Below are 72089 nucleotides of genomic sequence, written 5' to 3'. Positions count from 1 at the left end.
AGTGCATTTCCCATATATAGTTGCTAGTCAACAATAGAGCAAATATACCTTTCTTGATTCTTCTTTACACAATTCATTAAGGGAGACATTAATATCTATTTATAGATATACCTGTTATTTTATTTTTATTATTTAAAAATTTTTATTTTATTTTATTATTTAAGGTATTACAAATGGTAGTACATGTCTCTTTTTTCCCCCATTGACCTCGCCCCAGCCTCCCCTACCCTCAGGCATTTGCCCTCATCCACCCGCCCCCAGTGTTTTAAGTCTGTTGGTTGTGCTTATATGCATGCATATATTCCTTCAATTGATCTCTTAACCTTCCAACCCTCCCCTACCTTCCAGCGGTAGTTTGACAGTCTGTTTGATGCTTCTTTGACTCTGTCTATTTTTGCTCAACAGTTTGGAATGTTCTTTATTATCCATGAATGAGTGATATCATATGGTATTTATCTTTCACTGACTGGCTTACTTTGCTTAGCATAATGCTCTTCAGATCCATCCATACTGTTGTAAATGGTAAGAATTTCTTCTTTATAGCAGCATAGTATTCCACTGTGTAGATATACCAGTTTTCCAATCCATTTATCTGCTGATGGGCATTTAGGCTATTTCCAAATCTTAGCTATTGTAAATTGCACTGCTATGAACATAGGTGTGCATATATCGTTTCTGATTGGTGTTATTGTTTTCTTGGGGTATATTCTTAGAAGTGGTATTACTGGGTCAAATGGGAGTTCCATTTTTAATTTTTTCAGGAGATGCCATACTGTTTTCCACAGTGGTTGCACCCGTCTGCATTACCACCAGCAGTGAAGAAGAGTTCCTTTTTCTCCGCATCTTCTCAGCACTTGTCATTTCTTGATTTGTTGATGATAGCCATTCTGATACATGTGAGATGGTACCCTTCCTGGAGAATCAGGGTCCTGGTAAGCTTGGGGGACAGGGTTGCACAGTATCCCTGTGTCACTCCTGCATTACAAAAAACAGACTTCCATATGCACTTGCCCAGAATTGAAGTCAGGTGACACTGCTGCCCTGCATGGGCTTGGGGTTTGGTCGCCCCATGGCACTGCAGGGAACAGATTCCTAGTATCTGTGCTCACAAGCTCAAATTCCTATAGCTGAGCTGTGGCCCCTGCAAGTGGTGGGTCTAGCAGTTCCTATGGCACTGCCGGGAGACTGTAGAGATGGGAATGGGCTCTGTGACTCATAGAAATCTGCAGCCTGGAAGTCTGGATTCTTATTGTCTGTGGGTCTGCAGCTGTGGTCGCAGGTCTCTGTCCCCAGTGGCTGCAGGGTTCTGGTTTGCATCTGAGAGCAGACTGGGTGGTGCTGAGGCCAACATCCTAGTTTCAAGCAGCTTTGTTTGTCTCTATGCTCACCCTGGCCACCCCTGGAATGTCTGCAGTAGCAGCAGGGCTCCACTTTGTAAGGCAGCCTGGTTTGGCATCCCCTTGAAGACCTGCAGCATCTAGCTATCCCTAGCTTATACACATACACACCACACATGTCCACATACTCCTCTATCACTCCCCCACTCTCTCACATTCTCTCCCTCCCTACTTTTCTGCTGGTCCCCATCTTCAGAATTCCCTATACCTATTATTTTAACCACCACTGCCCAACTCGATGACTTTCCTTACTCTCTTCTTTCCCCTATCCATAAGCTTTGAATGGAAACTGGAAGCAGTACCTCAATATAAGAGTTAATGACACTTTCTTGAGAGAAGTAGTTCTCAACTGGCAGATATTTAATCCAATACCTTCCCCCCATCCTGAGGCACATTTGCCAGTGTCTGGAGACATTTTTGTTACAACTTGGAGTGGGAGTGCTTCTGGCATCTACTAGGTAAAAGCCAGGGATGCTGCTGAACATCCTATGATGCAACAGACTTTCTCCCCACAAAAGAGAATCACCTGGCTCAAAATGTAAGTAGTGTTGAGGTTGAAAAACTTAACTTGGGGATAATCATAAATTGCCTTACAGTGCTTGTTGTATGAGCTTATATAGAACAATACCAGTTCTGTAACTAGGATGCTACCTTATAAATTCCCAACAGCTTTAATGTACTCAGGTTGGCTCCTGTGAACAAAACAAATTGTCTCAAATATTGTTTCCCAAAGGTTTATAGGATTCTCACACAAGGGTATAATAATTTATTCCAAGTAACAGGAAATAAAAAACTGAAAAGTAAGCCACTCCTTTTAAGAGAAAAGAGAGAGAGAGATGATCTGAAAAAAGTTGATTCACACATTGGATTATTTCTGACCTCATATTTAGTAACATATACCTTGACAAAGATAGTCAAACACTGTCCCCAGATATTTGTGTGGAACTCTTTAATGTCAGCCAGAGATACAATGAGGGTGTCTGAGGATTAATATTCTCCCCCAATATTGTAAATAAGAAAATGCACATACCTACAGGTAGACTAATAGATAACATTAAAATTGGAGTCATTGGATGTAAGCCACTCTGTCTTAAACACCTTTAATGTCCTATACTTTATATAGGTATGTTGTTTTAAGTGGCTGCGTTTAGACTTCTAAGTGCTGTGCAATCAGTTACTGATTCATCTTCAGACTATTCCTGATGTAGTAATAGTGCATGGTAGAAGGTTTTGGCTAGAAATAGACTCATAGTATGAGATATTAGGAAGCTGATGAAAATATTGATTACTAGAGGCCCGGTACAAAAAAATTTGTGAGTGGGATGTGTGTCTCTCAGCCCAGCCTGCACCCTTTCCAATCTTGGACCCCTCGAGGGATGTCCAACTGCCCGTTTAGGCCTGATCCCTCTAACAATCCAGGACTACTGGCTCCCAACCACTCCCCTGCCAGCCTGATCAATGCCCAATTGCTTTCCTTCCAGCCTGATTGCCCGTAACTGCCCTCCCCTGCCAGCCTTGTCCCCACCCAACTGCCCACCCCTGCAGGCCCAGTCATTCCCAACTGCTCTCTCCTGCTGGTCTAGTCCTTCCCAACTGCCCTCCCTGCAGGCCTTGTCCCCTCAACTGCCCTCCCCTATAGTCCTCATTGCTCCCAACTGCCATCCCCTGCATGCCACCCCCCACCCAACTGCCCTCCCCTGCAGGCCTGGTACCCCCCAACTACCCTTACCTACAGGCCTGGGTCCCCCAACTGTCCTCCCCTGCAGGTTTGGCCGCCCTCAACTGCCCTCCTCTGCTGGCCATCTTGTGGTGGCCACCTTTGACCACAAGGGGTTGCCATCTTGTGTGTTGCAGTGATGGTCAATTTGCATATTACCTCTTTATTACATAGGATAGGCGGTGGTATCTCTTGTTTTGATTTAAATTTTCAGAATTCAATGAAGTGAAGTGGAAAGGGCTCTTTAAAAAAAATTTTTTTTTTCAGTTTTTATTTTTTAATTACAGTTGGCATATAATATTATATTAGTTTCAGGTGTACACTCCAGTAATTAGACATTGTATAACTTACTAAGTGATCATCCTAGTAAATCCCATACACATCTGACACCATACATAGTTATTAGAATACTAGAGGCTTGATGCAGGAAATTCCTGCACGGGTGCAGTCCCTAGGCCTGGCTGGCGACCAATGTGTGAGCATCTGGCATGGGAAGGAAGGTCCTAGCTGACCTCTGGGCCCTGGGCAGCATCTAAGATGCCAGGTCCCCTAATGCCTCTCCCCCCCCCCCCCGCCTGAGTCACGGGGCCCAATTTCCTATGCAGAGATGCAGTGGGTGCAGCCAGATGCTGTGGGCTGGGCACAGTGTGGGTCTCTGGGACATCCAATAGTGCCTCACAGAAACCGGGCAGTGCGCTCTCTCCTGGCTGGCCTCACAGACCAGCTCCTGAATCCTATGCGGAGCCCGACGGGTCCTTGCAGTTCTAGAAGCTGCAGCCTGGCTCACCTGGAAGATGTCATACGGGTGCAGGGCAGGCTCCTCGCAGGTGCCTGGCACCTAGTGTGGGGACTTTCCTGGAGCACAAGCCCTGGTGTCCCGGAGGAGGGTAGCAAGGGGAATGAGAGCACACTTGGCAGAACACCCCACATTCTTATGCACTGGTGAGAGGTCACAGTGCATTGCCAATGCCTGGTGGTCAGCACACGTAATAGTGAGCAGTCGAACTCCTGGTCAAACGGCCAGCTGAGGGTTCAATTTGCATATTATGCTTTTATTATATAGGATTATTGACTATATTCCCTATGCTGTCTTTCACTTCCCTGTGACTATATTGTAACAACCAATTTAAACTTTTGATATGTTCATCTTTTTCACCCATTTCCCCAAGCTCCATTCCCCTGTCCATGTGGCAACCATCAAAATGTTCTCTGTATCTATGAGTCTGTTTCTTTTCTTGTACACTTATTTTTTTTTTCTTAAATTCAATTGTTGATTAGTAGGTAATTATTGCCATTTTATTGTTTATATTTTAAATTTTTCTCTTCTTCTTAAAGAAGACCCTTTAATATTTCTTATAATACTGGTTTGGTGATAATGAACTTTAGCTTTTTCTTGTCTGGGAAGTTAAAGCTTATATGTCCTTTGCTTCTAAATGATAGCTTTGCTGGGTAGAGTAATCTTGATTGTAGCTCCTTTCTTTTCATCACTGAATATTTCATACCAATCCCTCCTGGCCTGCAAAGTTTCTGTTGAGAAGTTAGCTGACAGTAATATGGGAGCTCCTTTTTAGGTAACTGACTGCTTTTATCTTATTGCTTTAAGACTCTGTCTTTGTATTTAACCTTTCGCATTTTAGTTATGATGTGTCTTGGTGTAGGCCTCATTGGGTTAATTTTGTTTGGGTCTCTCTGCACTTCCTGCACTTTTAGGTCTATTTTCTTTACTATTTAAGGGGAGTTTTCCATAATTATTTTTTTTCTAATAGGTTTTTAATTTCTTGTTCTCTCTCTTCTCCTTTTGGCAGCCCCATGGTGAAAATGTTGGTATTCTTGAAGTTGTCCTAGAGGAACCTTACACTATCTTCAGATTTTTGGATTCTTTTTGCTTTTTGCTGTTCTGATTGGGTGTTTTTTGCTTCTTTATATTCCAAATAGCTGATTTGAGTATTGGCTTCATCTAATCTAGTATTGATTACCTGTACATTATTCTTTGTTAGTGTAGACTTCATTTCTGACTGATTCCTTTTTATGGTTTCTATGTTCTTTTTTTCATGCTGTTGAAGTTCTCACTAAGTTCCTTGAACATCCTTAAAACTATTATTTTTGAACTCTATATTTGGTAGGTTTCTTGCCCCCATTTCATTTAGTGCTTTTTTTCCTGGAGATTTCTCCAATTCTTTTATTTAGCACCTGTTTTTTTGTCTCTTCATTTTGTTGCTTCCCTTTGTGTATTAGGTAGAGTTGCTACATTTCCCAGACTTGGTAGAGTGGCCTTGTGTAATAGGTGTCCTGTAGGATCCAGTGGCACAGCCTCATTAACTCCCTGAGATAGGTGTTCTAAGTGGGCCACCTTGTCTGGGAAGTGTGCACTGTTCAGCTGTAGTTGAGCCTTGGTTGCTTTTGTAGTCACTGGGAGAGATTTACCCTCAGGCCAGTCAGCCGCAAGAACTGGCTTCAACTATAATGGAGGAGCTGCTCTGCAGGAATCAACCCTACAGAGCAGAATTTGCTTTAGTGGGGCTTTGGTGCTTACTGAGTCCATCCCTTGAGTGTGTCACTCATGAAGAAAGTAGGGTTATAATTTAGCATTGCCTAAAGCTGTTTATGGATGCACTGGTTCTGGGGTCTCCTGGGAAGTGCAAGGCCAGCTACTGCTTTTGCCCTGCCTGGGACCACCCAGCACAAGCTACAAAGTAATCTTCAGATGGCTGCTGTTTGTGCTGGGCTTGGAGGTGCCAAGAGAGTCCAAGCTGTAAACAAAGACTGGCTAACACTGGGTGGTCTTGGGGCCAGAAAGAAGAAACCAGATACTTCTTGTTTGATAGATTTTATGAAAGTTTGAAGCATGAGGCAAGAGAGGTCATTTATATAGAAAGCCACTGGAAACAGTTTGGGTTGGCCCACCAGTCGGGTGGGGCAGGGTCTTAGGGAATTCTCAGGGTGGGGAAAACAGTGTCAGCCAGGTTGATGGAGACTCAGATATGGTACTCACCTGCCAGCTCTGTATGGTACTGGGCTTCTCAGAAAAGGAACAATAGCTCCTGTCAGTACTTTGTCTGGCAGAAAGCTGCCTCCTCACCTCTTTCCCTGATGCCAGATAATTCAGTTCCTCCCTATAAGTCCCTGGTGCTTTGTGAGATGCTGCCCAGCACTGGAGCTCAGATGGTATGAGTCCAAGTAAATTAGTGTGTGGGACCTTTAGAGGAATGCCTGGGACTACAGAAGCCCTCCATCTCACTCAGCCACAATTTCTGCTTGTTTTTACAGCCATAAGTTATGGTGACTTCTTTTCCTGGCTTTGGGACCCTGGGTGAGGAGGCCTGGTGTGGGGCTGGGACCCCTCACTGCTCAGGGGGATTTATGCAGCCAAAATCTCTCTTGTGACTTTAAACCCCCACATGTGGGTAAGAGTATAGTCAATTCCTCTTCTCCTCCCCTCTTACCAGTCTTGATATGGCTTCTTTTTAAAAATCCCTAGTTATAGGACTTCCATTCAATTATATTTCAGGTGGTTATGAATGATGGCTGTTCTGTAGTTTACTTGTAATTTTGATGTGGTAGTGGGAGGATTTGAGTGCCACATTCACTTACACTGCCATCTTGACTAGAAGTCTTAGAAAGATAGATCTGGATCTCAGTTGTGGCTCTGCTATTTTCTTGTGGATTGAGTAGAGTTACTTAGTTTCTATGCCTCAGTTTCCCCACCAGTAAAACAGCATACTGAGAATTTTACCTAAGAAACTTGAGAGATGAGATTATACATGTAAAATGACAAGCATACACTGTCTTGCACATGTTACCCCTCAAGGTGTTTTAGTCTTCTCCCATATAACTTTCACAAAATTAATAAATGAAGATAATGAAACTTAATATACAAAACAGTATGGAATTATTTTTTATATTTATTTGGTGATGTTTTTGGCCATCTGAAATCACACTAGCTGCTAGTAAAGATTTTTTATTATATTCTGGTGATATTCAGGGTTAAGTAGAATTTACAGAAAAAATGTAAGCAGGAGATTGATCAGATAACAAAATCACTCATTTGACTTCATCTATAATAATAAAAGCACAATCTGCTAATTAGACTGGACATCCTTCTGAACGTCCTTTTGGATGACTTTCTAGATGAAGCCAGGGCTGTGAGGACCCAGGCAGCCACCATAGTTGCAAGGGTTGAGGCAAGCTGCTGCAGTTGTGAGAGCTGAGCTACTTGCACAAATTTCGTGCATCAGGTCTCTAGTGCTATGTAATAAAGAGGGAATATGCTAATTGACCCTCATGTGTCACAAAGGTGACAGTGTCCACAGACAATAAGGAAGGAATATACTAATTGACAGCCCCACCCTCAAAGATGGTGGCACCCACAGCCAATAATGAGGGAATATGCTAATTGACTGCCATGCCTTCAAAGACGTTGGTGCCCACAACGCCTGCTTCTGGAGTCCCCCAGTTCCCTCAGCCCCACCAGTTGCCCAGGGCCAGCATGAGGTTCAGGCAAGCCTCAAATGGTGGCTGCCCAGCTACCCAGGGCCGCCTGAGGCTCAGGTAACCAGGACTGGCCAAGACTTGCACTGCCCGCAGTGGCAGCAGCAGAGGTGTGATGGGGAATAGTCTTTCCCTGATTAGTGGGTCACCTCTCGCCCCTGAGGGCTCCCAGACTGTGAGAGGGGGTAGGCCAGGCTAAGGGACCCCCCTCCAGTGCATGAATTTTCATTCACCAGTCCTCTAGTCTTATATTACCTAAAGAGGTAATATGCAAATTGACCATCACTCCAATACACAAGATGGCCACCCTCATATGGTCAAAGATGGTTGCCCCCATGTGGACACAAGATAGCCATCACAAGATGGCAAGGGGTGGAGGGCAGTTATGAGTGATCAGGTCAGCAGGGAAGGGCAGTTGGGGGTGACTAGGCCTGCAGGGGAGGGCAGCTGGGGGTGACCAGATCAGAAGAAGAGGTGAGTTAGGAGCAACCAGGCCAGCAGGGGAGGGCAGTTGGGGTGATCGGGCCAGCAGGGGAGGGCAGTTGCAGGCAACCAAGCATGCAGGGGAGGGCAGTTAGGGGTGGCTAGGCCTTCAAGGAGGGCAGTTGGGGGTGACCAAGCCTGCAGGGGAGGATGGTTAAGGGTGACCAGGCCAGTAAGGAAGACAGTTAGGGGTGACCAAACTGTCAGGGGAAGGCAATTAGGGGCAATCAGGCTGTCAGGGAAGCAGTTAGTCATCAATCAGGCTGACAGGGGAGTGGTTAGGCTGTGATCAGGCTGGCAGGCAGAATAGGTTAGGGGCAATCAGACAGGCAGGCAGGCGAACAGTTGGGAGCCAGCAGTCCTGGATTGTAAGAGGAATGTCCAACTTCCCATTTAGGGCCTATCCCACTAGGATTGAGCTTAAATGGGCAGTCAAACATCCCTCTAGGAGTCCCATATTGGAGAGGGTGAAGGCTGGGTTGAGGGACACTCCCCCTACTGCATGAATTTTGTGCACTGGTCTCTATTTGTTATATAAAAAGTAATTTTTTCATAAAGATCTATAGAGCATCTTTCTGATTATAACTAGTAAATTACAGTAAATGTGTGCTGCAAACATATAGGAAATCTTTTTTTTTTTTTCTTCTTTTTTTTTCTGGGACTGGGTCAGGGTTTTTAAACCATACTGTGAAAATACTGGTCCATAGTTATTAGGTACCAAAGATTGCCAATATTCTCTGATATACTTCTGGGGGTAATGCGAGTTGGTACAAATTTGGATGGTAACTTAGTAATATATTGAGTGGCAGGATTATTATGATCTCTGACTGCATAATAATCTGGCCACTCAGTGTATACTCTCTATAATAAAAGGTTAATTTGCAAATTGTCCCCTCAACCAGGAGTTCGACCAGCAGGCAGGCTGGCCAACCGCCTATGTCCCCTCCCCCTGGCCAGGATGTCCGGACCCCACCCATGCACGAAATTCATGCATGGGGGTGTGTGTCCCTCAGCCACGCCTGTACCCTCTCCAATCTAGGACCCCTTTCACAATCCAGGACTGCTGGCTCCCAAATGCTCGCCTGCCTGCCTTCCTGATTGCCCCTAACCTCTTCTGCCTGCCAGCCTGATCACTGCCTAACCACTTCCCTGACAACCTGATTGATGACTAACTGCTCCCCTGCCAATTTGTTTGTTTCTAATTGTTCTCCTCTGCAGCCTGGTCACCCATAATTGCCCTCCCCTGCAGGCCTGGTCACCCCTAACTGCCCTCCCCTGCAGGACTGGTCCCCCCAACTCCTCTCCCTTGCAGGCCTGGGTCCCCCCTGACTGTCTTTCCCTACAGGCCCAGTCACTTACAACTTCCCTCCTCTGCAGGACTGGTCACCCCTAAGTGCCCTCCCCTGCAGGCTTGATTGCCCACAGCTGCCCTTTCTTACAGGCCTGGTCCCTCCCAATTGCCCTCCCCTGCTGGCCATCTTTGGGGGAAGCCATCTTTGGGGGGAAGCCATCTTTGACCACATGGGGGCAGCCATCTTTGACCACATGGGGGCAGCCATCTTGTGTGTTGGAGTGATGGTCAATTTGCATATTACTCTTTTATTAGATAGGATAGGGGCCTGGTGCATGGGTGGGGCCAGCTGGTTTGCCCTGAAGGGTGTCCCAGATTAGGGTAGGGGTTCCCTTAGGGTGTGTATCAGCCTAAGTGAGGGGCCTTTGGTGGTTTGCAGGCCTGCTATGCCCCCTCAGCAACTCAAGTGGAGGACCTGGTATCTGGGATTTATTTATCTCCTATAATTGAAACTTTGTAGCCTTGAGTGTAGCAGAGTGATGGTTAATTTGCATATTGCCCTTTTATTAGATAGGCTACTGAGTGGCCAGATTATTATGCTTTCGGAGAGCATAATAATCTGGCAACTCAGTTTATATATATACTGATAGACACATTTACATATATAAAGTGAATGTCCCAACAACAGTGGTTGCATTTGGGTGGAGGTATTATGAAAGACTTTTATTTTTACTTTATAATTTCATTTTCTGATTTTTAAAAAACAAAATAAATTACTTTTTAATCAGTATGTAAAATAAATACTATATGCTATACAGTTGGAGAATTTACAGAACGTGCAATTTTACTTCAGCTCTGAGGGATGAGCCTGTTGGTCTTTCAGGAAAGAAGAGAGCCAAATTAGTGGGCTAACCAGCCTTGGAGAAAAATCTAGAGCAACAGCCTCTGTAAGAGTCTAATTAACAAGTAAGCTGTGTCTAACTAATTTAAATAATAGGCGTGTGTACCTGCAATTTACCTAATCAGTGTATGGTTTATACATTGAGATTGCCAAGCTGTATTTTTTTTCTCTCCAATTGGCTGACAGAGCACGTATGAGCAGTAGACATGATGCAGAGGGGTGTGGCAAGAGAGAAGGGAAGAAGAAATTCTGAAAGCCATAGGGCAAGAGTTCAGACAATATCCTATCTATTTGTGTGTGTGCTTATATTTTTTCTTATTATTCTACAACTAAAATTTTGTTGGTTGATTACTACTATATTGTAATACTTTAAACATTAAAAAATAATAAATAAATAAAATAAAATAAATTTACTTAAACAGTCACAAAAATGTTCATTCAGTGTGTTATCAGTTTTTCTCAACTATGCTAAAATTTTGTTTACATCTTTGCTTCCTTGGGCTATATTCCATAAGGAATACTAGGTCAAAGGGTATGAAAATTCTTTAACTTTTTGATACATGTTGCCAAATTGCCCTCCAGAAATTTATACCGATTTGCAGCTCTATTAACTATGCAATTGATTCACCTTATCTACTTTGAGATATTCTTAAGTAGAATAGGATACAAAATAAAACTTGAAGTGATTTTTAGACTGTTGTACCTCAAAGGAAGGGTGGGGATAAAAGGGAGCGATCAGTCAAAGGACTTATGTGCATACATATGATCCTAAACAGTGGTCAAGGACAATAGGAGGAGTGGGGGCATGAGTGAGGGGGGTGGGGGATTGGAATGAGGATTGAAGACAAATTGTGATACCTTAATCAATAAAGAAATTAAAAAAAATTGAAGTAATTTTAAAGGCACTTTGGAAAATTCTCAAGTAATTCTGTTCTTGATGATAACTCTGAAAGGTCCCTCTTTCCTATAGTGTGGAATCTAGATTCAAGCATATCTATTCTTCAGTTCAGCAAGCAACAGATATTTATTGAGCCTGCTATGCTCCAGGCCTTCTTCACGACACTGAGCATACACTGGCATACAAGACAAGGTCCCTTGTCCATGAATCTTGTAGACTGGTAACCCCATTGCAGTGAGCCAACCATTTCTTCTACACCCTGTTTCCAACACAAAATATTTTGCTCTAATCAGAACTGTATCATTATTTTCTGCTCATTCTTGCCTGATCACAGTTATCTTGTCCCATAAGTCCTAATTGTTTCAGACTTATCCTATGTCCTCTGTGACACTTTCCCTAGCTATTCTAATTATCTGAGCACTTAAATCTATATTCACAATTTAGCACTTGATTATTCATTTTCTTACACAACTTTCTAATACCCCCCTTGGAAAGTTTCCCATAGCACTTAGTGTGTTTATGTGCCAAGTAGCCCTCCCCCCACTTTTTTTTTTTTTTTTACAAGAACCTTGCTTTAATACAGTAGAATGAGATTCTAAATAAGGTTTCTTTGTCTTGGACCAACCCTGCCCAAGAAGATCTTATTACAGAGGTCCCAAAGGTTTTCATGTCAGTCTAGTTGCAAGTATAAGGCAGAACCTGAAGTCAATGTTTGAGTGGGGCTACAGCAAAGAGCATAGGATTGGGAATCAGTTTCCTCAAAATGATATAATTGTCACCTATTTCACAGTGTTGTTAAGAGGATCAAATGAGAAGTTATATGTGTGTAGTATAAAATGTTATATGTACAAGTGTTATAGTTTGCTATTTTTTTTTCTTAAAGGGGAAGAGGAGAAGTGCTCCAAAACCAATTTTTTGAGGAACCTCTATACTTTCCCCCCACAAATAGTGGACAAATGTTCCCTGTTTCTCCACATGCTTTTCAACACCTGTTAGAATGTCTATTATCCTTTTGATAATAGACATTCTAACAGGTGTGAGGTGGTGTTTCATTATGGTGTATAGAAATACAATATATTTTTGTATATTGATTTTGTATTCTGCAACTCAATGAACTTGTTCATTAGTTCTAACAATTTTGGGGTGAGGAGTGCTTATGGTTTTGTATATATAATGTGATGTTATGCAAATAGTGTCAGTTTTACTCCTGAGGTATTTTTAACACATTAAGTGCCATGTCAGTCACTGGTGAAATTGGATATCATGGCTAAAGGGAAAGGAACACAAAGTAGGCTTGGTTCTTAACGTGTTAACATTCAGAAAATGGGGATGCACACCATGGTTAAAGGCAGTAATTAGAAAAAAATCAATGTGTATCCACCGTAGTTCAGTAAACTGGACATCTTAGAATAGGTAATAGGACTTAATACCTATATCAGAAAATGTTGCTATTTTCTAGCTCCACAGATTTTTTTTTCATGACAAAGTTATGAAACAGCAGTGTGAGTGTTTTTCTCTTAGTTACTTAGGAAAATGAGACTAACATGCATTGCCCCTATCTCACAGGGTACACCTCATTGGAATGAGCAATTCAAATTGGTATCTATGATTTAATGGAAAAGTATTATGTAAGAGGTTGTTTTAATTTTCCCTTCATTTAAAAATAATATTTCCCAGTAAGTCTTAATTACATAGCTCTCATTATTTCTAGACACAAAAGATCTAAACAAATGAATCAGTCCGTAAATGCACACTGAGGCATTAGCTAGTGTTATGTAATTACAAGACGGGTGTATCACCACCTCTCTTAAACCTGAAAACAATAGTATCCTCAAAACACAGGGTAATGGGAAACATAAAATCTTAAATACCAGTGATTGGTTGCAGCACTCCACCGATGTTAGAAACTATAAGAATACTGATAATAGAGCTGGACTTAGTTTTATTTATAAGCCCTCCTGACCATGGGTGTTGGTAGAGATCTTGGTACTGGTTTCTGATTTCTGATTCTAGGAAATCCATATAACTTATCCCAATTGATTTGTACACTGAATCAGCCCTTCTCTTTGCAGTAGTATCTCAAAGTGATTTCTGCATTGGAGAAGCGAGATATCTGGCAGATGTTAAGGTGTTATTTCAGGCTGGTGATGAGTACTAATTATCCTTGGTTTATATTTCAAGAAGAGACTGGCTGAGAGGGAGGGATAGATGGAGGGGGGATTGTCAAGAAAGGGAAAACAGTTTGATAAGAAAGACTGGGTTATGCATGATATGGGTGAAAGGAAGGAGAAATAGAAGTAAACAACAAAAAGGAGGAATGCTGAAAAAAGGGAATGAACTTATAGAGTAATTAACAAAGGCAAAGGTGGGAAGGAGAAGCTCCATAATATGACTACCAGGAAAAGCTCAGGTTCTAATAGAATTGTGTTTGAGTAACAACCCCTGCATTTTCTAGCCTGATGACCTTGGACAAATCATTTCACTTCTCTGTGTCTATTTATTCATCTGTAAAAAATGGAGATAATAATAGTATACCTATTGGGGGGAGTTGTTGTGAGGATTGAAAATAACATTTATAAAGTACATGTCATATGGCAGCTACTCAAACAAAGGGTAGCTGATATTATTACTGTTGTGGTGGTTATTGTTATTGTTAGAGGAAGTAACAGTATTGCTGAGAGTGACCGTATTGTTTGACAGTAATGAAACACAAACATATCAGATAGCCCTCCTTCTAGAAGTCAGTTTTAGCAACAGAAGCTAAAACATCGTTGTACATGGTGAAGAACGAAAGAAATCATTATTTTATTCACATATTAGACATTCAAAACATGTAATGCATGACTATTTAGTCAGCGGCACTGACCTCTTTCCCCTTAGATTGAAAAAGAAAAGAAAAAGAAAACAGCCAACAAAACAATAGTTTTCTGGTGCAAGTGAATTAAAATTATTAAGTTATACCTATTTTTTTCTGTAAGATTGGTAAAAAATATATTTATTGGTGTGCTTCAGAATTTTAGTTTATGTGCACCATGAGATGAAAAAGGTTGAAAATTGCTGCTTTATACACATGATTGTTTTTTTCATAGCAATTCTTTTTCCAGTTCTCTAGAATATGTAGTAATGGCAACTCCCAGTTTGATCTTAATTAATTAGAATAATATATTGAAAATTTCTACACATGAACATAGACAATATTAACATAGTCTTTAATTTATTTTATCTTTTCAAAGGACTATAGTAGTTGGATTTCAGTTAGGTCCCATAATGAAAAGATTTTTTAATGCTTGTTTTTATTTAAAAAGATAACAAGAACAATTATTCAATTGATCATATGAAGTAAATAATTTCCTTAGGTGAGAAAGCAAAAAATTTGGCACTGAATTACTGAAGAGATAGAGCACATAGTTCTGATACAAAATGCAAACTGGCAGTAAGCATGCCTTACAACAATGATTTTGAAAGGAGAAATACAAATGGATGAAGGGTGAAGACTAAATATTTCTCTCCTTTAATGCACCATTACAATAGTATCAGACAACTTCACATTAAAATTAACTGTTTATTCAAATTAAAATGTTTATTCACTGTTGCTAACAATTTAAAGAGTACCCATATTGGCTCCATAATCAAAGTTTTAAGGTAATAGAATTAGTATTGATGTATTAAAGAAAGCCCTTAATCTGTCTTGGGAGAGAAAATTTTTACTAGTAATTTGTTTATTTTTAAAAAAAATCCACATTAGCTTCATTACCTAGAGTGGTTCTGATATCTTTTATATAAAAGATTGGTTTGGTTAAAAATACTCCAAAAAAAAAAAAGAAGGGGGAAGCTGCATTACATGGTGGTTAGTTAGTAAAGTATATAAGTGTTAAGTGGGCTCCAACTCCCATGTGTTTGTTACATACCAGAGAAAAATATGTGTCTATCTTTATTTCTTAGCTATAAGTACTACAATTAAGCCCTCTGAGCACCCAGTACTGAATGTCTTCAGTATGAATCAGTTGAGTCTAAATCTCTCAGTGGTGAATGACTCTTGCAAATTAACTATGTGAGACACAGCTAGGAAGGAAGCATAAATGCTGTCTGACATGTGACTTCTTCAAGGAGGAAATACAGATTAGCTTAGTCAATATTACTGAGGAAGAGATTAAACAGAGTTTCATCTATTGGATGGGAGGGTTGAATGATGCTAATTATTTTATGTCATCATTAATGCTGATGGACATACCAAGACCCATGCAGCAAAAATGCTGCAGACAAAGCATTTGTAAACATCTTGTTTTCATGTTTGTATAGTAAAGTGATTTGAGAACATAAACTTTAGTAAGATTATCTGGGTTCAAATATCAGATCTGTCACTTACTAGTGGTATAACTTTGAGCAAGTAACTTCTCAGAACCTTTCTCTTCATTTGTAAAATGGGGATTATAAAAGATCCTACCTCAAATGGGGTTCTATGAGAATAAAATGAAATTATAAATGTATAGCACTTAACACAGTGCCTAACTCGATAAACAACTATATCTTATCTTTTCTTTTCCCATGAAGTATCTCCTTCCCTTTCATTTTCCTTCTTTTTGTTTTCCCCCACAGCACATTCCATTCACCATGGTCTTTAAAAATCTATGTAGGAATGTAGCAAGTAGGAATGTAAATTGGAATCACTTTGGAAACCTGTTTGGCAACATCTACCATGATCCAGAAAGTCCACTCTAGATCTACTCCTAAAAGAAATATATACATAAACTTTGCTGTAACACATCCATATATATATGGAAGAGAGAGAGAGAGAGAGAGAGAGAGAGAGAGAGAGAGAGAGAGAGAGAGAGAGAGAGAGAGAGACATGCTAATTAACCAGGATGCCATAATGGGTCGACCGAACAGGAGGAGGTTGCTCATGCAGCATTGGGGGTGGGGCTGCAGGGGACTGTATGCCTGCATTGAAGAGAGCCTGGTCAGCAGCCACTGAGGCTGCTTCTAGGGCCAGAGAGGGAGGCAGGACCAGACCCACAGCTGTGGGGCCCAGGGAGTCAGGCAGGGCCAGACCAGCGATTCCAGGGTGGCGGCACAGCTGGACTTGCCCCCAGGTGGGTCCAGCCAGGCAGCTTGATAGCAGACAGCAGGGCCCGCTTGCCTATCACCACAGTGTAGAGCAGGCAGGCACCACAGAGAGCAGAGAACCATGGGGAGCAGGCCTAAGCCATCAGTAGTACATCCCCTGAGGGCTCCCGGACGAATTTTGTGCATCAGGCCTCTAGTATAACATAAAAATAGATGAACTACAGATCTATGTTATAATATGAGTTGATCTCCAAAACAGCTCAGACATAAAGTGTACATGCCATAATATTTCATATAAAAAAGTTAAGAAAAGGTAAAAATAAATTATTATGTTAAAATTAAAGATAGTGGCTAGCCTTCCGGAGCATAAAGAGGGATTGTCTGAAGTCTTGATACTGTTGTTTCTTAAACTTGGTGGTAGATGCATGTATCATATTTATGAAACATTTTTAAGTGGTACATCTATGATTTGTATACTCAATACTTTAAAAAAGCTATATGGTATGCTACAGTAAAAAATAATCATGGAATTTAACAGATTCACTTTTCCTATTTAGAAAGTACCAGTATGAAGTTATGCATCAGTAGCTATAGTTTTCTTTCAAGGTTTTCTGGAATATATCCTCCTTTAGTATTCTCTAGGAAAATAGTGCATGTTTCCTCAGCCCATCCACTAGCCAATGTAGCTAGAAAATCATTTCTTCCTTGGCTGCCAGAAAGGAAATCATCATATTGTCTTTCCTAAGTAAGTCTTGTTGCCTAGAATTAAAGACAAATTTAAAGAAATAATTTATCAGTGTTTTGACTATGGGTTGAGTCTGATATTTTAATAAAGTGGTTAATGTCTGAAATTATAAACTTTAAAGGGCTATTTAGTATACACATGTTTACTATGATAGGATTTTAAAAAATACATACATACATTTCTTTGTAGATAGACTAACGGGGTTCTTTCTTTTAGACTCTCAGCTGTTAAAGTTTAATAGGATTCTTTCAGGATAGGACTAGAAAAAAAATTTGTGCAAAATTTCCACATCCAAATAGCTAGAAAAAAATCTTTAGGTAATGAGCCTGCTTTAATTTTAGTGACTAAAATAAAAATAGAAGGAAATTTTATGGACAATGACATAAATTTAATCTCAGAAAATAAGAGTGTGGACTATAACTATTGGATCTATTTTTATTTTAACATTTTTTTCCTGAACAAAATCAGAATTATGAATAAACATTTAAATTGCTGTCATTTTTTATACTGAGCAGATTCATGGCTGTGGTAAATATGTTCTGGAAGGAAGAGATGACCCATAGTTAAAAGTCCAGCATTGCACAACTTAGAGCATTTAGATCATTAATTACAATTTTGAAGTGTTTTTTCCCACAACTAGAGTATACTTTGTGACATCCCCAAGTTAACAATTACTTTGCTATTGCCTATCAGGTCATGACTTAGGTCTGGATTTCAAAGTACACGAATGGCCACATTTTCTCTCTGCAAATATTTCTTAGTACGCCAATAATTAACAGAGTCTCCCCATGTTCTTCTATACCATGCTCATCCATGCCCTTGTGACTGAGTTTACATAGTTTCCTCTGTCCTGTGCCCAATCACTTTCCATACTTTTCAAGTCCCAAATAAATTAAAAAAAAAACAGCAAACACAATTGTTTCTCAGTTAATGAGCCACATTAACCCAAAGAAGAGAAAAACATACTTTGGTGTGTTATGATCTCTTGGAGATGCATTCTAGATCAGTTGCCCTTTCTCTTTTTTGAGTACAAATTAATCCAATGGCTCTTCTGAGTAAAAATTTTTAATAAGTATTTACTGAGTGCCTGCTCTGTGTCAGGTTTTGTGCCAGGTGTTGGGAATACAGGAATGATAAAGAATAGTTGTGCAGCCCTGAGAGAAGTTGAAGTCCAGAGGACTATAAGCAAATAGTCTTACATAATGTACAATATGTGTTGGGTAGCATAGGATTATAGAGGAGAGGCATCTAAACCCAGTCTGCAGTAATAGAGGTACAACCACTATGGAAAGACCTGAAGGAGGTGACACCTAAGCGGAGTCTTAAAGGATGAGTAGTTGTTAGCCAACTGAGGATGGCAGGAATTTCCAGAAGAAGAAATAGCATGAGCAAAGGCACAGAAATAAACATGTATGTGCATGCATAGGAAAGGACACAGGAGCTCAAGAGTTTGAGGCAAAGAATGACACAAGATGACACTAAAAAGTTATAAAGGAGCCATGTCATGAAAAGCCATGCCTGGCAATGGGAATAATATCCCCTAAAACAAATAAGTAGACAACAGCACATTCTCTAAAATAACATCTACCTTAAATGTTGTGCCTTTGATGCTCTAAATTCTCATAGTTGCTAGAAATTTTTCTACTGTCTAATAGGCAGGGAAAATAGTTGGTGGTTTCCTGTGCATGCCAAAACCATTGCCTTGATAACCCCATACTTTATATACCCTTAAGATTCCTATTCTCTTCCTATTCCCATGCAAACAGATTTTGATACAGGACTTTGATAGTTTGGTAAATGCTATTAGATTTGCTTTTCAGGTTACCCTTTTATAAAGAGGTTTATAAGTCTCTTCCTCTCCTCTTTTCTATGTTCAAGATAGGCTATAATTCCCTCATCTTAGCCTTTAGGTCATATCAGTAGTATTTCATACTAATAGTCATACACACACACACACACACACACACACACACACACACACACACACTCAACAACCTGTCTATGTTCAAGATAAATTTAGGTGAAATATCTTGATTCTTTCTCCTTCCCACCTTCCCACTTCCCTCGTAGACTTTCCTCTGCCTTACCTGCCCAGATTCCCCAGGGCATATTTCTATTGCAGACAGTGGAGAACAAAGGCGTTCCACATAGGAAGTCTGGCTCTCTGCTAGTATCTCTGTGTGGCCGATTTGTACTGTTTCAGAGAACTGACATGATCTTTTCCCTGTGCAGATGTCATTTAAATTTTATGAGTTTTCTTATTAAAAGGTGTACACTGGTAAACAGCATAAAATAATTATTTCCTCCCCAACCAAATTATGATGCTTCCTCACAGTTTACTTTCTAGGCCTTACTTTTCTTACAAAGTGGAGTCCTTTGTTAGGGTTAGAATTTCCCATAAACCTGCTCAATAATTTGTTTTTGTTTGACGTCTTTGAAGTACTATACAAAGCAATTCCTGTAAAGGGCAATGCCTCCTGAAGGCTGAGAAAGGTGCCTGAGACATAGGCTCAAATTTGCTCTTTTCAGGCAGAGCCAGCTGAGTAATAGTATCTAAATTGGCTGCTTTTCAAGGGTCCTAACTCAGGAACTTTTCTTCTGGAAGCAGCGTTTGCCTCAGGGGATCAAGTGCTTTCTAGTGAGGGCAAAACTTTGGGAAATCTCAGGGCCCTGAACAGTATGGTCTATTCATAAAAATATTGGGGAACAGAATGGGCCCCAAAGACTGGAGGAGATCAGCACTTGGTCCCAGGACAGAGACTAGAGTAAACCAGGAGGCAAGGGGGAAGCTGGAAACCTGGGAAAGCAGGCGAGATTGCGAAGGCACCTGCTGGGCTCTGAGTCAAAAGCTGTCAGTCCTCTCTCAGTCTGCTCTGCTCTCTCACAGCCCAGCCCTTTTCCTGGGGCTGGGCAGGGAATTGCTACATGCCAGCTTACCTGGGGGAAAACCCACGTTGGTCCCTTCCAGTAACTGACACGACAGATTGCTCCGGACGGGGGAGGAGAGAGCTTCCCTTCATAAATGGTTCCACCCCTGTACAAGGTAGCTCACTCTGACAGGTAACAACGGGGGAGTGTGCACCTGCCACCAGTCCAGCTCAGCAGGACTGTGAGACGAGACGGAGCTCAAGCAGAGGGAGTGAGTGAACAATGGACAACTTGAAGTGCCCCAGTTTCTTCAAGTGCAGAGGGAAAGAGGTAGGAGTCTGGGAGCTGCAGAGTTGTGGAGGGCCTGGGAAAGAAAATTTTAAGGGGAGGCAAGTCTCAATTTTTGCTGTTCTGTGCTTATTACTTCCCACATTTTTGTTCAACTGCCGTCCAGCGTGCCTGAGATGTCTTCAGAGAGTAGAGGGAAAATAAAACAGATCTTACTCCAGTAGATAGAAGACAGGGGCACCTCATCCTGTGCCTTGAATGTGTCCAGAACACCCTGTTTTCTGTTTCTCTCCAGACTGTGTCCATATGCTGGAGAAAAATGAGAAAACACACTGTTCTTATCTGAGTTGAGGAACCCTCCATAGCCCAGAGCAGCTAACAGGTTGGGAGATAACTCCTCTCCTGTGAAGTGGAGAGAGAGCTGCTCCACCTGGTGGGATAGGAGAAATTATCTCTGAATATTATCCTGTGGCTTTCAGAAAAGTGCTGATTTTACTCTCCAAGACAGGGGTTAAGTTAAACTTCCCCTAGCCCTGTGGTCGGCAAACTGTGGTTTGGTGGCTCTTTGGCCCCTTAAGTGTGGCTCTTCCACAAAATACCATGGCCTGGGCGAGTCTATTTTGAAGAAGCGGTGTTAGAATAACTTTAAGTTTAAAAAATTAGGCTCTCAAAAGAAATTTCAATTGTTGTACTGTTAATATTTGGCTCTGTTGACTAATGAGTTTGCCGACCACTGCCCTAGCCAAACATCCAAAACTATCGGCCTATGGGAAAAGGTGTTTCTCTCTCTCTCTCTCTCTCTCTCTCTCTCTCTCTCTCTCTCTCTCTCTCTCTCTCTCTCCTCTCTATCTTTTTCTTTTTTTAGTGGAAGCTATAGCTTATCTTTCTCAAAAATCTTCTACAATCTCAAGAATGTTGATTTTACCTAGCTCATCTTTAAGACTTTTCCATTTGCAAACTTATTTGTCCACCTTTATTTACCCTTCATACTGGGTGCCATATGTAACCTTTCCACCAAAATTTGGATGATCTCACCTGAAGCAGTAGTACAAATATCTGCCTACAGAGCTTTTTTCACTTCAAGAGGTAAATGTAAAGTAAAAGCAGTAATTAGCAGAAATTTCTCTAATCTTGGATAGCATTCCCCTTAGCTCAGACTCTACAGTTTTCAGTCTCTTTCTCTTCTCTCTCTCTCTCTCTCTCTCTCTCTCTCTCTCTCTCTCTCTCTCTCTCTCTCTCTCTCTCCCTCTCTCTCTTTCTCTCCTCGATTATACTTCTGTGGAATTTTTAATAGTATAAAGACAAACTGTTGATATTTTCCCTTGCCAGAAAGTGACAGCATCATCTGAGAATTTCCATATTGATGAAAATGATGAGAATCAGGAACGTGGCAACTGGTCCAAAAAATCAGATTATCTTCTATCCATGGTTGGATATGCAGTTGGATTGGGAAATGTGTGGAGATTCCCATATTTGACCTACAACAATGGCGGAGGTATTTCCCCTTGCCCCACTTCATTCGCATCCACCTTTAAGTTGGGGTGCTGTAAGGCCCCTAAGGATATTTTAAAAACTGAGGAAAGGTATATAATGTGTTGGGTTAGTGGAAGAATAGGAAATAATCATACTGCATTTATTACTAGACTATAAATTGCTGGCTTATTAGAAAGGTAGCTACACAAAATCCTCACATATAAACATGATAAAAGTTGTATATTTACAAATTCTGTGTTTTGGATTTGAGATTTTGTGTAATCTCCAACTATGAATTACTATTCTTAATTTATAAATTCCTGTGATAATCTGTTCAGACATTAGTATTAGCAAAATACAGTGATTTCTAGTTCTAATAAGAAGTTTAAGGAAATTGTGTGCATTCTGGGAAATTAGATGTGGGAGCAGTTGATTAAAAAATAATTAAAGATTTAGTATTTTAAGCTACAATATTCAGTTACAGGTATCCCTAATTGAATTGATTATATAGAAGATCCCTTTAAATTGGAATAGAATTCAGTTCAAGAATAGGTATTTAATTTCTGCAAAATAATACTGTTTATACCTCAGAAATCATTAAGAGGACTCAATTAGAACAAGAGAGAAATATTTCTCAGATAACACACAAAGGGATACAAAATGAGTTGCATAATTCTCTAATAATGTTGAAATAACTTGTCACTTATGACATATTTTATTCACTAGTAATTACAGGTTCTTTTAGAAGTATAGAGGTGACATGCCCTTATATTTCATAACTGAATACCAGTGAAACTGTGCCACTGTAATTATTTTTCTTGGTACAATAGGATATCATGTGGTGCTATTTCAATTTTATATTCTTTGTTAATTGGTTATATTAAAAGATTCACACTGACCTTCAGAGACTTAAGAAAGTTCTGTATATTAAAAACTTTAAGTGTGGTGTGCAAAAAATTCCCCTAGATAGAGCCTATGTCATTTAGTCATGGGTTTTGTATGTTTGAGATGGAAAATGGGTCAGAAATCACAATCTTTTTGGTGTCTGTGTCCTAAGGCCCAGTGTAGTGAAGAGAAACATTCAAGCTCCTTTCTAGCCTCTTGTATTCAGTTTTAGAATATGAATTTCCCTGTGATTTGACATCATATATGGACCAAGTAGTTGCAATTAATTTTTAGGAACTATATGAAAGTAGGTTTAATAGAGTATTTTTAAATGTAGCCAAAATAAAATAGTATCATTTAATGTATACCATTATCTCATCATTTCCTCTAAGAATTAATACATTATATGGGCTCTCAGTTTTTAAAGATCACATCATTGGGATAATAGATGATCTAGACTCTCTGAATTGCTCTGTTCTCTTTTTGCCAAAGGGTAGAAGATGAACATAAAATTCAAATTTGTCAAATGTTAATAAAGCCAATTTAAAAAATATGGTCAGTTGAATTAAAAATATGCTAAAATCTGGAATCATTTTTATCTATAAATTGTTTTGAATAGTTTATGAAAGAGAAGTATTATACTACCTTAGGGTCTAGGCCAGCAGTGTCACCAATGTGTCATTAATGTACTGTATTAATTTACCTATATGGATATTAATAATGAAAAATATAATGGGTGAAAAGCCATATATAACACTGAGGAAAATAATCCCTTTTCTCCTTCTAAAAAAACTATTTACACTGAGCTAGTAAGGCTTTGATTACTGCTGTGTTTAAACAGGGACACTTTTGTTTTACGTTTTCTTCATAAATATCATTGGCAGGATTTAAACTAATAGTCATAATAATGCCGGTATGTTTATTGCAACATATGTAAAAACATATTTGTCCATATGTTCTAGTGACTAGTGACTTATAAATAACAAGTAGTTTATTGTCTCATTATTTTTAGTAAAATATATTTTGAAGGTTGCAAAAATGTAATTCCCAGATATGATGTTACAGTATCATAATATAATATATGAGAAAAAAATGTAACATGGTAAATAAAATGTACATGATCCAAAAGCCTATTTTTATCCACCGATTCTCACATTTTCTTATTAAATTTTATTCAGATTTCTAGAATACTTGATCAATGAGTTTAGTGTTATGTCCCTGTTCTACCCACAATGTGGTAAAACTTCTAATGAACAATATTATGTCCCAAAAGTAGGCAGAAACAAAGTAAAATAATAAAAGGTGTTTAAAAAAATCAAAAGGGGCCTGGATAATCTAAATGTAAGATAATTAGTCCTCATAAAATTGAAAGTTAACTCTAAATGCATCTCAAAAGTTCAGGCTCTTCTAACAAAACAATGAATTTATTAAATTGAATGAATTATAACTGAAGAATAATGACCTCAACTTCAATGACTTCTACTCTGAATCACATTTAATATTTGCACCCTATGTCTTAAAAATAGATAATTTATTTTTAAAGGAGAAAGTATGGAAACTAACTTGGAACATATGCTATGTGCCTGCCATTTTGCCAAGTGTTTTCTTATAGTCTCTGTAATTAAACCCTTACCATATACTGATGAGTTGTTAGGTAAATTGCCTTAGGCCAGTGGTTGGCAAACTGTGGCTCTCGAGCCACATGTAGCTCTTTGGCCCCTTGAATTTTTTTTTCTATTAATACAAAGTGACTTTATTAATCACTTCAAAATGACTATAATTGTAATGTAGAAATACATATAGGATTTTGAACAATAAAATATCAATATTAAATGTTATTTATGTTATATTTGCAAAATATGCGTGCAAGTAGATGATTGAGAGGTGGCATGTAAGTATTAAAATAGGAGAAAGAGTTAAGAATATTAGTTTTTTTCCAAAATGTGTCTTTAAAGTAATTCTATTTGTTTTTTTTTTTAAATAAACTTTTATTGTTCATATTATTACAAAAGTTCCACATTTTTCCCCCTCCACCAGGTTCCTACCCCACCCTCTGCCCTTTCCCCACCCCCCATTGTCCTCATCCTTAGGTGCACAGTTTATGTTCAGTCTCTTCCCGCACCCCCCACACCGCTTTTCCCTGAGAATCATCAGTCCACCTCCCTTCCATACCTCTGATTCTATTATATTCAACAGTTAATATTGTTCATCAGGTTTTTTAATTCCCTTGTTTTTTTTTTTTGTTTTGTTTGTTTGTTTGGATTTTTTTTGGTTGTTATTATTTTTTAAATTGGCTTCCAAAGGGGAGTTTAAGGTCAAAGGACTTTCGGGTGTGCCCAGATCCTATTCATCAAAATCTGGGTAAGCTCCTTATTTTTTGGTACAAGATATAGCATATGGAGACGCGGGTGAGTCAAGGTCCTATTTGTTCCTCATTCCAAGCACATGGATTAAGAAATCAGTACTGATAAGAGGATTCTGCCAGTGCCCTCAAGCTCAGCTGACAAGAATTAAAAGAATCTTCATGTGCCTTCTCAGGAGGCTCTCTACATCTCACCCTTTTTTACTAATTAAAATAAAATTTAAACATCAATAGTAGGGCTCTAAAATTAAAAACAATTGCAAACAATGCCAATGCAAAAACTAAACCACATATATATTATTTTCAAAACTTGAATGTCAAGAGCAAAACTCTGGCTATTAAATAATAACAACAATGCCAATGCAAAACAACAAAATGAGAAATCAGAATTATGGACATATTAATATTTTTAGCTACGAAATGAGTCTGTTTTGTTGCTGGTGTAGATTTACTCAGAGGCCTTGGACTTGCTGCACAAGACTTTGCAGAAGACTGGAAGCTAACAGATGCTAGCATGAGCAGGAACATGATTAAAGAAGTAGCTCCCACTTCAGTCTTTAATTTCTTCAGATGACTCGATGTTGGCACCTCAGTCCCTTGCGTAGCCTTCAGTTTTCTTCTCCCACTTTGCTGTTGTCCTTTGGTTGTCCTTTGGGTGTGTCCTTTGGGACACAGGAGCCTCTCTGAGTCCATTGTGATGACGGACATAACACTCTGGTACCAGAATTGGCTGCATTGATCCTTCTTTCCTTTCATTTTGAACCCAGGGTTCGACCCCACAACACTCCGGGCCTGGCTGCTCTGGGCCTGGATGCTGCTGCTCCGGGCCTGGCCCCTTGAATTTTTAGCAAAGGCCAGCTTACTAGTACTCTAATTAAGTTAATAACAATGTACCTACCTAAATAGTTTAAGTTTAGAAAATTTGGCTCTCAAAAGAAATTTCAATCATTGTACTGTTGATAATTGGCTCTGTTGACTAAGGAGTTTGCTGACCAAATGCCCCAGGCCAAATAACTAGTGGAACCAGGATATACACCTGGTTCGGTCTGGCTCTAAACCATATGATCATTCAGCACCTCAGATTGCTTCTTATGTGCTATTGTTTTTAATAAATACAACTACTTCATTACATTATACAGCCAGTCCTCAAATAATGTCGTTTCACTCACTCAATGTAGGCTTGTTATAACATTGATGAGTTGCTCTAGGAATTTACCTCCTGGTTCTACTAATTCATTTTATTAAAATTGGTTTTTTAAATGTCATTTCACTTAAGTCAGAACCTATCGAGGATGTTAAGTGAGAACTTACTATACTAGCATCCTCATTCATAGATGAGGAATGCAAGGTTTAGAGAATCAAGGATTTTTCACCCAGAATGTAGTACATTCGGGGCCTAAGCCCAGAAATCTGACTCCACTATATCATATTGCTTCCAAAATGTTATGCTAGTTATTAAGTGCCATCAAAATTTTGGGATATAATAGTGGTTTCTCTTTTGCATTTTCTAGGTGCCTTCTTGATACCTTATGCAATTATGCTAGCATTGGCTGGTTTACCATTGTTCTTCCTAGAGTGTTCACTGGGACAATTTGCTAGCTTAGGTCCAGTTTCAGTTTGGAATATTCTTCCATTGTTTCAAGGTTGGTATTAAAATGTGTTTCCTATTATACTTGTTGGTCTATTCATGCATATTGCTGTCCTCACTATGAGAAGTAAAACTGTTTAAAATTTGAACAGTTAAAGACAAAGACCCATACATTTTTTTCCTGCATATTTGCCACTGTAGAATTTAAAAATCAAATGTTAATTTTTATTTCTGTTTGTTTCAGGCTGCACATATGAATGGTAAGGAAGGATTAGAGAGGGTTGCAAGGGTGTCATTCTTTTCGTAATTTTAACATTTTTAATTCTCTTGGCACATGGTCCTACTGTGCATTCATTTTGTGGCTCTGGCATTTTTCTACTTTAGGTGGTTCTTTGCTTTCTTGCTTTTGCATATCTTTTACAATGCCTCACTCAGAAAAGGTGAAAGACAGGTCACAATTTTTTTGTGTGTGCTTTTAATAGAATAAAACACTGGTAAAGTTTTTAAAAAATACTTTTTTCTTGTTTTCAGAGAGGAAGGGAGAGGGAGAGAGAGATAGAAACCTCAGTGAGAGAGAATCATTGATTGGCTGACTCCTGCATGCCCCCTACTGGGGGGGATCAAACTCTCAACCCAGGCATGTGCCCTTGGCTGGAATCAAACCTGGGACCCTTCTGTCCACAAGCTGACATTTTATCCACTGAGCCAAACCAGCTAGGGCTGGTGAAGGTTTATTTTTTTTAATGCCTTGATTGTTATTTTGATATGTGCTAGCAGCTGAAAACTATTTATAAAAGCCTCAATGCTACATCAAAAATAAATTTATAGTTATGTGAACAGTATATATTGCTGGAATAATAATAATAAAAAAAACAACTCCAGAAGTTTAAATTCAGATTGTTCCTGAGTCATTGAATTTTCTTTACATGTACTGTAGAAATTAACTCATAGGCTTTATCTTTTACTTGTCAAAATGTTGGTTTATGGATGAAGATGTAAGTATTGGCCAGTGAGTCAATAGAATTTGAGCTTCGAATAGTTCTTCTTTTCTTTCTTTTTTATTTTTAAGAATAGTACCCTCTCTTACTAGACTTTACAGACTTCATAAAAATAGTGGACATAGATTTTTTCCTTCTGTGAATTTAATGGATTAGTACAGTCTTCTGCCCTTGATCTTAGAACGTTTTTCTAACCAAATAAAAAACTGTCTCAGAAAGCCAATCATCAAAATAATTTGATATTTGAGAAGAAAACTATTCAGAAAATAGCACTGCCTCCCTACCCACCAAAAAAGAAAAAGTTATTTGAGATAGTCTTCTCATTTTGAAATAGATTTTGTGGAAATTGAGATGCAGTTTTTTATGAACTAGCAAAAGAAACTTCATTTGTTGTTGTTTTTATTTTATTTTAATTGTTCTCTTTTTCAGGTGTGGGAATTACAATGGTCCTGATATCCATTTTTGTGACCATCTATTACAATGTCATAATTGCCTATAGTCTTTACTACATGTTTGCTTCTTTTCAAAGTGAATTACCATGGAAAAATTGTTCTTATTGGGCAGATCAATACTGTAGCAGATCACCTATCGGTAAAATTCATTTGTTCATTTAAAAAAAATATTGTTAACTCTGCTTTATTCTTTTATATTTTCTAAGAAGCTTAAAGGGTTAAATTACTTTCTAACCAATTTAGGAGAAGTTTTAAGTGAGCCATAGGTTACTGATTAAAAACGGAATAAAAATGTATAACCTTTAAATTGTATATATGTATATTAATATTACATAATACATTATATGTATAACTGTGCATAAAATTATTTACCTGAATGCAATGTTAATATCTGAGGATAGTCAGTAAGTCTAGATGGCTACTAGAAGAGTTCTTTCAGGCCTTAGCCATGGGCAGGAGAGAAAAAAGGTAATGGGAAAGTGATGAAGAGAGAAAAGCACTATCCATGGTCATTGTAGTATGTTTCAAGAGACAGTCAGTATTGCCCATGTCATATTGCTAATCTTTGGAATAAAGTAGCATTAATATTGTAGACTATTACCACTGAGATTGCCTTTGTATATCAGAGGATAAAATGGTAAAGACAATACTAGTACTTCTTAAGAACTTAAAGGTGTACTTTTCTATATAGGTTAAATAAATCCACAGACTAAAAGTCCCTTAGAGCACTAAATCCAAACTGAAATTATTGTTAACTTTATAGCTTTTATGACTATAAAGATAATCTTAGTTTAAAAGGGCAAATATTTTCATACTTACTCCTAGCTTAGTAGTAGAGAAGATTTAAGATGCAGAATGTGCATGTCTTATTCCATTTGGATGATTTTTAAACTATGTTCACCAAGTAACAACTTAGACTGTATTTAAATATTTTACCTTAAAACTTGTTTTCTAGGAAAACACTATTTTAAAACTAAGTACGTGTTTCTGTGTACATTCTATTTTTTTAATAATTTTTAGTAACTCACTGCAATGTGAGTACACAACTAGGAACATTCATCCATGTGAATAAAAGCTGGGTAGACTTCAACAATTTTACCTGCATTAACGGAACTGAAGTTTATCAGCCAGGGCAGCTTCCCAGTGAACAATATTGGAAGTAAGTACCGTAGATGATCCACTTCTTACACATATGTTACTAAAATTTTTTATAAATAACAATGAAATATTAATCAGCTCTTTTCTTAACTCATGTAAGTAGAAAAAAAGGGAAGCAGAACAAATTTTACTCCATTTGATTCATATATTTACCTATCCAGTGTGAGCAGTAGTAACCAGCAAATTTAGCTCATAGTTTACAAATTATCGTTTATAAATTACGTAAATGGGCAACATATTGTCAGTAATGATTTATTTAGCACTATTAACTATAAATTAGGGTGTTGTTTTGAAGAAAAATTATTCATATTTTAGACTATAATTAGCAAGTTTTTTTTATTTTTTTAAATTTAATAAATCTTTATTGTTTGGATTATTACAATTGTTTCTACCCCCACCCCATAGTTCCTTTCCACCCAGTCCCCACCCTACCCTCTGCCCTTTCTCCCCCCCTCTCCCCCCCCCCCCCGTCCTCATCCCTAGTAATTAGCAAGTTTTAATGATAAACAGTTGTGTGATAAGTAATTTGTGGATAAAATTTCTATTTTAGGCTGCAATTCTTTATTATCCATTTTGCTTATAATGGTCACTATATGATAGAAAAATATATTTTGAGTTATATTTACTTTTATTAATTTGAAATGTTCTCTTTTTATTTCCTTTACTGTACACCTACCCTTTACCCTGACCTAACTTTTTTGACTATTGCTGTTATGCATTTTTCCTCATCTATATGGTAATACTCTTTTGTGACCTTTTTAAAATTTGGATCTTAAAATGTTCCCAAAGACTAAGCTAAGAATTAAAATCCTAGATCCATGTATGTTCCTACTGGAAATCATAGAATTTGATAGATAGCCTTTTAAAAAATTATAAATAGTGGAACCATTTAGATTTGCTGATAAATATACAGTACAATGAATAAGATAACATTTAATGCAATTTTTAAATTATATATTTATTATTTTAACTTGAGACAAATATTATAATAAATAAAATGATACAATCTAATGTAAGGTTAATTTTTTTTTGCATAAAAGGAGTTTTGTAATATTAGGGCAAAATCATAGCTAAAGGAATCAGTAAATCTTTAATTCTGGGGTTTGGAACTTTGGATTGGTTGCACTTACTAATAAGCCTAAGTCAAAGCCTGGATTTTCGTTGAACTATTTTTGTCCCTGCAATGTCAATAAAAGGTTCACATGATATTGATGTGTTAATAAAATACTCATGAAGCTTCCCACTGGATAAAATATATAACAAAAGTTAATGTATAAAGACAAGTGATTCTGTGTTTATAAAAGGGCTCATGTGTTTTCAGCAAAGTGGCACTCCGACGCTCAAGTGGAATGGATGAGACTGGAGAAATTGTGTGGTATTTAGCACTTTGTCTTCTTCTGGCTTGGCTCATAGTTGGTGCAGCACTATTTAAAGGAATCAAGTCTTCTGGAAAGGTAATTTGGAAAATGTATTAGTAATGGAGCTGTTTTCCAATATCATCCTAGTTCATTGATGAGCATTATCAAATGCATGTCTTTTTTATAATGTGTGAAAAGCTTTCAAAGTAGGCAGCCTAGTTCTAAAAAATGCATAAGATCACTACTATTATTAAAAATAAAACAAACCAAGCACAAACTAATACTAGTGTTGTGTAGTTACTCAAAACTTGGACCCTTCTAGCTGATATAGTATTTTGAAAATTGCAAGTATATTTTTAAATTTTCTGTTCTATTATATAAATATTCATCTTGAGTATATAAGCATGTCATATATTGAAATGTTTAGTTTCAAAAGTCTAGATCCTTGTTCTATAGGGTAATTATGTCAGGATTCCCCTAATTAGAGGAAAAAAAAACAACTATGTAATTATTCTCTTATATTTGCTAAAATTGACTCAGAATTCTCTCTCTCTCAGCAAAGAATCCCTTTATGAAAAACATTATATTTTCCCCTTCATTGTTTTATTTTTTAAACTTTCAGAAAGCATCATGGCAATTTCAGAGAACAATGTGAAATTTCTCTGTGAGAAGTTGTATAGCATCCATAAAAATAGATGTTTATGTGTTTGTAATTACTACAATGAAATTTCCTTAAAAATGGAGGAGAGGAATAACTGGATACTATTTTTGCATTACTGGTACAATATCTAGCACATTCAGTTAATGTTAAATTGTGATGAGAAAATCTGTTAGATAACAAAAATATTGTGAATATCACGAAGTCAGTGGAAACTTTACAAACTAATATTCTAATTACACACTTTTGAAACCATTGGTTCCTTTTTTTATGTTAATATGGAAAGAATCCATTAAAGGGCATTTACCAATACATTCATTTTTATTAGTCTCTGGATGACTTTGGGCATATTATTAAATATAGAACATCCATGTTAATGAAAAGCCAGCCTCAAAGGCAACCTGCTTATCTGGAATCATGTGTTATCTAGGATACAAGCAGTGTGTGCTATCAAACTGTCTTAATGGTAGTTTTAAGGATAATAATGACAAAAGTGTCTTGTATTCAGTTTAATCAACTTCCAAAAATATATTTGTATTTATTTCAGAGAGGAAGGGAGCAGGAGAGAGAGATTGAAACATCAATGATGAGAGAGAATCATCCATCAATTGGCTGCTTCCTTCATGCCCGCTACTGGGGATCCAGCCTGAAATCCAGGCATGCACTCTGACAGGGAATTGAACCATGACCTTCTGGTTCATAGGTCCATGCTAAACTACTGAGCAACGCCATCTGGGTCATTTTAATCAGCTTTAATGGGATTTGAACATTGACTAGGAAAGATATTTTCCTTCTCTTTGTGGAATGAGTATATACTAAACATTGCAGGGTTTTAAATCATTTTCCTCCCCATTTCAGTACAAAAATTTACCAAGAGGTGCCATTCAGACATTTATAAGTATACTAGAGCCTGATGCATGAAATTTGTGCTCTGGGGGGTAGGTGTCCCTCAGCCCAGCCTGCACCTTCTCCAGTCTGGGACCCCTCAGGGGATGTCCAACTGATAGTTCAGGCCCAATGGTTGGGCCTAAACCATCAGTTGGACATCCCTCTCACAATCCAGGACTGCTGGCTCCCAACTGCTCGTCTGCCTGCCTTCCTGGTTGCCCCTAACTGCATCTGCTTGCCAGCCTGATCACCCTCTAACCACTCAACTGCCAGCTTGATTGATGCCTAACTGTTCCTCTGCTGGCCTAATTGCCCCCAACTGCCTTCCCCTGCAAGCCTGGCCCCCCAAACTTCCCTCCCCTGCAAGCCTGGTCACTCCCAACTGCCCTCCTCTCCTGCAGGCCTGGTCAACCCTAACTGCCCTCCTCTGCTGATCTGGTTGCCCCCAACTGCTCTCCCCTGATGGCCTGTTCGCCCCTAACTGCCCACCCCTGTCAGCCTGGTTGCCTCTAACTGCCCTCTCCTGCAGGCCTGATCTCCCCCCAACTGCCCTTCCTCCCCTGCAGGCCTTGTTACCCCCAACTGCCCTCCCCTGCCAGCCTGGTTGCTCCCAACTGCTCTCCCCTGCCAGCTCAGTCACCCTGAACTGCCCTCCTCTGCTGGCCTGATCACCCACAACTGCCCTTCCCTGACAGCCATCTTGTGGCAGCCATCTTGTGACCACATGGGGGTAGCCATCTTTGACCCCATGGGAGTGGCCAAATTGTGTGAGGGTGTGATAGTCAATTTGCATATTACATTTTTTATTATATAGGATGTTTAGGAAAGCACTCCATTTGGATTCCAACTTATCACTGCTGATATATTGTGTATTTCCAACAAGAACCTAGGAAATACTGTTTAATATATTAGAGTGTTTGAAAAATGGACCATTTGAGAATGGTGAGAACAGGAAAAGGAAATTATTCCAACTTTGCTATTGGTTTCATCAAACTTATTAATAATCTTATGAAATTTTTTATACTTATTTTGCTAAGCTTAACTTTCTAATGACTTTATTTCTATACAATTATATACTGTGATTTAAAAAAAAAGACATTAACTTTCTATTGTTTTTCTTGATAGGTGGTATATTTTACAGCTCTTTTCCCATATGTTGTCCTACTCATTCTGCTAATACGAGGTGCAACTCTGGAGGGTGCATCACAAGGCATTTCATATTATATTGGAGCACAGTCAAATTTTACAAAACTTATGGAAGCTGAGGTAAGACAATTTGAATTTAAAATTATCTGAGAAGGTAAACCTTAAAAGCAAATACCAAAAAATCTTTGATTACAGATAAGAGTATCATAATATAGTAGCTTGCAAAAGATATACAGTTAAATTTATTAGTGTTTTTGTCCAGTAGGATGTCTGACTTAGCTAATGCTCTTTTATTGGGAGTGAGATGATCATTTTATTTATTTTTATTTTTTAAATTTTTAAATAAATCTTTATTGTTAATATTATTACAAAAGTTTCTCATTTTTCCCCCTCCATTGCTCCTCTCCACCAGGTTCCCACCCTACCCATCGTCCTTTCCCCAACCCCCATTGTCCTCATCCATAGCTGCACAGTTTATGTTCAGTCTCTTCCCACACCCCCATTACTTTTTTCCCTGAGAATCATCAGTTCACTCCCCTTCCATACCTCTGATTCTATTATATTCACCAGTTAATATTGTTCATCAGACTTTTTAATTCCCTTGGTTTTTAGATTCACTTGTTGATAGTTACGTATTTGTTGTTCATAATTTTTATCTTTATCTTCTTCCTCTTCCTAAAGAACCTCTTCAGCAATTCATATAATTCTGGTTTGGCGGTGATGAACTCCTTTGGCTTTTTTTTATTAGTGAAGCTCTTTATCTGGCCTTTGATTCTGAGTGATAGCATTGCTGGGTAGAGTATTTTTGGCTGTAGGTTCTTGCTATTCATCACCTTGAATATTTCTTGCCATTTCCGTCTGGCCTGCAGGTTTCTGTTGAGAGCTTTTATCTCCTTCCAGCTAGGGAACGCCAGCCAGGCACTCAGCCACCCCCTCCTCTCCAGCTCAGTCCTCTCCCCACGCGTGCACCATGTCTCTGTACCTTAGGCTTTTACAGCTCCTCTGATTTTCCTTCTGGTTTTCTCTTTCCTTCTAGTTGTAGAATTTCCAGTCAGTCAACTTTCCTGTAGTTCTGGATAATGTCCATTTTGTATTTTATGAAATTGTTGTGTGAGGCTGCAGTTAGGCGTTTACCTATGCCACCATCTTGGTTTCTCTTTCCAAAAAATGAGATTATCATTTTAGCAATAGGATTCTAAAAGTCCATTTATTCATATAAATGATTCTATTTGACCACAAAGATTTGGAGGGTATTAATCTGACAAATATTATTTAAGAAATAATACACATTGTAAGACTATAGGTGTCATTGGTTGGTAGTGATATCTCTGATGGATCTGAGCAAAGTCAATAGAAAACCTTCTGGAAAAGATTCACCATTCTAAATACCATTAAGAACATTTGTCATTCATGAGGAAGTCAAAATATCAACATTAAAAATATATATCAACATTAGTAGGAATTGACACTAGTTATCACTGATTATTTTGAGGAGTTCAAGACTTCAGTGGAGGGAGTAACTGCAGATGTGGTAGAAATATCAAGAGAACTAGAATTAGAAATGAATCCTAAAGACTGACTGAATTGCTGTAATTCCTGGTAAACTTTAACAGATGAGGAGTTGCTTCTTATGAATAAACAAATAAAGATGTTTCTTGAGATGGAATCTACACCCGCTGAATATGAGGTGAAGGTTGTTGAAATGACAACACGATATATACAGTTGAATATTGCATTAACTTAGTTGATAAAGCAGCAGCAGGGTTTGGGAGGATTGGCTCCACTTTTGAAGGAAGTTCTACTGTGCATAAAATGCCATCAAACAGCATCGCATGCTACAGAGAAATTGTTCATGAGAGAAAGAGTCAATCCATGCTGCAAGCTTCATTGTCTTATTTCGAAAAATTGCCACAAACATCCCAACCTTCAGCAGCCACCACACCGAGTAGTCAGCAGCCATGAACATTGAAGAGAGACCCTCCACCTGCAAAACATTTTCTAATCACTAAAGGCTCAGATGATGGTTAGCATTTTTTAGCAATAAAGTATTTTTTAAGAACTCCCCCAAGTTCATTTTTTAAAATTATTATTAGCAATCTTCATTTTTTAGAACAGTTTTAATTTTTTCAAAAAAAATGGAGCAGATCATACAAAGCGTTCTCATAATCCTATTATGATTATCTTACAATAGTATGGTACATGTTTTATAAGTAACTCTTCAGTGATTTAGCATGGCTCTGAACATAAAGTCCAGAGTCCTTGTAATGGTCTATAAAGTTCTGTATAACCAGTGCCTGCCCACCTCGCCAATGTCTTCTTGCTCATTTTGCCAGAGAGGCCTCCTTTCTCTTCCTCACACATACCAAAATTGTTCCTGCCTCTAAACCTTTGTACATTTATTCTCTTTGCCTGGGATGCTTTTTAGCAGCGAAGTATTTTAAATTAAGGTATATACATTGTTTTTAGATATAATTCCATTGCACACTTAATAGACTACAGTATAGTATAAACATAATGCCTATATGAACTGGGAAAAATTCATTTGACTCACTTTATTGCAATATTCACTTTATTGTATTATTTGCTTTATTGTGGTAGTCTGGAACAGGTATACCTGTACTTACAATTTGGATATTTAATTATTTGCTATAGAAATTTTCCGGTAAGCATGTGCATGAAAATCCATCTTTTATCTTTTTGAAAATTAAGGTGTCTATCTCTGGTCTTTGTTTACCTTTCTTGTGCTTAAATAATTTTCACTCCATAATCAACCATAAGAGCCCTAAATTGGTTTAGACCTATGAAGTTTTTGATTCTAATCTTGAAAATTAATATACTTTGATGTGTTCATAGACCATCTGTTGATTTCTTTGTTTATTTTAGGCCTCTCATCTTTTAACATTGTTTGTTAATCTCTTCCCAACTCAAAGACCATGTTTCATGATGAATAAAAACAAAAAAATATGGAAGTTTAGATCCATTATCTTCTCTGTATTAGGTTATTAAACAAGATAAACTGTTAATGCATTTTTGGAATGATAAGTGCTATATAAATATGACCACACGCTTATTTAAATGTTATTATATTATACTACAAGGACAAGCAAAAGTAAATTTATAGTTGTAAGTACATATAACAGAGTTCATAAAGCCATTGTAACAATCATAACCTGCATGCCTTTTCCGTACAAACAACTGTAAACCTACTTTTGTCAATCCTTGTATGTTATTATAGATGCAACATTTTCCCTAAGATGTGGAACATTCATTTTTTTTTTCAACATCATAACTTTGATCATAGTCTGAAATTCCTTTTCCTATTCTTTAAGTGGCATTTATAAGACTCAGATCACTTGGGCTTTACAGTTCCTTGAAACTTTCCTGAACAATTTCTATGAATATTTTATATTGGTCTGTGTTTCTATGTCTGTATTATCTTTATTTTTTTATTGTTGATACTATTACAGGTATCTTCATTTCCTCCCATCCTTTACTCTTCTACACCCAGTCCCCACCCCACCCCCTTTCCCTCTACACAGTCCTCTCTGTCAATGGGTTATGCATAAATGTTCTTTGGCTAATCCCTTCATCTCCTTTCATCCAGTCTGCCCTTTGCTCTTCCTTCTGGGGCAGCTTTAAAAGATAAGAACTAAACCTAATGCTCTTTGTGAAACATAAAATGTAATCCCCCCACCTCCACACTGAACTACCTCCACTTCTTTTTCTTGGGGTTTGCTGGCAACTAGAATTTTTTTCTTAGATTTTTAAAATTTTCTCACTGGCCACATACTAGAGCATGGGATCATAAGTATATATTTTTCCTTATCTTTGAATATGTGATCTCTATTGAGATCTCTAGAAGAGTAGAGAATCATATGAATGTATAGTTAGAGGGGTCTTCAGTGATTATTTTACTAACTCATTTTACAGTGATAATATTGAGACCCAGAAAGATTCAGATTTAGTTAAGTTTAGACAGCCAGTTTCTGCATCTTGAATTAACATTTCCTACTCCCTAAAGCACATGTGTCAAACACAAGGCCCGCGGGCCAAATCCAGCCCGCCAGGCCTTGCAATGTGGCCCGCACCGCGCTGTCATCACTGCACTCCGCTGTCAGTTTATGACATTGTCAGTTTATGACTGTTCAGTAAACCATTTGGCCCGCGATTTAGGCTGGATTTTAGATTTTGGCCCCTTCTCTGATTGAGTTCGACACCCCTACCCTAAAGTAATGATCCTATATATAGCTATGAGATTGGTAGGCATGGGCATTACAACTATGTTTGGGATTTTGCTTCCTTGTTCTTTACAACCTTAGGTAAACATTATTACTCACACCTGCCACACCATTTCCATCTCCACCTAACTCACATATCTTACCTAATAAAGGAGAAATATGCAAAATAACCATCACTCCACTATGCCCACAGCCAGAGTGATTATGCAAGTTAACCCAACAAAATGGAGGATAATTTGCATATGCAGGCAGAGAGTGAAGTGAAGCCTGCTATGAGGGGAAGGAGGGCAGCGGAGGGAGCTACTAGAATGGTGCCCCAGACAGAAGCGATGACTTGCTGGCTCCTGGGCGGCTGGGAGTGAAGAAAGGAAGGCCTATTCTTGCATGAACATTGTGCAATGCGCCTCTAGTGAATACATAATGTATCAACTAAAAGAAGCTGAAACCAACATAAGCATGTTATTTATCTTTTAATATATACAACCACCTTAGAAAAAAGAGAGTACTTTATAACATATTTTTTTTATTATATCTAAGTAAAATAACCATGTTCTATCTATCTACTCATTTACTTCCTACTAGTTTCCTGACATTATAAGCAATTATAGTGTAATAATAATCTAACATCAAGCTATATCATAAAGACCTAGGAATATTTATTTAACTGTCTAAAAACTTTATTTCTATTGTAATTGGAAATAGATTATATACCTTTTAGGGAGAAAATTATTGTTTTTAACTTCATAAACAACAAGTATCAATTCATTATTTTTTCATAATAATAATAATAATAGCTACTATTGAGCATCCAGTAATTGCTTTGCATTTGCCTCACATCATTCCTAGGATGCGTAAAAATTGTTATTTTTGTCATTTCCATTTTATAGATGAAATAACAGGTTTAAAGATGTTAAATACATTGAAGTCAAAGTGAAAGAGAATTATTGAATATAAACTTCATTCTTTTTGACTCCAGAGCTATAACTCCTAGTCATCATATTATATTGCCTGCTTTCACTGTTTTCAGATGAACTAAAAATTAATTTTGCCCAATACAGGATGTCCCAAAGATGTATACCCACTTTAACAGCTGATAGCACAATTGAGGTTTCTTTCTTTTCAGATTTAACCCATTGGAATTAATAATGGGTTAAATGTGGGTATACATTTTTTGGGGACACCCTATATATGCCAATTCTATTATTTAAATCTGCACAATTAGATTTTTTTCCCCTTGGGGTAATGTTACAGCTACAGAGTTTCATTGTTAAATAGATTTATCTAGATTAGTTCCTAAGATTAATTACTGTCCCTTAGCAAAGACATAGGATGGGTAATTGTGAAATAATGGGTAGGATTAGATGAAGAATGGGGATGCTACTTAAAGTGATGAGACTAGCTATATGAGGCTCTAATCAAAACATGGAATGAGGGCCCTAGCCAGTTAGACTCAGTGAATAGAGCATTGGCCTGCAGATTGAGGGATCCCGGATTTGATACTCGTCAAGGGCATCTACCTTGGTTGCAGGCTTGATAACTGGCCCTGGTTGGGGCATGTGCAGGAGGCAACCAATTGATGTGTTTCTCTCACATTGATGTTTCTCTCTCTTTGCCTACCCCCCTTCCCATTCCACTTTCTCTAAAAATAAATGGAAAAGTACACAGATAATAATTTAATTAAAAAAAAAAGGAAAGAAAAATATCCTCAGGTGAGGACTAACAACAACAACAACAAAAAAAAAAAAACACCCCACAAGGAATGAGAGAAAGGCATGATTTAAGGGCTATCTAAATGTATCATCATTGTTCAAAAATTGCCTAGTACTATCTTAGTTAAGAATTATATTTTTATTGTCCCCAAATTGATATCTAAGAATTCCAATACATTTCCAGCACAGTTTTTTGGTGGAACCTGAAAATTGATTTTTAAATTTATGTGAAAGAAGAAAAGGCAAAACAAGGTGTTTCTGAGGAAGTGAGGCACACTTGTCTTACCATATATGAAACAATATCATAATGCTATAGTTATTAAAATAGTATGGTATTAACATAGATATAGACATATAAACCAGTGGAAAAGATTAGTAGTCTCAGAAATATTAATGAATATATGGAACTTGATATTTGGCAGAGGTGGCAATGAAACTCAATGGGGAAAATGATGAACTATTCATTTGTCCAACTGATGTGCAATTGATATAATTGATAACATCAATTATCTTTGTGACATTGATATTCCATTTGGATTAAAATGAATTGAGATTTCCAATTTAATATGCACAATATAAATTTCAGGTGAACTTTAAAGATTATTACTTTTAAGAGTTATTTTTTAAGTTAGAGAAATAAAACACAATACAAACAGGCAAGGATGAACAATCTTAGCTACATTAAAAACAACAACAAAATCTTTGTTTCATTTAAGAACACAATGTTAAGAGGTGAAAAAATAAACCACAGAGTATCAGAGAAAAATTTAACATATATAATAGACAAAGGTTAGAATTCGAATTATATTATATATTCGTAGAGATCCAATAATGCAAATAAGACACAAAAATGGCAAATATATGAACAGGAATTTCACAGAAAAAAACAACTCTGTAGCAGAACACATAAAAACATGACAAAACATATGTCATTACGGCAATCAACTCTCACTTCATAGTCACTAGATTAGACTGTATTAAAATTTTTTACCAATGTTATAAATAATGTACAGGAATGGGTACAACCACTTTGAAGGATAATTTGGCAATATTTAGGAAAAGGGAAGATCCATATACCCTATGACCGTGGTGGGCAAACTGCGGTTCATGAGCCACATGTGGCTCTTTGGCCCCTTGAGTGTGGCTCTTCCACAAAATATCACGGCCTAGGCGAGTCTATTTTGAAGAAGTAGCATTAGAAGAAGTTTAACTTTAAAAAATTTGTCTTTCAAAAGAAATTTCAATCATACTGTTGATATTTAGCTCTGTTGACTAATGAGTTTGCTGACCACTGCCCTATGACATCACAGTTCTAAAACTAGGTATGAGGACATACATAAGAATATTCATAGCTACATTGTTTCTAATAGCAAAATACTGAAGAAACTGAATGTCCATCAACAGCATAAAGGATAAAGTGTGGCATACACAGTGGGCAATATAGCAATAAAAATGTTCAAAAATATACATATATATATAATACACACACACACATATACATATATATATATATATATATATATATATATATATATATAACTGAACCATATAAATTTGCTTATATTCACTCATTTTTGAGTTACAAAATTGAAATACCTTATGGTTCAAATTGATAAGGGATAAATTTTATAACTGACTGAAAAAGGAAGTTGTATAAATTAATATGTATTACAAAAACTTTTCTATAAACTCAAAAACATGTAAAGCTAAATGCCATTGTGTTTATGTTTACATATTTATGTAGTAAAAATACAAAGAAAAACAAAAAAATGATAAACACAAATCAGGATAGAAGTTACCACTGGAGGTTGGAAGGGTGATAGGATTAAGAAGGGGGAAACTGGGTCTTCAAAAGACCGCTAACATTTTATTTAGTAATCTGAGTAGTGGGTACTTGGGTGTTGATTTCATTATATTCATTCATTTGTATATATAAAATATTTTATGCAAATTAAAATTAAGAGTGTATGTTTTAAAATATCAACTTATTTTCTCATAGGTTTGGAAAGATGCTGCTACACAGATATTTTACTCCCTTTCAGTGGCTTGGGGTGGCTTAGTTGCTCTATCATCTTACAACAAGTTCAATAACAACTGCTTCTCAGATGCCATTGTGGTATGTTTGACAAACTGCCTCACTAGTGTGTTTGCTGGATTTGCTATTTTTTCTATATTGGGACACATGGCTCACATCTCTGGACAGGAAGTTTCTCAAGTTGTAAAATCAGGTATGGAATGCTATATATTATTAATTTTTATTAACTCAATGTAGCTCATTTAAGTAATACCAATATATTTTAGAGCAATTTACTTAAAGCACTCAAGATTTAGGGTATTGCATTTCTTTCTCATTTCATCTTATATACTTTGGCTTTAAGGATGAAATAATTATTAGATGATTTGAGAAAATAAGACTATACTAGGAAACAATTTAAGATTTTTTTCTGAATTTTGTTTAGTTTTTAATATGAATTATATCCTGCATAATTATAAATATTAGAAATCATGATAAGCACTTTACTGAATTGTCTTTATTTGTGTATGCATATATAAAAGCAAGGATGTGTGTGTGTGTGTGTGTGTGTGTGTGTGTGTGTGTGTGTTTACAGTATTGGTCTGCATTTTAAAAACACATTAATATCATATAGATAGAAAACCAAGTGACTTTGCCCATCTGTGTCCAGCCTGAACATCATTTGGTTAATTGATTCTTTTAAAATTTCTAGGGTAAGATAATTTAAGTTTCTGGAGTTTAAGAAAGATATTATTCTTCATCAATTTAAAAAAAAAGTCAAACTCAATGAAATAATTAAGATTTCTTATGTGAGAAATGTACCATTTATAAAATTGATCTCTTTAGCTTAATTCACATCATAGGTTCACATCATAACCAAGTCAAATATTTTTAAAAGTGAAAGTGAAATAGTTGCTAAAAATATATTTCATAGATTGTGTTACAAAATTAAAATGAGGTTTTTCTAGTACTTTATTTTGAAAATGTCCAAATATGGGAATTTTCTTGGCAACTAATTTAAATTAAAATGTTATGCATTTTTCTTAGGTTTTGATTTGGCATTCATTGCTTATCCAGAAGCTCTAGCCCAACTCCCAGGTGGACCATTCTGGTCCATATTATTTTTCTTCATGCTTTTGACTTTGGGTCTCGACTCTCAGTTTGCTTCCATCGGTAAGTAATACTCCCACTGTTAGCCTATCTATTTTGTATTGTACTCATGTTTCTTCTACTAAAATTATTCTTTTCTTAACCCTTGTTGCCCCCCTAGTTTTTCTCTCAGAAAAATCTTTCTGAAAATATTTTTAACTTAAATTAAAAGTATTCATGAATCAAAACACCCAAAAGGAACAAACATTAATATGTTATATTTGCTTCAGATGTTTTAAAAAAGAAACTGTTACAGATGAGTTTGAAGTGCCCCATGTTCCTCTCTCTAATACAATTCACATTTCTTCCTTCCCTGGAATAAATGTCACCATGAATATTGTGACATATACAGTCCATGTTTGTATTCATTTTATATGTATCCATAAATAACAAAATTTTAAATGTTCACATAAATGTGAAGTTTCATTCCATACATATTCTGACAGTTGTATTTCTTTCTTTCTTTCTTTCTTTCTTTCTTTCTTTCTTTCTTTCTTTCTTTCTTTCTTTCTTTCTTTCTTTCTTTCTTCCTTCCTTCCTTCCTTCCTTCCTTCCTTCCTTCCTTCCTTCCTTCCTCCTTTATTCCTTCCTTCCTTCCTTCCTTCCTTCCTTCCTTCCTTCCTTCCTTCCTTCCTTCCTTCCTTCCTTCCTTCCTTCCTTCCTTCCTTCCTTCCTTCCTTCCTTTCTTTCTTTCTTTCTTTCTTTCTTTCTTTCTTCCTTTCGTCTTCTCTCCTTCTTTTCAATATATTTTTATTGAATTCAGAGAGGAAGAGTGAGAGAGAGAGAGATAGAAACATCAACAGTGAGAGGGAATCATCAATCAGCTGCCTCCTACACGTCCCACATTGGGGATCAAGCCCGCAACCCAGACATGTGCCTTTGACTGGAATCAAACCCAGGACCCTTCAGTCCTCAGGCTGATACTCTATCCACTGAGCCAATCTGGCTAGGACTTCTTTTCTGTTTCTAAAATGTTTCCATTCTCAGTTCAGGCAGAGGTCTCACCTGGGAGTGCAAAACTTGTATATACACAATTATGACAAATATTAAAAAATATTTTTGGGCCTAGCCAGTGTAGCTCAGTGGTTGAGCATTGACCTGTGAAACAAGAGGTCACAGTTTGGTTCCTGATCAGGGCACAGGCCAGGTTTTGAGCTTGATCCTAGCAGAGAGCATGCAGGAGGCAGCCAATCAATGTAGATGTTTCCCTCTCATCAATGTTTCCATCTCTTTCTCTCCCTTCCTCTCTCAACAAAAGCATATCTTTAAAAAAAATATCTTTTGTTGTTATTTTGTTAATCCTCACCCAATGATATTTTTTTTCATTGATTTTTAGAGAGTGGAAGAGAGAAAGGGAGGGAGGAAGAGAGAAAGAGACACACAGAGAGAAACATCAATGTGAGAGAGACATACTGATTGGTTACCTGCCAAGTGCACCTGGATCTGGGCTCGGTTTTGAATCTGCAACCCAGATACGTGCCCTTGCCTGGGAGTTAAACTCAAGATTCTTCAGTTCCAGGCCGATGATCTAACCATCGGCCAGGGCAGGATTTTATTCCAATCATGAAGGTAACACAAGCTTATAACAGGAACATTAGAAAGTGTAGAACAAATAATTTACATTTTAATATATTATTTTCCTTTTTAATATGTTCTCATGTTCACAAGTTTGTTTTTACTGGTTAAACATATTACTCATACATAGAAGACAAAATTCAAAAAATAAAATCTCATTGTTCCCCTGCCATCTAGTTCCTCTCCCAAAAGCAAATACTGTTCATAGTATTCTCTTATGCTCCGTATTATTTCTATAAAATCTATAGTAATGTCCTACTTTCTTTTCTGATTTTAGTAATTTGATTTTTCTCACTTTATACCTTAGTCAATCTAACCAAAGATTTGTCACTTTTTTTATTTAATAAATTTTTATTGCTTAGATTATTACAATTGTTTCTCTTCCTCCCCCATAGCTCCCCTCCATCCAGTTCTCACTCCACCCTCTGTCCTTACCTCCCCCCTACACTGTCCTCATCCATAGGTGTATGATTTTTGTCCAGTCTCTTCCCGTACCCTCACACAGACACCCTTTTCACCCTGAGAATTATCAATCCCCTCCCATTCTATGCCCCTGATTCTATTAGATTCACCAGTTTATTCTGTTCCTCAGATTTTTAATTCACTTGATTTTTAGATTCACTTGTTGATAGATATGTATTTGTTGTTCATAGTTTTTATCTTTACTTTTTTCTTCTTCTTCCTCTTCTTAAAGAACACCTTTTAGCATTTCATATAGTGCTGGATTGGTGGTAATGAACTTCTTTAGCTTTTTCTTATCTGTAAAGCTCTTTATCTGACCTTCAATTCTGAATGATAACTTTGCTGGGTAGAGTAATCTTGGTTGTATGTTCTTGCTATTCATCACTTTGAATATTTCTTGCCACTCCTGTCTGGCCTGCATAGTTTTTGTTGAGAAATCAGCTGACTTTCATATGGGTGCTCCCTTGTAGGTAATTAACTGGTTTTCTTTTGCTGCTTTTAATATTCTTTGTCTTTTGCCCTTGGCATTTTAATTATGATGTGTCTTGGTGTGGTCCTCTTTGGATTCCTTTTGTTTGGAGTTCTGTGTGCTTCCTGGACTTGTAAGTCTATTTCTTTCACTAGATAAGGGAAGTTCTCTGTCATTATTTCTTCAAATAGGTTTTCAGTATCTTGCTCTCTCTCTTCTTCTGGCACCCCAATAATTCTGATGTTGGTATACTTGAAGTTGTTCTTACACCATCTTCAACTATTTGGATTATTTTTTTCTTTTCAGGTTGAGTGTTTGTTGCTTCTTTGTATTTCGAATCTTTGACTCGATTCTTGCATTCCTCTAGTCTGCTGTTGGGTCTCTGTATAATATTCTTTATTTCAGTCAGTGTATGTTTAATTTCTACCCAGTTGTTTGTTTTCCTCCATTTCTTTCATTTGTGATCTGTTTCCTTGTCTCCTCATTTTTTCTGCTTCCCTGAGTTGGTAGGGTGGCTTTGTTTGCTAGGTGTCCAATGGGTAGGCCTCCCAGTTACCTGAGGTGGACACTCGTGGTGCACCCCTTTGTGGGCTGTGTGTACAGCCTTATTGTAGTTAAGTCTTGATTGCTATTGGTACACCAGGCCAATTGGCTGTGGGGATCTGCTGTGTCTATAATGAAAGAATTGCTGTGCTGGAGACACACTTATTGGGGAGGATTTGTTTTAGTTGGGCTTTGGTGCTCACTGAGTCTGCCTCTTGAATGTGTCCCTTATGAGAGCAATTGAAATCTGGTATCATCTCACAAAGACCACTAGATACACTAGCTTCTGGATCTCCAATGGGGTGCAGGTCAGCTACTGTCTGAGGCCACCCAGTAAGGGCTATAGCAGGAACTACAGTTTTCTCCTTTTTGCTTGGGGTTTGGAGGTTTTGGAGCTGTCTGACTGGAGTTGCAGTTTGTTTGGTTAAGCTACAATAGGGCAGGCCATTTATATGCAAAAACTGCTTTGTGGAGCTTGGGAGGGTTTGTAGATTGTGCGGAGTGAAGTCTCAGGGAGTCATTAGGCTAGGGCATGGCAAGCAGCAGTGGCTGCCTGTCAGCCTTCTCTGTGTTTCCATGTTTCCAAGTCCCTGCTTCCTGAATTGCAGTAAACAATGATTGCTGGGCTCACCTCTGCAAAAAAGTCACCCTCACTTTCCAACCCGATGGCAGACAACGCAACTCTCCCTGAGTTTGGGTCTCCAGCATCTCCCCAGAAACTGGATTTCAGTGTAATTCGGAGCTTGTCTTCCTTTGAGTTAAAAAAAAAAAAAAAAAAAAAAAAAAAAAAAAAAAAAAAAAAAAAAGCAGCACACCCAGTCGCCTGCCACCAGCCCGATTCGTACACCTCCGTACCTTAGCTTTTCAGCGCTTGTGCCTGTTTCAATGCTCTTTTGTCTTTCCTTCTAGTTGTAGATCTTCCACTCAGCCAGCTTTCCCATTGTTCTGGGTGATAGACGTTTTGCCTTTTAGATGTAGTTTTGAAATTGTTGTGCAAGGCAACTGTTTAAGTTTCTCCTTGGTTTCTCCTCCTTTTTCTTTTTAAAAGGTTTTAATTTCTTAATATACTGATATCAAGTTTTAATTCTTCTATATGATTTTTAGATTATTATAATTATTTGTATAAAATAATCAATGATTTGGTTTGGTGGCTTATGGGAATACATTTATTTCTTAACCTGGAAGGCCTTTCTGTATCCATGTTATTTATTGAAATACTGGTATTCACCTTTAGACTTCTTCCTTCCCTATAACCCTTTCAAACTACTTCATCCCCCAGGGACCTGTTACCTTAAGTTGCTACCAATGAAAAAACCTTATAAAACAGACTACATATGACAATGTTGATTTTTATCAGAACCAAAAAGTGGTGACAGCCAAGAGAAAGGATCTTACAGGTTTTTAAAAGCTATGATTAAGGCTAGACTATTTTCTCAATATATATTTGTAAATAAATTTCATGAATAGAAGTTGAATTATGTGATTGGCAAATGAGTTGACAACATGCCATTTTTTTCCCCTACTGAAGAAACAATTACAACAACAATTCAAGATTTATCTCCCAAAGTGATGAAGAAAATGAGAATTCCCATAACTTTGGGTTGCTGCCTGGTTTTGTTTCTCCTTGGTCTCGTCTGTGTAACTCAGGTATATTATAGATTTTTTCCATAGACAAAATATTACTAGGAACATACTTTATAATCTCAATGAGAAAACCATGGTTTAAGAGAATGTTTAATGACAAGTCCAAGTCTGACTTGGATCAAAGTTTTCTGAATTTTAGCCCAGATTGTTTGCCATTATAGCACAATTTCTATAAGTATATTTTGCAGAGGGGCAGGAGGCCCACTAATGAACAATTTCCCCAATTACAATAAAGTTAGAGACTTTAAACATACACTATATTTCTTGGCCACTACTACAGAATGCACAGATACTGCATACATTTTAATAATTATTCTAAATGCTTTTTTCCAAGTGACTTCTTGCAAAAAAAAAAAAAAAAAAGGACATAATTTTTGAGATTTAAATCCACATTTGTGTTCACATTTGAAAATATTCCTTTTCACATTTTTGGCAGAAGTGAAACCAAGGAGCATATGCTAAAATAAAATTAATAAATTCAATTTGAATGCTTAATAAATCATAAAAATAATTATAACTATACTCTGAAAATTAATTTTTTGATAGGCTGGAATTTACTGGGTTAATCTGATTGACCACTTCTGTGCTGGATGGGGCATTTTGATTGCAGCTATACTGGAAATAGTAGGAATCATCTGGATTTATGGTAAGTGGTGACTCATAATTATCTACTCTTTTTATTAAAGTAATTTAGTTTGATTCTTTTCCATTATGTGTACTATAATAGTAAAGTACAATATAATTGGTCAAATATATTATAAATAAAATGTAAATGTGTATCCTTCATTGCTGCAGTATAGAAAAATGTTCAGACAAAATTTGAGGCCACAATGATTAATGGAGGAAAATATAAGCAAGGACTGAATATACTCTGTTGGTTGTTTTCTTAGGAGGGGACAGATTCATTGAAGACATAGAAATGATGATTGGAGCAAAAAGGTGGATATTCTGGCTATGGTGGAGAGCTTGCTGGTTTGCCATTACGCCTATTCTTTTGATTGTAAGTATTAATAGTCTATGAATTTAGTATAAATAATATATATGTAAACATATCTGAGATAAAATTGAAGAATAACTCACATTGAAGACAAAAAGGCAAATGTCATAAATTAATGATTTTTCAACTTTTGCTTTATGACTGGTACCTCCGAGTTGCCTAAATTAAAATGTCTTTGCAGTATTATTTTGAGTGCATAGGTTTTATTGATTTTAGAGAGGAAGTAAGAGATAGAGAGAGAGGGAAACATTAATGTGAAAGAGAAACATGGATTGGTTGCCTCTTGTACACACCCTGACCCAGGTCAAACTGTAAACCTTGGTATGTGCCCTAACTGGGAATCAAAGTCACAACCTTTTGGTGTACAGGATAATGCTCCAACCGACGGAGTCACCAGGTCAAGGTGACAACTGAGTTTACTTATGAATGCAAAGGTATTAACTATTAAATGACATACATCATCAGCCATTTGTATAAAGTTATGCATATTAGACTCCACCACCCCTCCTTTATTCTCTTTTAGCTATGTAAAATTATGGTAATTATAAAATATATTTAAATTTCTGTAATTAAATTAATCTATTAAATTGTAAAATGAAATTTGAATATCTAGTTTAAAAAGATTCTTGTGTTCTAAATACATTTAAACTAAATTTAGAGGAACTACTAGGTGATTTTTGGTTTTAATTTTGTTTTACAGATTTCTAAATACGTAATTAGTTTTAATGCTGCAACATGTTTTTTAAGGACATTTTTTAAAAATGCGGCCTTAACATGCTTTAAGATTCAGATTTCAATGTTTTAATAAACACATTTTTTGCTTGTTTTTTTCTGAAGAGGCTAAAGTGATGTGTGCTTTGGTAAATATGTATGTATATTAGTAAGTGAATGTGTGTGAGTTTGGGTATGGAGTAAGGGATGCTCTGTGCAATTAATAGAAATAATTGCTAAGTAAGAATCAAAGCATGTTCACTAAAGTATATTTTGCATTCTCATTAAATTAATTGATATGCTTGCTAGCTAATGGCTTAGAATAAAACCATGCTATTATAAACAAAAGTTATAAGTTCAATAACAGAATATCTCACTTATTATTTTACTTACAGTATGCTATATTTTATGGGAAAGTTTTTTATTGAAATACATGTTGGACAAGTATTTGTATTTTTTATAAATAGAATGGACATGCTAATTTTGAAAGAATCTATTAAAAGCCAAATATAAGTCATTTAGATTGGTCCACTTAGAATTGTTATCTTTTGACTAGTTATCTGATTATCTTAGTTGATTGAATGCATTTTCATTGTAATTTCTTTTGATAAATTATTTCTAATAGATGGAATAAAATTTCTAATAATTAGTGCAATTGAAATCATTAGTGCAATAAAGTCTGATCTTTCGCACTGTCCTTTCATATGTTAACTTTCACAGGCAATTTTTATCTGGTCACTGGTGAAATTTAATAGACCAACTTATGGTGAAATTCCATACCCAGACTGGGGAGTTGCTATAGGCTGGTGTTTGATTATTTTCTGCATTATTTGGATTCCAATTATGGCTATTATAAAAATAATTCAAGCTAAAGGAAACATCATTCAAGTAAGCACATTAAATTATTTATTCACCACCCCAAATCTAGTGTCCTTCCATCACCATTTGTCCCCCTTTTATCCCTTTTCCCCCCCTTTTACCCTTTCTTACCTTTCCCCACCTCCTTTCATTCTGATAATCATCATACTGTTGTCTATTAGTTTTTTTTTTTGGGGGGGGGTGTTTAATTTCTTCACTCTTTTCACCCAGTACCCCAACCCTCTCCCTCTGATAGCTGCCAGTCTGTTCTCTTTATCTATAAGTCTGTTTCTATTTTATTAGTTTACATACAGATGATGTATTATAGAATTGTACCCATGAAAGCTGTGTAATTTTATTAACCAATGTCACCCCAATAAATTCAATTAAAAATTAATATTATTTCTACTTCATATAAAACACTATGATCAAACTAAAGATTAACTTACCAAAATGTTGGTAATATGAGCTTATGACCGTGAGATCAAATTAATCACTCTTCCCTTTAGGCTACTTCTGCATCTGAGACAAACATCCATTATTAGGTGCATAGCACTGTATTACACTATACGTATATTTGTGTGTCTGAGTATAAGGTCCATTAAGAAGTCTTATCTTGCTTGTTGCTGTAGCCTCGGGTGGTATTAGAGTGCTTAGCACACACGTTATCATATCTATACTTTTTTTGTGTTATATCTATAATCTTCACTTGAAAAACCTGGTCTGAAAAAAAAACCCGCTGTTTATGTTTTATATCCGACCTAATAGAATGTTTAGACTGGGAAAATCCTTATAAATTATCTTGATCCAAAACTAGGTCGTGAATCATCCCTCTTTCTTGGAGGCCTAGAGGGATGGAGTTCATTATGACACATCATTAGGGCATAGGGCAATAATAAGGTAAGCTCAGTAATCAGACTATATATATATATATATATATATATATATATATATATATATATATATATATATATTTCAGAGAGGAAGAGACAGAGACAGAAAGAGATAGAAACATCAGTGATGAGAGAGAATAATTATTGGCTGCCTCTTGCACGCCCTCCACTGGGATCGAATGTAACCTCCTGGTTCATAGGTTGACACTCAACCACTGAGCCTCACCAGCTGGGCTCAGTAGTTAGATTTAAAATAAATGCCTAACCCCATTCAAGAATGGATCTAGATTGTTTTATTGTGAAACTACCTTTCTTTGGTTCTTGAAACTTCTCAGGTATACACTGGTTTATATCCTCATCAGTCACCCTAAGGCTAGGGCAAAGAAATTTAACATTCTAAAAAAGTGTACATTGATATTTATCTACAGATTGTAGCACTTAAGTTCTAAGACAGCTTTTTTCCCCTCCTTATTTCAGCGTATTGTAAGCTGCTGCAGACCAGCTTCTAACTGGGGTCCATATCTGGAACGACACCGTGGGGAGAGATATAAAGACATGGTGGATCCTAAGAAAGAGATTGACCATGAAATACCTACTGTCAGTAGCAGTGTAAAACCGGAATAACTTCTAATTTTAAAAAATATGTGCATGTGTCATGTGATTATTTTAGAGAAAATTTTTATTTATTTGTATGTTAATTGAATAAAATGTATATATTATGTTCATAATAGTAAAACAATTATTTTTTCCCACTTAAGCAGGAATGTAATATAAAAATGTGAATCTAGTAATGTTTAGCAATGTGCCTATTATATATATTTTTAAATGATCCATCTGTATTAACACACACATAGCTGTCTCTATTTCATAATAACGTTTTTGTACATATTACCATAACATATTGAAGGCTTTAATTTGAGAAGGTTATTTAGAAAATAGTTATATTTTCTATTGTACAAATTTTATAATATTACTTGTTTATATTTTCTTGTTATACAATATTTTATTCCCCATAATGCTGGGGAAAATAAATCAGTGTATTTAAAGTATTAAAACTGAAGGCCTCACTTAATTAGAAATGCTATAGATATATGGAATAAATGGACTGTATATATAACATGTGGATATAGTTTAATACTTTTGATCCAAATATGTCTAAAAACTTTAGGTATTAATGGCTAATGTTTTCTATGTGAATTTAGTAGTTATGTCCTTTATTTACAAACTAGAGGCCTGCTACACAAAACTCATGCACTGGAGGGATATCCCTTAGCCCAGCCTGCACCATCTCTAATCTGGGACCCCTTAGGGGATGTCAGACTACTGGTTCAGTCACAATCTGGGACTGCTGGCTCCTAACCACTTGCCTGCCTGGCTGCCTGATTGTCCCTAACTACTCTGCCTGCCAGCACGATCACCCCCAACTGCCTTCCTCTGTAGACCTGGTTGCCCACAACTGTCCTCCCCTGCTGACAATCTTGTGACAATGTAGGGGCAGCCATCTTGTGATGCAAGGGCATGAGGGTCAATTTGCATATTATCTCTTTATTAAATAGGATCATAAAATAAGACAGAAAAATAAGGATCCTGTGTACTGTAAGTGATATATCTAGAAAATAGAAACCAAAATCTTTAAGTACTCCCTTTCCCATATAATCTCTTCCTTAGGTTATATTTGGAAGAAAAACATGAACCATCTAATTTCTACTATTTTAGAAAATTAAGAGTAGTTCATTGTATTCTCTGAAATCTAGGTGTAATTTTTTTTAACATATTTTATTGATTTTTTTTTTTTTTTACAGAGAGGAAGGGAGAGAGATAGAGTTAGAAACATCGATGAGAGAGAGTCATTGATCAGCTGCCTCTTGCACGCCCCCCCCCCCCCCACTGGGGATGTGCCCGCAATCAAGGTACATGCCCTTGACTGGAATCAAACCCGGGACCTTTCAGTCTGCAGGCCGACGCTCTATCCACTGAGCCAAAACGGTCTCTGCAATCTAGGTGTAATTTCAAATAGAACATAGAACAAAATATGAATGAGGAAATGGATTCAATCAAATTTAAAAACATGTTGCAATATACTGTTAGTAGATCAAGTAGAATGATTTTGTCTTATTTCAATAAGTTATTACTTACGAGTGATAACTTGTTTACATCCTTATAGGAGATAAATTTGGTAAACTTGCCAATAATGAAAGAAACCAAATTAGAAAGTCCTATGTCCCAGTTTCCTTACAGAAGATAATGAAAACATATTACATCATTCATAGTTTTTTTTTTTTTACAGTGATTACATATTATTGACAATTGGTTGAAACATCACAGCCTAGCATGATGAACATTGCCTAAATATGTAAGAAATTTTTCAACTATTCTTAAAGTTTTGAACCTGGGCTTCAGAGATCATAGAGAACAAATGGAAGGCAGCTGGAAAAACACCAGGTGTTAGATTGGTGGGGGTCATGCTGGACTTGGATTTAGCAACCTTGGTACTTGAGTTCTGGCTAGGACAGAATTCAGAGCCAACACTTATTTATTTATTTATAAAATCACAGAGGTGGAAGAAGTAATTTGTAGGAGAAATGGGCTTATGAAACAAGCTATAAAGGTAAAGGAAGGGCCCTTGGAGTTTGGGAGTGAGGGAGCTAATGGTAAGTGCCTGGGGACAGCGAAAGGAGAGGGGAAGGTAGGGAGTCCTCCTGGGAGGGAAAGTGCACTGGGTCCTCATTCTAAAGGTTTTAAGGGTGGAGATTTTAGGGGAGGTCCCAAGGTAAGATCTTAACAGAATAATTAGCAGTTTTCCAGGTATGTCTTTTCAGGGTCTAGGTCTTCACTGATTGACTGGTTGGCACCAGGGCAAGCGGTGATTATCCAATGCAGCTGGTTCTCAGGTCAGCCATGGGGCCACTTGTCTAGTTTTGCTGCTTTTCTGGGCCTGGAGCTGAAATGCAACTGAGGCCTAGATGTTACCTCTAGGGAGGAAAGGTCAGGGGATCCAAACTGTAAGACCAGTGATATGTTAGGGGAAGAAAGGTCATCCAGGGGGTGAGGTCCCACTCTACCATTGTCCTTTGATAGGCACCTGGGGCTTTCCACCCTGGTGCCCGTCTGTATCTGGCCTATCGTCCTTGCTCTGCTCATGTCTGTCTAACTGCCTATCATCTAAGTAAAATCATATGCAATATTTTTCTATGTGTATGTATGCATGCGTTTTTCTAAGGAAAGTATCCATAATCTTCAACAGAATATCAAAGGAATTTGTGTCTCAAAAGAACCACACATACCACTGCTAGCTTTTCTTCTTGGCAAGTTAAAAAAATAAAAGGAATAATTTTAAACTTTAATTTCTTATACATTTTAAATTCATTTTCTTTCTTTAGATTGAAGATTATAGGAGTAAGGAATTAAAGCATTTTTAAATTTATACTAGTAATTTATTTTGAGTGGGCATGAAGGTAGGTAAGTAGGTAGGCCTGTAATTGAATGATTCAATGAGTTATGTACATACATATAAGATAAACTCATCTTATATATTTTGAGGATTTTCTTTAAGGATAGTTAGGTCAAATTCTATTAGTGAATTTCCATAGATTGTTAGCTCTCAGTTACTCCAGATTTTATAAAGTATTATATGAAATAGATGGGTAACTAGAGCTTAAAAGTACTTTTTTCCTTAATTTTAATCCATATAATACCACAGGCATTCTGCCATTATATTTTGACTAGATGCCCAATGCATGAAGATTCATGCAAGAATGGGCCTTCCTTCCCCTGGCTGCCAGCACTGCCTTCGCTCTGATTGGAGCTACCTTTCTGCTTTCCCACACTGCAGAGAGGCCTGGAGTGGCTTGTGTGGTGTGGAATGCCTGTGTCATCACCATGGTGACAACAAAAGCAAGCGTCCTGCCCCAGCAGCTTGGTGCCTATGTATGCAAATTAACCCATCATGTTTATTGGGTTAATTTGCATACTCACTCCTAATTGGCTGGTGCGTATCACGAAGGTACAGCCAATTTGCTTCTTTTTCTTTTATTAGTGTGGATTATTTTTTTTTTATCAAATATAAAATGCATATTATTTTCTATAGGTTATTCTTGCAATTCAGGAAAGATTTTGGTACATTTCTAAGAAAATAATATATAATTGGCAGTGGGAAAAGGATGATGGGGAAGAAACCCCTTTAAGAACTTACTACAAAGAGTAACTAAGAGTGTGTCTGATTTTTTTCACAAATGTGTAAAGCAATGATCTTAACAGAGTGCCTGCGTGCTCAGTAACAGCTTATTATTATTATTACACAGATTTCACAAAAAATAACATAATGCATTAATGAAAAGTGTTCCATCAAATTGATTTACTATAATGCAAACTTGGAGACATGTGTGGGGCTGTATTGTAAACTATTAGAGAAAACCATTTTTCACATGAGTGAAATTTAAAATCACTATATCTTAACTAGATAACTTTCTTTCTCTATTGTGCTTTTATTACTTCCCCAGTTAAATATGCGGATATTAGCAACTTCTAATCAATTATTTACATGTGAGTAAGCAAATTGATAAATATCTGGATTTTGTATCTTATTTGGCATCTCCTCCTCTTTTAAAAATAAACTATTTGGTATAAACACACAAAATCAAATGAATCCACTCAAAGTGCCTTTAATGATTGACTTCATAGTCAATACATTCCATACACATGCCAGTGGAATTAGGGTTAACTAATGCACCATTTACATCCTTAGTAACTGGGGAATGTTCCAATTCAACAAGCTTGTACTCCACCATCCTGAGATTTACCAGGATTTGTTTCTGGATGATGACTGACTGTGGGGAATTAATTAACATATCCTGAGAGAGGCTGCTGACTGTAAGAGTGTTAACAGTATTGCGCTTAGATGACCAAGTAGAAGAGGATGATCTTACTAGTACAAAAACAGTCGAATCTGATGATGACATTTCACTAATGTTCTCTGTAAGAGGAGGAAATCATACACATGTAGTTTATTGAGTTTAGCAATTTACAAATACTACCAAATAACAACTTGCTTAGTCTTGGTTACTAAAATCAACTGCCTGTGCTACCCTAACAATTGGAAATTAAGAACCTGTTGAATTATTACATTGATTTGGAAATATGCTATTACCAAACGCAGACCGAGGGGGGAAATATATAAAAGTGCCCCTTTAATGCTAAAATGGCATATCCTTGCTTTACATTTCTTGGGCCCTCCAGCAGGTCCATATTTGGACTCAGTCTGACCCTTACCTAAAAGTACTTCATTTGCAACTTTAAATATCACCAAGAATATCACATTTTGACTTGAATTATTTGTGAATGCCCCTAAAGTTCTCATAAATATGGCCGAAAAGGAAAATACAGAGGAGGAAGAGGAAAACAGGAACATAGGGGCAGTAAAAACCAAAGAGAGAAGGTACAGATTCTTAAAACAGGAGGCAATGGTGGAGAATGAGCACTTCAAGCTGTATTTTTCAAGTGGGTAAAAAACTGACCATATCACTTAGTGACTTTTTTTTTTTTTTTTTTTTTTTTTTTTTTTTTACAACAGATTGCAGTTGTCAAATCACTGGTCAAGATGAGACAAGTGGGGGGGGGGCGTAAAGAAGAAACATCTGGGGCTCTATCAAGAGAATAAGGGGAATGAGGTGGCCTTCCCTTAGCCTTATTGTACCATTTTACTATATTCCTACTTTCTTATACAATTCCCACCCCCACCCACCACATCCATGTATTCACCTAGTTTCATCTCTTTACAATCTCTCTTACACACTTTACCTGAAGCCGTTTTTTCCAAGAAAGAAACATATAGGTAAACAAAACTCCACCAATTAGGAGCAACAGGTTATTCATGGCTCCTCTTCCTCCTCTTCTCTTTCTCTCAGGCACTCGGGGGAACTCCAGAAGCCCCCGGCCAGTGTACTGGTCTTCCTACACTGCCTGGTGCTACTGGGTTACGTGTCAGCGCCCCGCCTTATATTCTGGAGGGCACATGACCTCACAATTGAGCATGTATGTCACAATTTGATGACGCATAATCCCACGTGGGGGAAACCAGACCACGCGTAAGAGCTAGATGGGGTGAGTTTAGGATTTCCAGGAAGCTGAAATATGGTAGAGAAGTACAGACACCAAATTGGCTGATTAAATGCAGTATTTTAAAAGTGCTATTCCCTCTTCTTTTTCTTCTTTTTAAAGACATGTTTGTCTGTACTGCAACTACTACTCCATTATTCATTTAAAAAACAAGTTAAAAAACAATATAGAAATGTACCATAAAAAGTAGTTACCCACAAATTATAAGACTTTGTCAGAGACCTCCTCCATGCTCCCATTCCTATTTTAGGATTCACTCCAACTCTATAGAATTTAGATAATCATGTAAATTTGTGTTACTGTACAGTTTAAAAAGTAATTCAACAGACCTTTCACCAAAATAATTCTCACAATATTTTGGGCTTTAGGTGTTTCTAATACTTTTGGAAATGCAGAAATAGATTCAGGCGTTAAGTAAACTCATTTGAAACTAATACCTAAAATCCACAGTGTGAGTCCTAAGAGAAACAATTGCATTCCCTCACCTTCATCCCCAACCTTGCAATCCTTTTACCTCCACTGGTTGACTTATGAACATAAAGTATTTCATATTTTCCAACCAAGGAATTGAACACTGTGTTTGGAATAGTGTTCATGAAAACTAACAGATACAGAAAACATTGTTCTAAACAAGTTAGAAATGTTCAAGAAATTCGGGTAAATGTACAAGATGACACTGAACTAAAAAAGAAAAAACTAGGATAATCTCAAGATGAGTGTCAAACTGCAGCTCACTAACTTCTTGGGGAATAACTCATCTTCATATACTAGAGTGGATAGTATGGAGAGGAATTACATGTATAAACTTTTCATACCAAACTTCCCAATTATGAGTTCAAAGCTTAGATTTATTTATCCAATAAGTATTTATTATATATCCAAACAAAGTTTAGGCACTGTGATGTATTCCGGGAGCATTATTATGTGCAAAAAAATAAAGTCTCTGCTCACCTGCAATATGCATTCAAGAATGGGATACAGATATTAATCGAATGCCCACAGAAATTAATGTAAAAGTGCTAAGATAAGCATGTATCATGCTTGTAGTTCTCTGAGCTTCCTGGATCTTGAATTCGTGTCTGACATTAAGTTGGAGAAAATTATTAGTTCTTATTGCTGCAAATAGTTCTCATTCTCCCCCTTCTCCCCTCATCTCTTACTCCTCCTCCTGTAACCTCCTCCTTTCATTCTGGTATTCCCATTATGAATGTTACACTTTTTGTAGTTGTCTCTGAGTCATTGGTACTCTATTCTGGTCTTTTTATCAGTTTTTTTCTCTTTATATTTAATATCTCTTTATTTTTTTTTCAGTTACATTTAGTGTAAAATATTAGTTTCAGGCGTACAACCTCATTATTTTATATAAACATATAACTTATGAAGTGATCACCCCAGTAAATCTAGTATCCATCTGACATCATACCTAGTTATCACAGTATTGTTGACTATATTCCCTATGCTGTACTTTACAAGCCTGTGACTATTTTATAACTACCAATTTGTACTTCTTAATCCTGTCACCTTTTTACCCACCCACCCCAAATCTGGCAATTGTCAAAATGTTCTCTATGTATGAGTCTGTTTCTGTTTGTTTATCTTATTTTTTAGATTCCATATATAAGTAAAATCATCTGGCATTTGTATTTCTATCTAACTTATTTCACCCAGCACAATACCTTCTTACCCTCTAGGTTCCTCCATGTTATTGCTGATGGCAACATTTTATTATTTATTATAACTGAATCATATTCTATTGTATATATGAACACTTCTTTAACCATTCATCTATTGATGAGAACTTGGGTTGCTTCCATATCTTGGCTATTGTAAACAATGCTGCAACAAACATAGAGATGTATATGTCTTTTAATTTAGTGTTTTCTTTGATAAATACCCAGAAATGTAATTTCTGAATGCTCTTTGTCTTTATATAGTCATTGTTTTGAAGTCTATTTTGTCTGGTATAAGTATTGCTACCCTAGTTTTTTTGTTTGTTTCCATTTTCATAAAATATCTTTTTCATTCCTTTACTTTCAGCCTCCGTGTGTCTTTTGATGTGAAATGAGTCGCTTGTAGATAGCATATGTAAGGGTTTTATTTTGTTATCCATTAAGCTAATGTATACATCTTGATTGGAACATTTAACCCATTTGAATTTAAAATAGTTACTGATAAAAATTTATTTATTGCCACTTTATTATTCATGTCTCTTTTTTTTCTTAAAAAAGTCCCTTTAACATTTCCTGTAATACTGATTTGGTGGTGATGAGAAGCTCTTTATCTATCTTCTGGGAAGCTCTTTATCTATCCTTCAATTCTAAACAGTAACTTAGCTGGGTGTGTAGAGTAATCTTGGTTGTAGGTCCTTACTTTTCATCACTTTGAATATTTCATGTCACTTCCTCTGGCCTGCAAAGTTTCTATTGAGAAATTAGCTGATAGTCTTATGGGAGCTCCCTCATCAGTAATTAGCTGCTTTTCTCTTGCTGCTTTTAAGATTCTTTATCTTTAATTTTTTGCATTTTAATTATAATGTGTCCTGGTGTCAGCCTCTTTGGGTTTATCTTGTTTGGGACTCAGTGCTTCCTGGACTTAAATGTTTATTTCGCTCACCAGGTTACAGAAGTTTCCCATCAATATTTCTTTAAAGAGGTCTCAAATTTCTTACTCTCTCTTTTCTTCTTCTGGCACCCTCATGATGCAAATGTTGGTACACTTTAAATTGTCCGAAAGGCTCCTTAAACTATCCTCATTTTTTGGACTCTTTTTTTTTCTGTTCTGATTAGGTATTTACTGTTTCATTATCTAAAAAATCTCTTATTTGCCGGGACCGGTTTGGCTCAGTGGATAGAGCATCGGCCTGCGGACTGAAAGGTCCCGGGTTCGATTCCGGGCAAGGGCATGTACATTGGTTGTGGGCACATCCGCAGTAGGGGGTGTGCAAGAGGCAGCTGATCGATGATTCTCTCTCATCAATGTTTCTAATTCTCTATCCCTCTCTCTTCCTCTCTGTGAAAAATCAATAAAATATATATTTTTAAAAAATCTCTTATTTGATATTCTGCTTCATCTACTGCACTGTTGATAGCCTGTAATGTAGTCTTCATATCAGTTCATACACTCTTCATTTATGACTGATTCTTTTTAATGTTTCCTATTTCTTTCTTGAAGTTTTAAGTTCCTCTACTTTTCCCCTAAGTTCATCAAGCATCATTATAACCAGTGTTTTGTACTCTGCATCTTGTACATTGCTTGTCTCCATTTTGTTTAGTTCTTTTTCTGGAGTTTTGTTCTGTTATTTCATGTAGGACATGTTTATTTCTCTCCTCATTTTGGCTGCCTCCCTGTGCTTGCTTCTGTACACTAGGTAGAGCTACTTTGTCTCCCAGCAGAATGGACTTATATAGTAAGTGCTATGTGGAGACTAGTGGCATAGTCTCCCTGGTCACCTGAGCTGGGCATTCCAGGTGCACACCCTTTGCCCATGTGCATGCTCCCTTCTGTTGTAGTTGAGCCTTGATTGTTATTGGTACATGATTGGCTGACCCTCCAGCTGATCAGCTTTGAGGATGGGCTACAACCATAATGGAGGAGCTGCTGTTCAGGGCCCACTCCATGGAATAGGTGTCACTTCAACAGGGTTCCAATGCTCAACAAGTTAGCCTCTTGAGTGTCATTTGTGAAGGTGGTTGGATGGTGCTTCAATGTGGTCCAAAGTTGTGTACTGGGGGCACTGACTCTGGGGTCTCTCATAGGTGTAGGCCAAGGTCAGCTGCCACCTGTGCCTTTTCGTAGGCCTGGCAGCCTGAGCTACAAAAAGATCTTCAGATGATTGCTACTTGTGCTGGGCTTGAAAGTTCCCAGAAGAGGACAAGCTATGAAACAAGGCTGGCTGTCACTAGTGCCAGGCTAGAGCCACGTAGTAAAAGGTCCAGGGTATTTCCAAGCCAGATGCTGCTTATTTTAGAGATGTTAGGAAATTTTTAGCATGAGACAAGACAGTCCATTTGTATGGAAAAGACACTAGAAACAGCGTGGTTGAGTTCACAAGTTGAGTGGGACTATTACTGGACAGGGGCCAGTCAGAACAGGCCTTCCTCAGGCTGACCTGTAATGTGTGAGTCCTTTACTTCATGTAGGAAATATTTTGCAACATGAATACAGATAGGTTTGAGAGTATGTTTATTAATGCTGGGGACAATGAAACAAAGAAATAAATTAGGATAGAAGAAAGAACAAGGGAAACTGTGGGCAGTGTTCTGCTTTGGCTCTCTAGAAATGTTATAGGAGAGAAGTGAGCCAAGGTGAAGATGCTGTTAGCTAAGAGAAAAAGGGGCCTTTGGAGACAGGATCAGGGGGTGAGCCCTGATCAAGCTACCACTGCCCAACACTCTTATGGCTGCAAGTCTTATGGGGACCCTTAGAATTCAGGAAGAAATAAAAAGTTCATGCCCAGGAAGGGATGTGGGCATGCTCTAGAGCAAATCCCCATTGAGTCTTTGCCTGAGGTCTTTTTATACATTTTTTCCCCTGCAGGCAAGAATTTTAGGGGAGGGTTTCACTAGAATATCCATCAGCTTTCCAGGTGCATTTTTAATATGCTGAAGCATTAAAATGAGTGTATAGGGAAGTTTGGGGTTATTCTTTGGTCCATTTTACTCTCTTACTTTTACCTTAAGTCTGGCATTAATGAGGTTTTTGTTATTGATATTTGTTCCCCAACTTCAGCTGTCCTTGTTTAGCTGGAACAAATGGCATTAATTGGGCCTTTGTTCTCTATTTCCTCAGGCCAGAGTGATTTAAACTATGCATTTTCTGGTTAGAAAGGAGGGTATAAATCATTTGCTCTTAAGTTTTCTTGGTTAATGAAGATAAAGCCTTGAAGTTCATAAACTGGCTGCAAACTGCCCAAATTGTTTGGATTTTCTTAGCCTCTTACTCTCCTCTCCTTCTTCAGGGTGAGGTCTCAGGGAACCATTAGGGCAGGGTGAATAGTGTGAGCCAGGTTGATGGTGCCTATTGCCAGCTCTGTAGGGGGAGCTTAGCAAGGGAACAATGACTTCTGCCACCACTTCTCTCTTGGAGAAAGCTGCCCCTCCAGATTTTACTCTGAGGCCAGTATGTCCCTGGCACCTTTTGAGCTGCTGCCCCAGTGCTGGAGCTCAGAGTGTGTGAGTCTGAGTAGGTCAGAGCAAGGGCTTTTTAAGAGGACCACCTGGGACTTCAGCAGCCCATTGTCTCACTAAACCACAGTCCCTGCTGGTTTTTAGAGCTTGAAGTTATGGGGGGACTTCTCTTCCGGACATTAGAGCCCTGGGCTGGTGTGGGGCTGGGATCATTGCTCCTCAGGGGGAACCCCTGCAACTGAGATATCTCTCATTTCATCTGCCACATATGGATATGTGACCAGCTTGTTCAGTGTCTCTCCCCCTCCTTCCAGTTTCAATGTTATTTCTGTATATCCTTCATTATAGAACTTCTGTTCAGCTAGATTTCAGAAAGTTCTGAATGATGGTTGTTCTGAAGTTGTAATTTTCGTGAGGTTGTGGGAGGTTGCAATTACTACATTTACCTACCATCTTGACTGAAAGCCCACCTTTTAGTTTTGGAGATTTCTATTGACAAATCTCAGAGATTCTTTCCTCAGCCTTGTCCTCTCTTTGATATCCCATCAAAGACATCTTTTATTTCCATTATAGTGTTTTTGACCTCTAGTGTTTTTTTCTTATACTTTCCATTTCTCTGCTTATATTACTCATCTCTTCTTGCATGATGTCTACTTTTTGCATTAGAGCCTTAAGTATATCAATCATAGTTTTTTCAACTTCACAGTCTTATAATTCTATCATATATATTTTTATATTTATTTTTTAGAAAGAGTGGAAGGAAGGGGGAGAGAGAGAGAAGCATTGATGTGTGAGAGACGCATTGATTGGTTGCCTTCTGCACGCTCCCAACCAAAGCCAGAGAGAGATCGAATCTGCAACCGAAGTACTGTATGTGCCCTTGACTGGAATTGAACCCAAGACATTCAGTCTGTGGGCCAATGCTCTAATCACTGAGCATCAGCTAGGGCAATATAGTTCTGTTTAGGTCTTAGTGTTTTAGTGAGCTTGTACCTGTAGATTGTAAACTTTATATGTGCTTCTTAGTCTTCTCACCACTACCTTAGGTGGGACTGGAGGGCTGGAGTGGTTGGAGTTCACTATTTCCTTTCTCGTATATGAAAAGCTAAATCAGGCTAGAGCTTAGTATTTGCTTTCTTCCATGGAAGGCCAAAGCCTGCTTGAATTTGGTATTTCTACTCTCCCATGTTATTTAGCCTGTGAAAAAAAAAACCAAGCAGGTTACTCGCTGATGAAATAATTTAGACTGTGAGCAAACCTTGATAAGAATTATAGAACTCTCTAGCATTTTTCATGATTCTTTTTTTTTTTTTATTCCCTTGCCAGAAGCACTAAAGGATTTTTCTCCAGTATTCAGTGTGATAACCTGGTAGAACACTAGGTAGTAAAACTCTCAGGAGTTGGGGGCTGCGAATGCCTTGCTACCCCTGAAGTTCTTATCTCTCAGACATGTCCACACTGAATCGCCAACAATTTATCAATTACAATTCATGTTTTCTTACCCCAGCACTTTTCCATCAGATCTTGCCATTTGATGATTTCTGTGCTGGTAACTGGTGATTTATTTTTATTGATTTCAGCAAGAAAGGGAAAGGGAGAGAGAGATAAAAACAGTAAGAAAGAGAGAGAATTATCGATTGGCTGCCTCCTGCATGTCCCTACTGGGGATGAAGCCCAAAACCCTGGCATCTGCCCTGACTGGGAATCAAACTTCACCTCTTGGTTCATAGGTTATCACTCAACCATTGAGCCACACAGGGGAAATGTTTGGATGTGAACTTCCTATTGATTTTGAAGTTTGTTCAGCTTTTACTGTTGTAAGGATGGGATGGCAACTTTCAAGCTTCTTACATGGTGAACTGGAAACCTGAAATCTCCAAGATTTTTATATCAATATTCATAAAGGATATTGGTCTTTAACTTCCCTCCCTCCCTTTAAATAATTGGTAGAATTCATCAGTGTAGCCATCTGCTCCTGGACTTCCTTTTGAAGGTTTTTGATTACAGTTTAAATCTCCTTACTAGTTATAGGTGCATTTATATTTTCTGTTTCTTCATATCTTTGCAGATTGTGTGTTTCCAGGAATTTAAACATTTTGTCTAGGTTATTCAATTTGTTGGGTTATGGCTGTTCATAGTAATCTTTTACAATCCATTTTATTTATGTAAAATCAGAAGTAATGTTCACTATTTTCTTTCTGATTTTTGTTATTTGTATCTTCTTTTTTTCTTAGTGAATCCAGCTTTTTCTTGTTTTGATATTCTTTATTTCCTTTATTTCTGCTCTAATATTTATTATTTCCATCTTTCTGATGACACTGGATTTAGTATGTTCTTCTTTTCTAGCTCCTTAAGGTATAAAGTTAGGATGCTGATTCAAAGGTGTTTTATTTTGATAAAACATTTAAAGCTATACATTTCCTGCTCAGTACTGACATTGCTATGCCCCATAAATTTTAGTATGTTGTGTTTTCACATCAATTTGCCTGAAGATATTATCTAATTTTCTTTGTGAAAAATCCAAAGATTTGTGAAACTATGAACCATTGGTTGTTTAAAAGTGTATCATTTAATTGCCATATATTGGTGAATTTATCAGTTTTCCTTCTACTAATTTCTAGTTTTATCCATTGTGATCAGAAAATATACTTTGTATGATTCAACCTTTATATATTTATTAAGACAAATTTTATGGCCTAACCTATGGTCTATCATGGAGAATGTTTCATGTGCACCTGAGAAAAATATGCATTCAGCTATTGTTGAGTGGAGTGTTCTGTATATGTCTGGTGGGTTCAATTAACCTATAATGTTGTTCAAATCCTCTATTTCCTCATTGATTTTGTCCCAGTTTTAAGAGAGGTATTTAAATTTCCTACTATTATTGCAGGACTCTATTTTTGCCTTTAATTCTATTAATGATTGCTTCATATATTTAAGAATTCTGGTTTTTGGTGCATACATGTGTATATTTGTGATATCTTCTTTCTGTATTGACCATTTTATCCTACATAATAAAAGCCTAATATGCAAATTGTCCCCTCAAGCAGTTGTTCAACTGTTTGCTATGATGTGCACTGACCACCAGGGGGAGGAATGGAACATGGCGGCATCGGCAACTTGGTGCTGGCAGTGGGTGGCAGTGGAGGTTCTGCCAGCACCAATGGGCCCTGATGAGAGCAGGACTGTGGCGGGATGGTGGAGCAGGTTGAGTGGGCAGTGCCAGGCCAAGGTGAATGCTAACAAGGGCCTGATCACCCCGCTGATTGCCCCACAGACAGCAACCAGCAGCCAGAAGGCCCTGATCTCCAGATCGATCAGGACCAGGCCCTGGGCTGGGACAGGGAACTAGAGGTGGGTGGTAACTACCAACCTTCCATGGCACCCAGGTGGGGGGCTGTGACCTCTCACTGGCTACCTGGGAGTGGGGGTGATGGGGATGGAGCTGAGAATGTGGGGTGTCTACCTAGCTCACTCTTATTCCACCTGCTACCCTCCCCTAGTATGCCAGGGCACACGCACCAGGGAAGTCCCCATGTTCAGGTGCCAGGTGCCCATGAGGAGCCTACCCTGCACCTGCATGGCATCTTCTGGGTGAGCCAGGCCACAGTCGTCAGAACTGCAGGAGCTGGTCTGCAAGACTGGTAGGAGAGAGAGTGCTACTCACCTTGCTTTTGTGCAGCACCACTGAGCAGCCCAGGGGCCCATGCTGCACCCTGGCCCATGGCATCCTGCTGTGTTCATGCATCTCTGCATGGGGACTCGGGCCCTGTTACTCAGGCAGAGGGGTGCACGTGGGGTCCCAGGAATCCAGGTGCTGTCCAGGGCCCAGAGGTCAGCTGGGACCTGCCCTTCCAAGCCAGATACTCATGCTTCGGTCACCCACCAGACCTAGGAATGGCACCTGTGCATGAATTTTGTGCACCCGGCCTCTATTCATTATATTGATATAATGTCTTTCTTTGTTTCTAGGAACAATTTTTGACTAAAGGTTTCTTTTGACTGATATTAGTATATCCAACAATGCTCTTTTTGATTATTTGCATAAAATATCTTCTTATATCTTTTTGATGTCAACCTCAGCATGAACTTATATCTAAAATTACATTTTTAGACAACATATACTTATATTCTGTTTATTAATACATTCTGCCATTCTATGTCTTTTGAATAGGGTATTTAATTCATTTACAGTTGAAGCAATTAGTAGATGTACCACCGGTATTTAATCCACTCATTCGTTGATGGGCACTTAGGCTATTTCCAAATCTTAGCTATGGTAAATTGTGCCGCTATGAACATAGGGGTGCATATATCCTTTCTGATTGGTGCTTCTAGTTTCTTGGGATATATTCGTAGAAGTGGGATCACTGGGTCAAATGAGAGTTCCATTTTTAGTTTTTTTGAGGAAACTCCATACTGTTCTCCACAGTGGCTGCACCAGTCTGCATTTCCACTAGCAATGCACAAAGGTTCCCTTTTCTCTGCATCCTCACCAGCACTTGTCATTTGTTGATTTCTTTATGATAACCATGACAGGTGTGAGATGGTACCGCATTGTCATTTTAATTTGCATCTCTCCAATGATTTGAACATGTTTTCATATATCTCTTGGCCTTCCTTATGTCTGTCCTTCGAAAATTATCTATTTAGTTCATTTGCCCATTTTTTAAATTGGGTTGTTTATCTTCCTTTTGTTAAGTTATATGAGTTCCTTGTACTGTAAATGTTGGAGATAAACCATTATCGGTGATAACATTGGCAATTATGTTCTCCCATGCAGTGGGCTTTCTTGTTGTTTTATTGATGGTTTCTTTGCTTTTACAGTTTTCAATGTGATCACTTGGTTGTCGTAGATCTTTGACTGGCTTATAGATCTCCTATGAAGTAATTTTAGTGAATATCTAGTTGCTAATTTGATATTTCCATAGGAAAGTGTGGGATTTTTAGTCCACCATCTTGTTGATATCATCTACCATCTAATGATTTTTAAACTATGACATGACAACTGGTAGCAATAATTGAAAGTATAGAATCTTCCAACCTGTGAGAGACATAAATAAATAAATAAAGTAAATAAAATGGACAGTACACACTTTATTTTCTCAACTTTCAATTTTGTTACCTTCTGTTGATTAGATGTCATTTTTTCCTTTTCTTTTTTCTTCTCTTCTCTTCTCTATTTTCTTTTCCACTTAACACTAACAACTGAAGAACCTCCTCCTTTGTTTCCATACTTCAGGGAACAATAGGCATCTTTCCAACATATAACCTTAGAATTATCACACATCTGATTTATTGGTTTTTTAAAATATATATTTTATTGATTTTTTACAGAGAGGAAGGAAGAGGGATAGAGAGTGAGAAACATCCATGAGAGAGAATCATTGATCAGCTGCCTCTTGCACACCCACTTCTGGGGATGTGCCCACAACCAAGGTACATGCCCTTGACAGGAATCGAACCCGGGACCTTTCAGTCCACAGGCCTACGCTCTATCCCCTGAGCCAAACCGGTTTCAGCTGATTTATTGTCTAAATTAGCTGTAGTCACACCCTAGCCTGTTTGGCTCAGTAGATAGTCAGCCTGTGGCCCAAAGTATCTTGAGTTCAATTCTGGTGAAGGGCATGCATGCAGAAGGCAACCAATAGACGTGCTTCTCTCACATTGATGTTTCTTTCTGTTTTTTCCTCTCTCCCTAAAAATCAATAGAAAAATATCCTTGGGTGAGGATTAACCCCCTCCACCACCTCCAATCAATCAATCAATCAATCAATCAATCAGCTGTAGTCACATTTTTGTATGTATGTGCGAAACTGAGGTTTACTGCCTCTATACAACCTCCCAAATTTGTAGAGGAAATATACTTAGCATTTTTTGGTGATAATTTTATACATATCTGGGGCTGGCTTTTGCTCACTTCTCTCTCTCTTCTATCTTTTGGAAATGCTAATGTTTAATTGCTCAAATTTTTTTTGTTATTATGTAAAAACTCTAGGAATATGTTCATTCCTGATAAACAAAAAATAAAATGTTAATGGTATGTGTTTTGTGGCATCAAATATGCTGGTGCTCAAAGTTCCTTCTTCACTAAAACTGTATATTGGATGAAAAATTTTAACTGTGACTGCAAACAGTGGCCTAAGTTGGTAGGTAAAAACAAAGAAGAAAAATGAGACTCAGAGTTTGGGGGATGATTTCAGAAGTAGAGAGTTTTATGAATTGTATTATAAAACATGAAAAATATTCCAATGAAACAGATGACACTTTGAAAAATTGTACTGATTTATTTTTTGTGCGATAACAATTTATTGTCTTCTTACTGATTTTAACACCATATAAAAGTAATACCATAGATATAACATTCTAATTAGTATAAGACTTGAATTTAATTGATCAAAGTTTAAAATATTCAAATTTTTTACTTTTTTTAATAGATCAAATAAATTGTCATTATTGTTTCCACAAATAGTTTAAAATTATTAAAATAAAAAATTTTTTGAACTAAATGAATTTGCAACAATGGGTATATTTTATAGAATTTAGTCTTGTAATGTTTATAATGTTCCAAATTGGCTTATATTTTCAGTTCCACATGCTTAGTTAACTTTGTGTCCTTAAATTCATATTAAATTTAGTTAATTAGTAAATCTTTTTTTGTCATCTGGACAATTTCAGTAAAATGTTCAAAGCTTTGGTCACTACACACAGTGTTCATTCACCTTTGTTCCATATATATATATATATATATATATATATATATATATCCGGTATAAATTAACAAGTTTAAAAGTATTGGGTAGTATTAATATATGGGTTTATTGTTACTTTAAAATTGTATAGATATCCACTGTGAATACCCCCAGGAGGTCCCTCTCTTTTGGGCTCTGTTTAGGGGCTCGCTCCAGGTGGGATAAGGTGGGCTCTGTTTATGGCTGTGCCTGTTGATGTACACTCTCCTTGCACAATGTTGTATTGAAAGACAGGACTTGATATACCTACAGCTTCTCAGAGTCCTGAAGACAATGATTGAGGAGACAAGCAATGCAGGAAACATCTGGTAAAAAAAATTATAAAGTAAATTTAAACAGTAAAAATAATTATATGTAACAGGAAATATGTGGTGTTGACAATTATTGATTTCTTGGCTTCTAGTTTTTCTCTGAAAAAAAAAAAAACAGCCCAAGTTTTAATTGTTTGGTTGGTTCTTTGGTAAAGATAAATGATATGTGTAATAGTTACAAAGAGAAATGAACATATAGGAGATAATGGATATAACTTAAGTTTTTGTTTATTAGAGGAAAATATTTATTAAGATAATAAATTCAGTATGGCATATACACTGTTTTATTTAAATAAGTTGGAAAGCTTCACATTATCATATAACCTTTACATTTATATATACACTGAGTGGCCTGATTATTATGATCTATGAATGCATAATAATCTGGCCATTCGGTGTATCTACACTAATAAAAGAGAAACATGTAAATTGACCATATCTCCACCAGCCAATCAGGAGGGAATATGCAAATTAGCAGGAGAAAGATAGCAGTGGCCCTGCTCCTCCAGCTGCTCCAGGTGCAGAGCAGCTGGGTGGGGCAGGACACCTGCTATGAGGGTTAGGGTGGTGGGTGGAGGGAGCTACAGTAGTGGTGCTCAGGCTTGAGAGAAACAAAGACTCCAGCCAGAGTGAAGCCTGCAGACTTCAACCAGAGTGAAGGCCTGGGTCCCAGGTGCTGGAGGTAAACTAGTGCCAGCAGTCAGGTGAAGGAAGGCCTATTGCATAAATCTTCATGCAATGGGCCTCTAATATGCATGGGTGGGGCCCGGCCAGCCTGGCCAGGGGAAGGGACAGTTGACCTGCCTGCTGGTCAACTACTGGTTGAGGGGACAATTTGCATATTAGCCTTTTATTATATAGGATATACATTGAGTGGCCAAATTATTATGTGTTCAGAGATCATAATAATCTGGCCACTCAGTGTAAGTCTAAACACATATAAAGCTAAGTTAAGGTTAGAAATAAAGGTGGCATATTAATTCTTTACTGGAAACTATTACATGAATACTATACAGATAATAAAATAAGAATTTGAGATTTCTTTCTGTTCAAGACCAAATATTATGCTGTACACAGAAAACAGGCAGTTTTTTTTTCATTGAAATATTTTATAAACTATCTGTATTTCAGGCATATATTTAAATCATCTTTCAAAAATAGTTCCTTATTTTTGGGGGAAAAATGAAGCTCCTATTAATCATTGTTGTTTATCACTGTTTTCAAAATATTAGTTGTAAATATTTCATAATTTGTATATCTTGGTCATTGCCAGGAGAATGCTCATTCAATTATAGAATGCTATTTCAACTGTCTCTGCTGCAAATTTATTTAATTTAACGGTAAATTTTCTATATTTCTTTATTACTTCTCTCCCCACTTAAGAATTTTATTTACTGTGTTAACAAATATAAAATTCCCCATTCCCACCAAAATCCTGGTTTGTGCTCTGAAATTATGTTTCTGACTAGTTTGTTACCTTTGTGAACAACTGTAGATGCAAAGAAAAATTTGCATTTGCCTAGTGGTGCCTTTTCTTGTTTACACATGCAGACAAGTATTACCTTGAATAACTAACAAAAGATAAAGGTGTCTTCTTTGTCTTTTCTTCTTTGAATGACTATCTCTTCTCTATGTCACCAACAACATGAGTTCATCTTAAAGACATTGTGTAGAACATGTGCTTTCACAATTACTGATTCCTTTGTAAATCAATGTAGTCAATGAAGAGATCCTTTTTGATTATTGTTTAAGTACTATGACTATCAGAAAATTTGTGAAATATCAATTTTTTGGTATTTTATGAAGTGTGAAAGAATATTGATATTTAACCCTTATATTTCCAACACTCAGCATAGGCATTATTAGACTCTCAAAAAATATTTGTTAAATGAATGAATTGGTTGGTGATGCTTAATTCTTCTTCAAAAACTGGGCATGAAATCTAATATCTCAGCTCTAGCTCCAGCTTAGTGTGATCTTGAAGAGGTCACTCCTATATTCTTGGTCTTAGTTTATGAAATGAGGTTGATGGAGGCAGGTTGGACTAATAATCTCTTTGGAGGTTTTCCAGATATGGCATTTGCAGAAAAATTACCCCCCACCCTGACCCAGGTTCTGACACTACATTGTCAGGGACTCTTTGGGTCTCCTCCTTGAAAATGAGGACCTGGGAGAATTAGAAACCTGATGCAGGTAGTGTGTCAGAAGCCTGAGCCTTAGAGTCAGAAAGCCTTGGTTTGAGTGTTGGCCTGACCTTAAGGTGACCTCGGGAAAATCTCTTCCCTTTCCTGGGCTTCCTGGATCTCTTCACCTAAAATGAGGCATAGGTTAACCTCATATATTTGAAGAACAATGATGCTGGCTCCAGGCCTCTGAGCATCAAGGTTCAGTTTTATAGGCTCTCTTTATTTTTGTAAAGCTACATTGTCTAAACTTCAGAGGACTGTCTTATTGTTGACGGATGACATGTAAAAAAATGTTTTTAAAAAGAGCAACAAACAAAGTCCAGCGTGAGTAGAAGGAAGAAAATAATAAAGATTAGAGCAAAAATAAATGAAATAGAGTCTAAAAAATAATACAAAAGATCAATGAAACCAAGAGCTGGTTTTCTAAAGATAAACAAGATTAACAAACCTTTAACCAGACTCATCAAGAATAAAAGAGAGACTCCAGCTGATGTGGCTCAGAGGTTGTCGACCTATGAATCAAAGGTCATGGTTTGATTTCCAGTCAGAGCACATGCTGGGGTTGCATGATTGATCCCCAGTAGGGGGCTTGCAGGAGGCAGCCAACCAATGCTTTGCTCTCATCATTGATATTTCTATCTTGCTCTCCCTTTTCCCTCCTCTCTGAAATCAATAATAATATATTTTTAAAAAGATAAAAAGAGAGAGGACCCAAATGCATACAATCAGAAATAAAAGAGGGGAAGTAACAACTGACACCAAAGAAATACAAAGAATTGTAAAATATATATATATATATATATATATATATATATTATGAACAATTATATGTCAGCAAATTGGACAATCTAGAAGAAATTAATAAATTCCTAGAAAATACAACATTGAAAAACGAAATCAAGAAGAATCAGAGAATCTGAATAGACAGATTAAAACTACTGACACTGAAGCAGTATTAAAAAAAAAAACAAACAAAAAAAAAACAAAACAAACAACAAACAAACAAAAAACTCCCAGCAACCAAAAGACCTGGACCTGATGGCTTTACAGGTGAATTTTAACAACCTTTTAAAGAAGAACTAACACATATCCTTCTCAAACTATCCCAAAAATTTCAAAAAGAGGGAAGACTTCCAAACTCCTTTAGCAAAGCCAGCATTATCCTAATTCCAAAATCAAGACATGACAAAGAAAGAAAATTCTAGGCCAACATCCTTGATGAACATAGATGC

At 37.2% G+C, this 72089-nt stretch overlaps 1 protein-coding gene across 1 annotated transcript; it reads left to right on the top strand.

The window, feature by feature from the left end:
• The first annotated feature begins 20034 nt into the window (after positions 1-20034).
• On the top strand, positions 20035-51484 carry SLC6A14 (solute carrier family 6 member 14). The gene is made up of 14 exons (XM_084870285.1): positions 20035-20182; positions 21470-21635; positions 26372-26503; positions 27876-28037; positions 28919-29057; positions 30378-30510; positions 33086-33226; positions 41053-41281; positions 42115-42240; positions 46794-46912; positions 47456-47555; positions 47800-47909; positions 49338-49505; positions 50846-51484. Exons 1-14 carry the CDS (start codon positions 20135-20137, stop codon positions 50990-50992), a joined length of 1920 nt encoding a protein of 639 aa, XP_084726411.1. The 5' UTR covers positions 20035-20134; the 3' UTR covers positions 50993-51484.
• Positions 51485-72089: the final 20605 nt, after the last annotated feature.

Source organism: Pipistrellus hanaki (assembly GCF_964339955.1).
Source record: "Pipistrellus hanaki genome assembly, chromosome: X".
NCBI classification, from domain to species: domain Eukaryota; kingdom Metazoa; phylum Chordata; class Mammalia; order Chiroptera; family Vespertilionidae; genus Pipistrellus; species Pipistrellus hanaki.
Note: the sequence above shows the minus strand (reverse complement) of the source record. Positions and strands in the feature narration are given on the sequence as shown.

Bases quoted from the DNA above. Each gene is read 5' to 3' on its own strand.
- SLC6A14 (XM_084870285.1), top strand. From the start codon at position 20,135: ATGGACAACTTGAAGTGCCCCAGTTTCTTCAAGTGCAGAGGGAAAGAG. The intron at 20,183-21,469 runs GTAGGAGTCTGG...TTCCCTTGCCAG, and splicing joins TCAAGTGCAGAGGGAAAGAG to AAAGTGACAGCATCATCTGA. The intron at 21,636-26,371 runs GTATTTCCCCTT...TGCATTTTCTAG, and splicing joins GACCTACAACAATGGCGGAG to GTGCCTTCTTGATACCTTAT.